Genomic DNA, 54,550 nt, shown 5'->3' on the forward strand with positions numbered 1-54,550 from the left:
AGCCCCCCATATACGTGTTTATAATTTAAAATTTATTTTAAAAAAGGAAAATGGGACATATAGAAAAAAGTGGTTTTGATGACTTAAAGCCTGAATTTAGTTGTTTTTTCCACTGTATGGCACATAAAATCAGCATAAGTAGTTCAAGGAGCTTCAGAAAGTTGAAAATCCAGAGATTCATTCTGTTTCCATCTTTTCTGGGTCTGATAAATGGTGGAATTTTGATGGTTCTTTTTATAGGAATATCAATTTTTATTTATGCAATTTTTTTTTATAAACAAGAGGTTTATAATTAAGTTATTAAAAGAGATATTTTTGTTGTTTAGGTTATTCCTCCTCCAAGGAGGCAGAGCCTCAACGGAGTAAAAACTTAAACCAGAAAAATATTTCATTTCTATTTATCTGCATTTTTCATCTGTCTGCTACATTCACAGATTACTGCAAATCTAAGTGCAATTATAGCGATTTTAGTCAACATTTTAAGACTTTCTGTAAACTCAAGCACTGTCTAGAAAAGTGGTCTATTATGGGATGGCTACACCGTTAGCCGTTAGCATGACTCGTAACTAACGTTAGCTCTGGTGCTAACAGCAACATGTTTTACATTGAGGTGATACCGTCGGCTTGAAGTGACGCAGAGATCAGAAAACTCTTTGTTGCACAATTTGCACACAACCAGGCTTTTATCCAAGCTGCCATCAGGAAGATTTTTAAAAGAAAACATTCTGCCCAACAAGCTCAATCTCATCTTCCTTCACTGTTCACCAGTGCCTGACTTCACTCAGTACTTCCTGTGCTTCTTCTTCATGGCTAAAAACAGACTTTGGGTTCATTACCGCCACCTACTGGGCTGGAGTGTTCATCAGAGTTACCGGTGTGCCAGAAATGAGGGAACTGAGGAGGGTTATTATTTTTAACGCGTTATTTTTCTGCTGTATTTAATTGATCGCAATTAACGCGTTAAGATCCGGGCCCTACTTTAGATATGCAAATGAGGCATTATCATATTGTAAATGTGCAAATTTGCATAAAGAAATCTAAACATTGGACAAAGCCAAATTCTAATTTATTGCTTCATTTTGCTGAAATATTAGTCAAAAGGTTTCACAGGACAAATTTTTGGAAACCTCTTTTTTCATTCCATAAATCAGAAAATACTGTCAACAGCCAGAAAAAATTTAGTCCATTTTCACCTTGTTTTTAAGAAAGTTTTAAAATATTCTACAAATTAGGGTATGACTGAACTTCACAAGACAGATAGGAATAAAACTGGAAAGTCTAGTATAAATAAGTGCTACTAAAGTGCTCTGTCTAGGAGAATGAGAAATTTTTTAAAAAATTATTGTAAGAAATCTTTTTTTTTGGGAAATCACCATTTACATATACTATTTTTAACCAAAGATATTAGATATCAGCATCAGACTTTCTCAGTTGATTGTGTATATTTGTGTACTTTGCAGTGCACACAATAGACAAAACGTAGTAAAATAAACAGCTAAATGTGTAAGGATTTCTTTCCACTAGTCTAAAAGCAGACATGGTATGGAAGCGAAACAGCCCAAAATCTTAAAATTGACCAGAGCATGAAAAAATAGTATTTTTTGTCGGCAGTGTCTCACCTAAATGGTAAATATTATTTTCACATATAAGCATACACACTCTCACTCACACATAAACCAGTACATATACAGGTGCTGGTCATATAATTAGAATAGCATGAAAAAGTTTATTTCAGTAATTCCATTCAAAAAGTGAAACTTGTACATTATATTCATTCATTACACAGAGACTGATATATTTCAAATGTTTATTTCTCTTAATTTTGATGATTATACCTGAATACTAATGAAAATCCCAAATTCAGTATCTCAGAAAATTAGAATATTGTGGAAAGGTTCAATATTGAAGACATCTGGTGCCACACTCTAATCAGCTAATTAACTCAAAACACCTGCAAAGGCCTTTAAATGGTCTCTCAGTCTAGTTCTGTAGGCTACACAATCATGGGGAAGACTGCTGACCTGACAGTCGTCCAGAAGACCACCACTGACATCTTGTACAAGGCGGGCAAGACAGAAAAGGCCATTGCTAAAGAGGCTGGCTGTTCACAGAGCTCTGTGTCCAAGTACATCAGTAGAGAGGCGAAGGGAAGGAAAAGATGAGGCAGAAAAAAGTGTACAAACAATAGGGATAACCGCACCCTGGAGAGGATTGTGAAACGAAACCCATTCAAAAATGTGGGGGAGATTCACAAAGAGTGGACTGCAGCTGGAGTCAGTGCTTCAAGAACCACCAACACAGACGTATGCAAGACATGGCTTTCAGCTGTCGCATTCCTTGTGTCAAGCCACTCTTGAACAAGAGACAGTGTCAGAAGCATCTCGCCTGGACTAAAGACAAAAAGGACTGGACTGCTGCTGAGTGGTCCACAGTTATGTTCTCTGATGAAAGTAAATTTTGCATGTCCTTTGGAAATCAAGGTCCCACAGTCTGGAGAAGAGAGGAGAGGCACAGAATCCACGTTGCTTGAGGTGGAGTGTAAAGTTTCCACAGTCAGTGATGGTTTGGGGTGTCATGTCATCTGCTGGTGTTGGTCCACTGTGTTTTCTTAGGTTCAAAGTCAACGCAGCCATCTACCAGGAAGTTTTAGAGTACTTCATGCTTCTTGCTGCTGACCAACTTCACGGAGATGCAGATTTCATTTTCCAACAGGACTTGGTACCTGCACACAGTGCCAAAGCTACCAGTACCTGGTTTAAGGATCATGGTATCCCTGTTCTTAATTAGCCAGCAAACTCGCCTGACCTTAACCCTATAGAAAATCTATGGGGTATTGTGAAGAGGAAGATGTGATACACCAGACCCAACAATGCAGAAGAGCTGAAGGCCACTATCAGAGCAACCTGGGCTCTCATAACACCTGAGCAGTGCCACAAACTGATGCCACGCCGCAATACTGCAGTAATTCAGGCAAAAGGAGCCCCAACTAAGTATTGAGTGCTGTACATGCTCATACTTTTCATGTTCATACTTTTCAGTTGGCCAACATTTCTAGAAATCCTTTTTTGTATCGGTCTTAAGTAATATTCTAATTTTCTGGGACTTTGAATTTGGGATTTTCATTAGTATTCAAGTACAATCATCAAAATTAAGACAAATAAACATTTGAAATATATCAGTCTGTGTGTAATGAATGAATATAATATAGAAGTTTCACTTTTTGAATGGAATTACTGAATAAACTTTTTCATGATATTCTATGACCAGCACCTGTATATCCACACACATCAGGCACGGATAGCCAGATATCTAATCACTGATGCATGACATCCACTACAGTAGAGTTATTTTGAAAAGCTATATGGATTATTCTTTGATACAAGTATTCCCTCCTCAACAGGTTAATCAGAGAATGTTTTTGTCTACATATGTTTTGTTTAGCATAAGTAGTTTGAGCAGTTATTCCAGAGGTAATGAGCACATTTCCACCAGCATCTGTTTTGGATTTATTACGCAATATTTCAGGAGAACAAATAACAATTAAGACAATATATAGAAGGCTTAGGAGATTGTTGGTTTAGAGAAATTACTGCAAATTATGTGCTTTCTTTGAAGTTGAAATAATGTCCATTCTAGTGGATGTATTATTTATTATTATGCATGAAAGGCTTAATTTCAACATAACAAAATTTTGCATCCTTTTCTAGTCACTGAGTTTACGGTATCATACAGATCAGAACTGCATAACTTCCAGAAATCAGAATGTGTCTTTGTTAAAAACAGTTGCTACAAGTTTGAGACACAAAAAAAACCCCATCACAGCTGAAAGTTGTAAGATATATTTTAATAAGTTACAAAAGGGTGTTTGTTTTCATGTACCTGTTTTCTTACACTGAACTTTTCAACATTCTGTCAACCTTGTACATTACCATGAGAAACAGATACCATTTAAATAAATGATGTACTTCCTAATACTTACATAGAACCTGTAAGATTTCAGTTACTGATAGGACTAATTAGGTTGCAAAACACAGCTTTGGCTATGAAGAATGTAAATGTTATATTAAAATCAAGAATAACAATGCCAAGACAGAATCCAGTGGCATTTCTAAAAGCTTTTCAGAGAAGTTGACACCATCCAAGTTCAACAGTATAAAAACAAGTGGATGTTTACCCTTTGCAACTGGTGCTTCATAACATTACCAAATGCCAGTACAGATACCCAGTACTGCATGTAACAAATGTCATTATATTGCTTTATACAGAGGTTATTAGCAAAATGATTAATTATAACCTACGCGTAACAGTTTAAAACACTCTTACTCACAGTAGGTAAAACACACGACTCCGACAACGATTTGTGGAAGAGTACTGATGTCATTTAAGTGCACCAAAATTTTTTCAGTGTTGTGGCTATATGCACTTTTGTAACTTCTCAAACATAGCTTCTTTTTTTTGGTATATAAACATACATAGATACTGAGCCTGTAAGAACTTTATACAAAATATTCAAACAAAAAAAATGTAATTGCACAGATTCAAAAAAAAAAATTATAAATATTCTGACCAGGTGCCAGAGTGTACTGAGCGAGTGATTGGTAAAATGAAGGATCTGTGGATCATGTTAAAAATACACAGCATTTTAAGTGCATCCTGTTTGTCTTTTGAGGACTGAAGGTACAATAGCAGGTATGATAACTCTACACACAGTGCCCACAATCATACGTTTTCTTTGCAGATGTTTTCTTCGTGTTTCTCTAAAATCATATGGCACACATTGTCTTTATTTGACCACTGAGCTCTGATAGACCATGACTTATGGTGGATTAAACAAAATGAGCCTCTCTGTGTTCCACCTCTTGGAGGCGTCTGGGTCTGAGTCTCTGGTACACCGGTTTGGCCTGGTTTGGGCCCAGTTCCTCAGGGCTTGAACTGGGAGACTGAGAGATGGCAGCCTGCTCCTCCTCAATGTCCCCCTCAAGAGGCTCATCCACAGACACCTCTATCTCAATCCCCAGTTCCTCCTCCTCATCCTCATCGTCATCATCCTCCTCATCCTCTTCCTCAGCGCTGTTAGCTAACACACAGTTCTGCAGCGCCTTAGCTTTGCTCCCCGACGGAGGTTTGTAGAAGGTTCCCGGGGGAGGCTGGAGAGTCCTGGGAGCCCTGAAAGCTGTTGCAATGGGGCTGTACTTGGTGACATTGTCCTCCCTTCTCAAAGTCCTGCTGGGTCGCACTGCGACTGTGTAAGGTCTGTTGGGGTAGAGGGTGCTAACAGGGTTCCCTGTAGTTCCCAGGGAGAAGGCTGACGGCACAGAGGCTGATAAGTTGCTGGCGTCCACAGCTGGACTCTCTGTGGACGAACTGGCCACGATTCTGACAGTTCTAGAGGAAACATCGTGCTTGTACTGTTTGTCCCACGTTCTGCGTAACGTCTGGGTGTCGATAAATGTACTCCGGAAATGCGTGCCAGCTCGCAATTTTGTATTTTCAGTCTCGTCCACCTCTTCGATGGACTGGTCACAGCTGCCCGCTCTCCTGTCATCTTGCTCGCCGCTGTTCCGGGTGTTGTTATCGTCTATTTGGCCTCGGCTGAGGATCCGATCGGCCGGCAAGCTGACTGGCCGAGAGGAGAGTTTGCTGCGTGGGTGTCGAAGCTGGACCCTGGTGACTGTGATGTGATGAGAACGACTGAGGCCTCGCTCACCAGGTTTGGGGATGTCAGGGACACTTGATGACAAAACTCCATTGAGGGTCTCTGAATCCACTTCATCAGCTTCAAACAGAGACATTAAAGAGGTTTAACATTAACAGATCAGGTGAAAGGGATGTGGACTTCAAACTAGGGCAATCATATACTTAATAATAATGCTTTCTAGCTTTGCAACAATACTAACCAGGTTCAAAGTCACTTCCATCGAGGCTCGGCATCGCCTCCTCAACCTCAGCCAATAAGTGCGAAGAAGGAATAATGGAAGAATGTCTCTTGAACACCTTAGAGCTCTGCTGTAAGGGTAAAAAAACAGAAATCAAATCATCAATCTACCATTTAATATCAAATCACTGATTAACAGTTATTTTTCATGAAAACCAAAGACTATTTACCTCTTTAATGTCTCCCAGCGACTTGGAGTGCCTGCTCAGCCGCTGCTCCTTCTCCTGGTGGGTGAAGCGGGTATTGGGGCGCGAATGTACATCAACCTCTGTGGGCGAGGTACCGCTTAGAGGACTGAGGGGGGTGTCAAAGATCATCTGGTAGTGTCGGATCAGGAGCTCTACAATGAGTGCCTGATAGGGGTAATCCACCAGAGAGGACAGGGAGACTTCAGCATCTGCCTGCCTCGGCTTGATGAGCGTCGGGCCGAAGATGATGCCCAGATTGCTGGCTGTCATCTTGTTCTCCTCTGATCGCTCCGTCACCCTGGAGAGAGGAAGGACATCATTAAAATGCATCATATTCTTTTTTTCTCTCTACCGAATGTCTAAGATTTTGTCTGGTTTGTTTTATGAGTTATTCGATGGATACCTGTGAAGATGCTCGATGAGGAACTGCAGTGTCTTGTGATGAGCTGGAGGCAGATGCCTCAGCAGATCCTTGATCTTGAACAAGACTCGGTTGAGCTCCACGCTGACCTGGGCCGGGTTCACAAGGGTGGGACTAAGCCGCAACGCTTCTAGTTCCTCCACTATGATACTCTGGCTCTCCTTAGCCAAACCGATGAAGTCGTTATAGTAGCGGAACAGGATGAGCGGCTCTGGAAGCTGGAAAGTGGGGAGGAAAAACGAATTAGATAAACAAATGAATCAAGGAAGCCGACAATAAACAGAGACAACTGAAATATGTACGTAAATACACAAGTGGTACAGAATTAGAAACGAGATAAGCACTGAGGGGATGACAGGCGGGAATTATTTTCCAAAAATAAACAAAGAGAAAACAAACACCAAAGCAGCGAGCCTGCTTTGGACCACTTCCTTTTTGGGTAGCTGTCTTACAAAACTTATTACATGAAGAATATGGTGTGAAAAGCAGCCAACCTGTCGCAGGTAGAGTTTGAGGACGTTGCTAATGTCGTGAGGATACAGTTCAGAGAGCTCCACCAGGTCCTTGCCATTCTCAAATGCCTGGCACAACTTCTCCACCCGAGACTTGGCACCGTTCACCCGGTAGATACCCTTCAGAGCACAAAAACAAAATGCATTCAACACAGGAAAATCAGATGCAATTTTCTCCATCACCATGGAGAAAGTGGGAACACACAGCTGCAGAATATTAACGGGACCCACCATGAAATGAATGGAAATTTACATGGTTGAACTACGGATAGATCATACAAATAACATTTCATCTCAGTTTTTAAAAAAGAAGCTACATATTAATTTGTTCCAAACTACAATTCAGTGACAGGTTTGTGCTTGCAAATGTAACTAGTGCATCATTATCTCTTAGGGTTTATCATTCATTTTGACACACTGGGTAAATTCTGTCAACACACTCTGATTATCCCTGACAACACTGACAGCCTCTATCAATCATGTGTTATTTTACACGTTACAGTCACTGTATTGGATCTCCTTCAATGAGGTAAAGATAAAACTTTTGATACAGGCAACAGGGGTTAAACTATTTACAATTTGACATGAAGAATACCAATAGTCGGTGTCAAACGTTTTGTTTTAATTTAGTTAAACTAGTCTTCAGTGTTTTCATGTCTACTGTTTTACCATTTTGGGACCACAATGGAAAGAAGTCTCCCTTTAACATGTTATTTATTGGATTTTGTCTGTAAAGCATCAAATCAGGCAATCAATAAAAATCATCTTAACTTTGATTATATTTTTTTTTTTTTTTTTTTTTTTTGTCTGCATTTGTTCTCATTGTTTAACTCCACAAAAGGGGAGTCAACATTTTATGAGATTGATGCATATTTTAGTCTTGCAGCCAAATATTTTAATATTTAGTGCATGTGTGTGACCATCACCGGCCCTCCCTGAAAGCTAAGCAGATATTCTTTATTAGAATTCCCTATTATGAGCCAGGGAGGGCAGTGCTACACCTCAGTGATGTGTGGGGGAAACAAAGACTGGACAGGACGAACAGGACGAACAGGATGAACAGGGATAGAAAATAACAGGCGTTGCTATTGCAATTAAAGATTGTAAGGTGGTGTGTTATGCCCAACTACTAATTGCCCATCAATAAAAAAAAATAAATAAATAAATAAAAATTTGAAAAAAGAAAAGAAAACCAAACCAACACAAAAGAAAAAGAGATTCAATAATAAATGAACAAATGGTACTGAGCACCATAATTGTGGGTGTCTTGATAGTATAGAATAGAATAGAATAGGCCAGAAAAGGATACTAGTGCGAGAGAGAATGAGTTTAGGGTAGAGACTGGAGAAATTCTCAGCACATTCTGGCGGGACCCATCAATCGCTGAAATGGGACTCGGCAGTAGCTGGCAAGACCTGATCAAACATGCAAGTGTGAAGAACCCCGAAGCCCAGAACAGCAATCACGGCAAGGCAGGGCCAAGCCAACAGGGCACCCCTCCCCCCGGGCCGTAGGAGCCACAGGGCGGCACCCCCAGAGAGCCACCGGGGCCACCGTGAACGATGCGAACCCGGAGAACAAGAGGGAGCAGCTACTGATACCCCCTGCGCGCCCAGACCGACCCAGGTGGCCCGGGGCACGAGGACCCACCCGCCACCCAAACCCCAACCCCGCCCACCCCAGTCCCCACCAAACCCCCCACCCCACCACCCGACCCGCCCACCCCCACCCCCTCTCCCTCCCCCGAGGGGGCCAACGGCCCCACACAGCCAGGAAGCCAGACACAGGGGCCGAGCGGCCCACCGAAGGGATGGCAACCAGCCCATCACAAGGCAGGCCACCACCGGGAGCCGGCCAGAGGAAATCGGAGCCGGGACCCGATGTGAGTCCAGAGGGTAAAAATGGACAGTGTGGTGGGGCCCGGCGACGCCGACAGGGAGGCACCCCGCATACCCCCCGCACCAGGCCCCAGGTGAGCGCAGTACACCCAGGGCCCCCACTCCCCGCAATGCGCCCTGACAACCCACCAGGACAGAGCCACCACATGCCACCAGCCCGCAGTACAGCCACAGCGCCCACCAGGACGGCCAATCCAGCCCCCGCAGCCCACCAAGAGCCATCGCACCTGCCCGGACCCGTCGGGCACGCAGGAGAACCCCCCCCGACCACAGCCCCCAGGCCCCGGGGACCCCCCAGCCACAGCAACACGGATGATGGTCCACCCCCGCCACACCATAGCCATAAGGGGGCCGGGTCCCACCAGTGAGGCCATATTAGTGAGATCCCCCCATTACTCCCTGTTAATATGTCTCCCGATCCCAGACTGGAGACATTATCCCTGCACCGTGATAGTGTAACCCTGAGTGTCATGTGGTGCATTAAAAGTGGGGAGGCTGGGCGAGGCGTCCAGGGGGCGGGCCAGAGGACCACAGAGGATGGCTACTCTGCAGCCTACCCTGGCCCAAGTTCCCCGAGCCGTCCCAGACCTACCCCCAAGGTGTGAGTGTATGTGGTGCATTAAAAAGAAATTAGAGAGCAGGGGAGGCAAGCAAGAGGGTGATGGGGAAGAGACAAGGCCGTAGAGCCCTGCCATCCGCCCCACCACAGAGCCCATCGTTCCTGCCCCCACCTGCTCTCGGGGCCCTAGCTGTTGTGTCCCTATATGTGCCTAAGACTAACTATATACAGTGACGTGTGGAGTGTGTGAAGTGCACAGTAAGAGGCAGTCTGGTGTGGATCCGGCCCATGAGGAGAGAGCAGCGGGGGAGACAGGTAGTAAGACCACCGGTACTGATGCAGAGGGCCCCCAGAGCCCAGAGGCAAGAGGCCAAGGTGAGCCCACACGAACCCGACCGGCACGGCCAGCACCGAAACCCCCAGAAGTCGCAGCGCTAGAGCAGCGCCCCGGTAGGCGCCACAGCCCCACCACGGGCCAGCCGCATGCAGCACCCCGCCCCGGAGGGAGGACCAGGCCGCACCACTAGGAAGCAAGGGCCATGAGCCCCCACGCCCACCCCGGAGCCGGCACGTCCAGGATGCAGGGCGCCCACTCCGCAGCACCACCGAGACCCCACCCACCCCACCACTCCCCAGGACAGCACCGGGCCCGGACAGAAGCCCCCAGCCAGCAGAAATTTATCTCCAGTGGCGGCACACAGGCAAGTACCAAGGCCTGTGCCCGGATGAGCCAGAGCCACCCCCCCAGAGAGACCACCCGGCCCCCATGCCAGACCCCCAGGCAGCGGAGGGCCCCCAGCCCCCCCAGGGGAGGGAGAGGGACGAGGACGAGCGGCCAGGCAGGAGAGGAGGGAGGAGGAGGGAAGCAGAGCAGGAAGGGACAGGGGAGCGACCGGAGGGCCGACCCACCCCAAACCCCAGGGCCAGCCAGGGCGCCCCAGAAGAGACCAGCCGCCGCCACCCCCAAGGCCCCAGGAGAGCGCACAAACCCAGCAGACCCAGGACTCAAAGGGAGAGACACCGGGGACACCCACCCCCAGGCAGAGGGGCCCGAGCCACGCAGGCCCCGCAGAGCCAGAGAGCAACCCCAAGAGCAATAGGGAAGGGACACCACCAGTGTATGCACACAGCCTTGAAGTCCATGGTGCCATCCTACTTAAAAAGGTAGAGGGTTAATAAACTGAAATAAAGCAGAGAGAAGTCAGACCATACACACAGACAGAATAATAATTACAATTTTATGAGGGAAATGGCATACGCCCACATACAAGCGGAGGCTATAGATTAATATTTATTGATTTAATAAATGGAGACCATTTTTCTTTGAAGGAGTCCAAATGGTTTTTTCTGATAGCAGATATTCTCTCTAGTGAAATGTGTTCTGTGAGGAGGTTCAGCCAATGGATGATGTTGAGGGCTTTCTTATCTTTCCAGTTAACTAAAATTGTCTTTTTGGCAATGGCGATAGCTGCAAGTGTGGGTTGGATATGAATGTCTGGAAGGGCTGTTTGCGTTAGATCACCAATTAGGCAAACGTTCGGGGAATGTGGAATCCCGCAGTCCAAAATATTGGAGAGTTTCTGCGTGATTGTTACCCAGAATTGATAGACGGGTGTACAAAGCCACAGAGCGTGAAAGTAAGTGTCAGTCATGTTTTGGGTGCATTGCGTACATGTGTCTGAGCGTGAGAAGCCCATTTTATACAGTTTATATTGCGTTATATGCGTTCTGTGAAGCACCTTAAATTGGATCAATTGTAAGTTGGTGTTTTTAGTCATTTTAAATGTGTTTTCACAGATTTGGGTCCAAAAATCAGAGTCAAAAGATTTGGATACGTCTTTTTCCCATTTTTGAGTTGGTAGGTGTATAGAGTGTGTCTTTGAGAGTAAACCATAAATTTTTGAGAGATTCTTCTTATTTCTTGGAGAGAGTTTCACAATGTAGTCGACAAATTCAGGTGGCTGTAAATCCGTTGGCTGTAAAGTAGTCTGAAGCGATGGAATTCTACTTGTAATAGTCTTCTTTACCTGTAGGTACTGAAGAAAATTTCCATTTCTTATTTCAAATGTTTGGAATAAGTTTATATATGTCCTAAATGTGTTATCATCCAGAAGGTGATGGAGGTGAGTGACTCCTCTCTCTGCCCATGTGCTGAAATAAAGAGCTATTTTGTTGTTTGCAAAATCAGGGTTGTGCCAGATTGGGGAGAGTATACTGGGTTTTAATTGGGAGCCTGTGGTTTCCAGTGCTTTCCACCAAGCAGACAAGGTGGAAGCGATCATAGGGTTCTTGAAGCAGGAGTGATGTTTAAGGGCAGAAGTGATAAAGGGAAGGTCAGAGATTTTGATCTGGTTACAATCTAACTGTTCTAGTTCCAGCCAGGAGTTATATTCTTCATGAGGATGTATCCATTTGGTGAGATATTGTATTTGGTTGGATAAATAATAATACATGAAGTTGATTATATTTTTAACATTAATTCAACCAGTGGAAGCCTCTATAGAGCTGTCAGAAATAATTATATGATTGACTGAAAAATACCTTGATGTTGAGCGCTCTGTTCTCAATTTCTGATGTACACTTCCGGATGATGAAGGGGATGCCATCCGGACTGTTCTTAGCTGCCTGTATGAAGTCAATGCCGAACAGGTGAAGCCTCCCTTGGAGCTTTTTATGGCCGCATTGGATGGCCAGGGTTTCCAGACACTTCTTATGACAGGCCAGCGAACACTGCAAACATAGTGACACATATCCCAGTTATGAAAACAGAGTAAGAAACTAAGTGTTTCCTGTTTCATCTTTCTAGCTACAGATACAAAATGACAAACCAATCAAAACCAAACGATTGTCTGTATTGTCAGTGCAAATCTGTAAAAGAAACTGCATGTACAGACGCTGTGTCTTGCCCTAAAGCTATTCACAACATCAAATCCAGCTGGTTCAGACTTTATATTCGGGCACAAAAATCTGTGCCGATAAAGTAGCTATTTTGTAGCTATTATTTTTATTGTGAGCTACCTCTTGAATTAAGTCCAAAAAGCCAACAAGGAAACTTCACTTCCAGTCACCCCTTGAACTAGGACCACTGAATGACTCCCATACGCTGCAGTGAGTCGCATTCTCACATCAGTTTCTTGTCAATACGTCGAGCAGCATTACATAACATATTTTATAAAGTTTTTTCCAGTAACCGCTCTGTTATTGTCTGGGTCAGTGTATCTAATAAATACGGACAGAAACTTGATCTAAAGTCAACAGCGGAGGAGGGGGGTGCACAGGGATGATGGAAAGGACTCCTCAGAAGATGAACAAAAGGTCTTCAGTTTCCACTGGCCGTTTCCCCGGCTGAGAGCAGTTGGCGGATTTGGTCTCTGAGGAGAGCTCGCGGCCATTTTCAACTTTTCCCTTCATTCCCTTATTCAAACATTTTGATGAGGGGAGAGGTGGCGTTTCTCTTTTGTCTCTGTTTGATTTTTGCCTGCCACGAGTGATAAAGAAGCCGTTGTGAGACTTTGGCAATCTCCATCTTGGACTTTTAATACTCTGAATGCTGTGGACGACATTCACTAAAGGTCCAAACAGACGGTCGTGGTTGGATGGTGTTTTAGTCTATTAGTTGTAAGAAGAAAAAGATCAGAAAGAGAAAGGAATCCAAGGTTACCTCCTCGCACTCTGCTCCGTGAAACACCACCAGGCTGTCGCACTCGCGGCACTTGGAGGGCGCTCGAAGCTTCCTCAGCTTGTGGGTTTGGGCTGCTTTGGACATCTGGGTGTTTCTAAAGGGTCCTGGGGAGCTGGCGGTCTCTATTATCATCTCACTTAAACCTGCAGAATGAGAAGAGAAAAATGGCATTTCAAGAGACCAATTCCCATATGTCTGATCAAGAAAACACTTCAATGAATACAGAAAAGATAAGAGAGCATGCATAATGGGAGATGTGGCCAAGGTACTATTTTTCAATTACTAAACCTTTTGGGATAATAACAATAATAACAACACAACTAATTCAATACATGTAGCACATAGAGGACACTGTAAAAACCATACAGTATATACAGAACAATAGAATAAAGGTATGACAGAGTGTGGCGTTAAATCAGTCTGACTCACCGTTATCAGAGGGGGAGGGAGGCTCTCTCTCATCCAGGTCATCAGCAGACGACATGGTGCCGGTGGAGGGGGTTCTGGGTAATCTCCTCTTGAAGTCCCCTGAACAGGAGTAAGGCAGGACACACCAATAAGTCCATTTCTTTACAGTCATATCGAGTCACCTTGTTTGTCACTTGCACATTGCAGTTGCAAGAATGAAAAGGCGCTGAGACAATTTTTGAAATTTAAAAGCTGAAAAGGCGTGGTGAACTTCCTGTAGTTGACGAGTATGAGCTTAAAGAAGGTGATTGTTGGTGATTCACACCCACATTCATGCATCAATCATTGCCCATAGGCTCATTATAATAGTGATTATTTTTTGATAAGCCCAATAAGGAGGCTAATCAGGGATAAACGCCTACATCATTCACACTGTGGAGGTTGGTGGATGGAGGCTGCAGACACTTCAGCACAACTGGAAACAACATGACCCCATTTAATGTAATGGAAATAGTGTACTAACAATCTAACATCCTCCCCCAGGCAGAGACAGTCCTGATCTTACTGTTCCACTGAAACATGTAAACAACTAATTCTTGCACAGAGGCTTATGTAGGGAAAAAAATTTATTCATCACTGTGTGAATAACTACTGTCCTATGCTGTTAAATCAACATCACCAAAAAATATTCATTAGTAAATGTATAATAGAGCAATTTAAAGCATCAGCAATAAAAGCCGAGTCAATAAGAGAAACACTCCTCAAGGTCTCAAATAAGTTAAAAAGAATTTCATTTAAATTCTTTGCATTCTGATTTAGAGAAAGAAAATAATCTGCTTGTTTCATGAACTGGCAAATTTTGAGGTTCTGGGCTACTTTTTAAAGACAAATAGAAAGAAAGTGGCCAAAACACAAATTTCAATGATTCTTTAGCTACATTTTGTCAATCTGAGGTCAATGCAAATTAGTGCATATTTAATGAGATGATATATCACTTGCTAATTTAAACACAGAATTTCAGGAAACTTGAAAAGCAAATAATAATAGTTTTAATGCAAGTAATCAGTTGGGGAATTTTTATGGTGATATCCATTAGTTAACGTTTAGAAAAAAAATGTTTAGCTGCAAAAAATCTTCACTTCAGTATCATATATCAAACTTACATGCACCAAATTTACACACGCAAGACTTCTATATTCTTACGGTTTTTATAGAGGGACTTGTTCATGCATCATTCATAGCCTGATTTATAGAACATTTTATTCCTAAAAACTTGCAGAACTTTTCCATAAATTTGTAGATTTCTGTTCTACAAATTTATGCAAAATGCAAGCAAAACCTGTTAGAACTAATTCAGAAAAGTGGGACACAAACAGAAGACACTCCCAAAAATAGAAAGTGCTGCAAATACAGGATGTACAGCCAAAGGCAGCACCAATACAAACAACCCAATAACATGACAGAAACATGCTTCAGAGCAGAAAACTGTAGTACAACAATATTCCACTGTGACTGTAGTGTAGCACAGCGACAGGGGAAACACAAGGAGACAACCAGCCTCAATCAGAGCAACTATTTTATGTGTATGAGTACGTTGTAGAGTGATAGAGTTGCATAATGTTCAACAAAGAGACACCACTGTCAGTGGCTGCTAAGGCCCAAGATACTGAGATTAACATGCCAACAAAGTTGGGTGAACATCAAGTTCACGAGAAAAAAAAAGGGCGCTGCCCACAGTCAGTGTTGAGGAATGTCTCTGCTGTCATTCATTGCTGTCTGGTGGTTTTATCAATAATTTAAGACTGATACATGTGAACTAGATGATGTGGAACTTGGCAGTGAACATAAAAAGTGAAATACGTTATAATAAATGACAGTTCAAGCATTCCAGTATCTTCCCAGAACATTAAAATAGTTTGTTGTGTTGGTAATTAAGTATCCTGTGCTTATTAAATGTTCAGTTGGGGAGTGTCTTCATGGTCCTACCTGGGCTTGCAGTGGGTGAGTCCATGGATCGGGACTCACTGCTCCCTCCACCACTTTCCGAGTCGCTGCACATCCCTCCACCCTGATTGGCCGAGGTCCAGGGACGAAACGGAGCCTGAATCCGAAGAGCTGCATAAAAACAAATGACAGCATTGAAAGATAAGAAGTCACATATCAGTGCTGTGTTGAAAAAGTGGAACATATGAGTTCATTACAGACTATACAGAACGCACCGTTGTTACTGGGCAACCTGTTTCCATTTCAGGTCACGGAAACTTAAAAAACATTTTAATTTCTGGTAAAAAGAATTTATTTCAGTGGGTATATATAAGAATACTATTTGGATGTAACACTTTCTACCCCAGGCAGTTTCTGGGTATTTTTTTTTTCCTGTCACATTTTTACTCACTGTTGGCTCATTCTTTCACTGCAATGTGAAAACAACACAACCATGGCTAGAAATAGAGACAACTCAAACACATCTTCTGTGTAATATGACAGAGTATAATGACATAAATCATAAAAAAGAAAACAAAAGTTGAATTTCTTTGATAATTAATGCATTTTACAAAACTTAAAAATATATGTGGTATCAACATGTACTAACATAAGTGTACTGGAAAAATGTTTGTTACTGCAGAATCAGGAACAAGTTTTCTGTTGTGCTGAGGAGCTCACTTTTTTTTATGATTTAACAGAATCCTAGCTACTGTTAACTGTTCATTTTTGGCAAATTGTTAAATGAGACGTGGAATAAAATGATTTTAATGAAATATCATGATTTTAAGACTAGATTTGGTTAATATTTCTGGCAAAACCAGAATTCACATATGAGTAGTTTAAGTACTGTTGGAAAGCGGAAAATTCCAAGGTTTTTTATGTTTTTGCATTTTCTGGCTGATAAGTGGTGTCATTTTGGTGACACACAGATTCAGCCATATTGAATCTGGCAACACTAAAATTTGGTTTACTGGGGAAACCATGAATGTAGAGGGTGCTGTGTCTGTTCTATAAAAACATCCATCCAGCTAGAATTCAAACCTCTAGCAAGTGTTTCTGTCTGATTCAAAATGGCATCATGTTGTCTGTGTTCAGGCACTTGTTTCTGTATGTGAAATAAACTGCTGAATGCAAACTGGTGTACCTTGACTGTCGGTGCTGCCATTGGAGCGTCTTTCTGCAATCTTGGCGTGTTGAGCGTTGATGGGACTGTCCACTTCGTCTCCACCCAGGAGGTCAGAGGTCACAGAGGCCTGCGACAGGTTACTGTGGGAGGAGTGGCTGCCAGTCAGTGAGCGCTTGTTGAAAGGCATCCTAGGAGGAAAAACAAGGAAGGAAAATGATGACATGTGTCGAGACGGAACTCACAAGACAGTAGAAGATACTGAGCAACACTGAGCACTAAATCTTTCACTGAAACCCCACAGGAATTAAGTTTCATATGACTGAATGAAGCTGGTTGTATTGAGGGATTTTCAGGCTGACATCATTGATACTGCTGAGTAAAATCATAGTGTGTCATATCCAATTTTAGACTTTTATTAGATGAAAAACCTCAGGAGACTACTCTAGATACCGTGAAGATTAAGATATTCTCTGTGCTTGAAGGAAATATTACTGATCATCATCATTTATTTAAGTAAAGTCCTCTTAAAATTTAGAACACGGTGAGATTTTAGCTATAATATTATTACTGATAGATTATTCTCCAAAATTAATAACACTATAGGGTCTCAGTCATAATATGTATTATAGTCAGATAAATTAGTATTCAACAGTGTTTTAACTTTAATATTTAAATTACTTAAGTAAATTCACATCATAAATGACCCCAACATTTACACTAATTAGTTAAATTTTCTAACCCTGATCATGATCTTTCTTTTTTTTTAAGAGGAAGGTATTTTGTCTTAATTGTTTAGTGTAAAAAACACTAACTTGACCAAGCTATTTTAGATTCTTTTCATTTTTTTATGTTTGAAGTTGTTGTCATTATTTGTATAATATGACTTTTGTTCATTTTGTAAAGCACTTTGTAACTTTGGGGGAATAAGGTTTTTTAATACAGATAAAAGTCTCATTATTTTTTTTTAATCGGTGGGCTTTACAGTCTTTTCCAATACACTGAACCCTTGATTCTTCGAACCTAAATTCAGAGAAGGAAAAACTCCATGGTGAAAAAAAAAAGCTGAAATCAGAGAAAAAAGAGCGCCGCAACACTGTTTTCTGGATATGCTAACTACTGCACACATTATAATCATTTAAGTCCAGCAATGTTACAGTCCAGGATTCTTGTCTAACACTAACATCACTCTCTTCAGACAACTTTTAACTTGATCAGTATTTATAATTCCTCATCTGCTGCTGCACCAAATTGCCAAATGTATCTGCAAATTCTATCAGTAATCACAAGATCCCTGAATAATCCTGATATCATGAGATCCGTCCATCAAGGCAGCAGTTAATCAACGATGATTAACGGACTCAGATAGCCTACATTTGCAAATGATGTCAACGATTGTTTACCCAATTATCCTGCAGCATCTGACAATATACAATAAGTAGGTCAATGGTCTATATTTAACCTTTTTAAGGACAATGCTGTGGCTGCATGTGAGAGTGGGTGGGTGGGTGTGTGCGCCTAAGTTTCATTTCCTCTCTCCCAAGCTGAATTCTTTTGATCAGAGGGATCAGAGTTAGGGGGGGCGGGTGGCAGAGGGAGAAAACTAAGTGAGAACAAAGCACTCTCTTATTTCCATCTGTCTCGTATGTGTGTGTGTGTGTGATCACAAACCTGTGTCAACAAAACTCTCTCATAAAGGAAACTACCTATTTTTAACCAAAGCCTTCACAGGAGCTGGGTTCTAAAAGTGCCACAACTGCAGAGTGACCACTGTGTTCTTCACCGTAGTCAGTCACAGCGTGCACGGAGCTGAAAAGCTACTGAAAATGTTCAAAGAGGTTAAGTGCACTGATGGTAAGCCCACTGGCCCAGCTCCTCTCTCCCGTGACCACAGTCATTTCCGCAGGAAGCCCTCTCCAACCCAATTGTTTTACGTTTTCCAAAACAAGCTCTTTCACTCTGTCTCTCCACCTCTCAGCAGCCAGGTCCACATTCCCAGAGAGGATTACAGCTACTCAGTGGGATTGCCTTCACAACACATGGAAATACTGAAATGTATTTCCTGAAAATTTTAAATTTATCTAATTAAATTGAAATTTAGCCCCACGGAGCGCCGCAAGTCTGACAAATGAATCGCCTCCCTTGATAACATCTGTTCAAGTAAACACAAACACCATTAATCTAACAGGACTGACGTAGTTCAATTTAAAGGAAGCATCAGATTTCACTTTAATTCAATGATGTTCCAGTAAAGCTCACCAAGTGTAGAGCCATAATGTTCAAAAGGAAAAGCTGTGATCAGATTAGAATAGCAACCACAACCATCAGACTATGGTGGGAGTCTTTACTGATTGTATCTTGACGTCTCACCCTGTGTTTTGCGTGGCAGCGGTATCAAACGAATGAGACTCCAGGCGAGGCACGTCGGTGGGCAAACTCCTGACATAGTCGATGTAGCGCTGCCCAGGCTCGTACTGCTTGGCGTTTTCACACAGACTCTGGTGGTTGACGGGTAGAGATACAACCTGGGCCTGCTGGAGCTGAAACCAGTTGACAGTCACCTGAAATAAGAAACAATCAGCATTATCACGTGCACCACACACTCCCCTGTCTACACGTATGTCTGACTCTCCGGTGTCAAGATTTAGTACATTATCTGAATTATTCAAGCTGGTTTAAGTTCAGATTAACATGTTTGATGAAGATATACAGCTCAGATATCTGAACTCACAGCCTTGAGAGTGAGGTCGCACTGGGAGACCATCTCTCGGATCTGAGTGATGATCTCGCTCTTGGTGTTGGCCAGATCGATTCTCTTCACCCCAACGTCAACCTGACAAGCTTTGCAGTGCTCCCTGGCCTCCTCAGCCTGAGAACAGAAAGCGAATCATTAGAAATCTCAATTCTGTGGCTGATTGAATTAATGTGACGGATTCAGGAAGTTTAGTTCCAGCTGTCGGTGAAACTGTCAGCAGTTGATGAACCAAAGATGCTCAGTAGGACAGAAAACAGGAGGAAAAGCAATGAGGTGTAAATGAAAGATGTTCTCTGGAATAAACTGCAAAACGCATAGCTAAACACTGTCAGCAGCATTTTTCAGTTCTTTCAATGTAGACAAAAAGATCAAGCCACTTCTCATCCCTGTAATCCCTTTGCAGAACTTAGAACTGATCACAAGACCTGAAGGAATTTAACAACTTTAAGATTATATTGTGTTTCAGAATGTTTTTCTTGATCATGCTATTGTGAGGAAAATCTATTGGGAAAAAAAAGATGAAGAATTCAGATAATACAAAGCAAACTGCATGTGTTCAGGGTCCACAGAATGTAAAAACCTGCATCAGGCCCTACAGAGGAGGAGCTGTACCTTCTGCAGGGCCTCCTCCTCCAGCCTCCGCCTCTTCTCCAGCTGCTTGGCTGCTGCCGCTCCTCCTCCGGCCTGCTCCTCCTCCAGTCGGCTGGTGGACACTTTGGCCTTCTCGTATTCCTCCTGCCGCTGGGTCTGCAGCAGCCGAGCCTTCCTCAGAGCGCTGTCTGCTTCGTGCTGCAGGTGTGCAACACAGTGAGTTCATTAACAGGCCAAGGCAGGCATGACAATAACGCACGTCACACATAAAGTAAGCGGACAAAAAAAATCCTCTTTGGAGATCAGAATAAATGCTTGAGAACTTTAAACATATATTTCCCTCATGTCATACAGACCAGCATTATTTCCACATGATTAATGTTAAGTGACTTTTTATTATTATTTTTAATAGCAAGTATGGAAGCTTAACCAATAAAAGCATTTTTTTAGAAATAACTAATACCTATATTAGGGTTATTAGTTTGATAAATGATTCTGTCATAGATGGAGGAGAGTAATTATCCTGACAAGCTGCATGTCTACACGACAAAACAAAGCATTTGTTTGTAGGTTAGGCACTCAAAGAGCTTTCTTGGACTGAGTCTCCAGCTCAGTGAAGCTTGTTATTCAGATATGTGTGTGTGGCCCTCTTCAAAGATCAACCATCCTGACTGTCCACTCACCATTTTCTTTTGCTCTCTCTGCCACTGCTCCTTGACCTCTTTTCGTAGTTTGTCCAGCTCGTTCTTTCTGGCCAGGAGAGGCTGCAAAGAAACGCATAACAGCGTCACCACACCCACCACGCAGTCAGTGAGACTTTTCGTTTTCATTATACAACCCAAGACAATTTTTGTCTTGGGTTGTATCTTTTTTTTTTAGTGCAGCAGATGCTTTGATGAGTTACCTGTATGAATTTGTTGCTTTGGAGTACTGCTGCAGTGTGAAGTACCAGCTGGCTGTATTCAATGTCATTTTTGAAAGCTGTCGTGTAGATCTCACAGAAAGGCATGAATTCCTTGAAAGAGGAGGAGAAAGCCTTAATGAGAGATAGCAGCTAAATTATAACAGCAGTGTGCAAAGCTGCTAAATCCACCTACCTGCTGACTTGCAAGCGACTTGGCAGTTTCAGCCATTTTGGCGTAACTCTTTGCACACTCGATATCTGCAAACGGACGACAGCGAAGTTGAAATGCAAATGTGGGAACATACACAGTGTGTGCAGCTCGTGAGTTTTCCACTGGCATGTGAAAGTGAATTGTGCTTCCATTTTGCATCAACTATTATATCTTAATTTTTTTTAAAACAAAGCTTTTCTCAATAAATCAAACCATGTCCTTGAATCATGTTACTAATCTATAAAAATAAATTAGTGAAGAAAGCGTTAACTCAGTGGATGTTGAGCAAACAAGCTGATAATGAATGTAGTGTGCAGCCTGACTGAGAGCTCTGTGTAACGAGTATTAGACTGAAAGCATTCATTAACCAATCTACCAAACAAAAGCTCTCACACTACAAACTCAACCTTGAGCCTGTGTAAGACTTCATTGTTTTAAAGTACAGCTTAAATGATCAACAAGCCTCAAATAAAACCCCATATTTGGCTAAACCTCTGCATTTGGAGATCCATAACTGTCAAAAATGACATTCAGATTGAAAGTAATTTAACACATTTCTGGCCAACTAGTGATGCCTGGAGCTGCTATGTTTACGACCGACTGACCACATGATCAATAAAAAAGCAGAGAAAATATCCTACATCCAAGCTCTAGAACTAAAGACAGAGATTAGTAGAATAGAAATAGTATTATAAACGTGGCTGTTTACGCAGGTGAAACTGTAGTAAATTAAGTGATGCAGTATATAAAACAGTAAAACTACCTGTTTCCATTCACAATTATACCTTTTGAATCTTTGAAAATTCTTTATTTGTTTTGTTTTCAAACTCAAATAAGTTCCTGTCCATTTTAAAAGCTCTCTCCAGTCAATTCAATTTCAATTTATTGTCAGTGCACTGTGCAGAATGGTGTATGTGCAGAGTTTGATACAGGAAAACTGTCTTTAAAGTTCACCTGAAAAAACAGTTTCTCTGTTCACATTAAATCTGAGTTTCATCTATCTACAACCAGGATTTAGTGACAGTGAAAGCAGTTTTGAAGTCAATTTGGTTCAAAATGCAACTTACACATTAGCATGAAACCGTATATGTACAAATTCATACAATATGGGTTATTCAATGACAAATAAGAAGTACATGTGATTTTAAGAATAGAAAACAACATACAGTCTCAGAAATACTATGTTATTATACAATATATATTATCAACAGCAGAATATTTTTCAATATCTTGAATGTGTCTGAACCATAAGTCAAGACTACAAGAGGTTATTGCTTTTCAAAACTTGTCTTTGAAATGTCTTTGAAAACACCTTGTAACACACATGCTTCATGACATTATCACATGACAGCTTTAGGACTGACTGGTGCCATTTAGCTGCTCGCTCTTTACACCGTCAGAAATACTTTAATCAGTCCACCAGTGCCCAAACTCACCCATACTGATGCGCTTCTCCACCCATGCCAGCAGCTCTTTGGTGTACTTGGACCATGCTTTGGCGTAGAGCAGCGCTGACTCCACTCCGCTGTCCTGTCGCTGCAGCGTCCGGTCTACCTCTTCGGCCCGAACTGGTGGAGACGGCCCTGTGATGACCACAGGAATCCCACAAGGGAGGTTGTAAAATACAGGTTTCAACATGACCCCCAGCATCCAACCCCCATCCAACAGGCCTCTAAGCACTGCTGGATGTGCTGCATGTGTGTTTAGCTAGACAACATCCTGCGACTGTGAGTCAGCAGGAAAAGCCCACACTGACCTTGGTTGATGGAGATATGGGCTAATGCCATTTGAAGGTAAGTAATGCTGACAGCAGACTGACTACATGTATTACTACATGTTTAGTGGTGACTGGTTGTCACCTCAGATAACCCCACAGACATGTCAGAGACACAGCACAAAACACCAGCAGTAATAGCAGCTTAATTCTAAAACTGGTCTATATTCATAAGCTTTTTCTCACAACAAATTTCCACGGATTAGTTTCCTCCTCCCCGACACTTTCACACAGCAGAGTACAGCAGCTGTGTGTTAGAGATCTGTCTTACCTGGCGGATCATCTTTCTCAGGACCGGATCCTCCGGATTCCACAGAGAGGTTCTCAAAAGACTGAAAAACAGACAATTGTGGTTTGGGTTTTTTTTTAAATCTACAAGGCAGGGTAGAGCAGGGTGTATTTCCACATCATAGCACAGTATAGTCTGCTAATATGCTTAAAACAATTCTTATCACAACCTCCACTTCCTCCTCAGAGCTGTTATTAAATCTGCAGCAGGAAAACAACAATGCAGAGCATCAATTCATCATCTGCCGAGGTAATTTTGGGAACATACGTCAACCCGCAAGTACTTGTTTCACCTCTGACCTCTGCACTCTGCTGGGTAACGTTTCATTTCTTATGCTTTTGACACTTCGGGGGCAGTAGGCTACATCCTGCTGTTAACGAGATGTTGAATGAACCAATGTATTTAGAATAACAAGGGCATATATGACTCATTTTTGATGCCAACTGCAGTTTTGGAAGGTACTAAACCAGGCATGTAATATTTCACTTGTGCTAAATCAATTAGACCACCTGCTTCATTGTAACAGAGATATTGTACTTTTCTTACCCGGCTTCTCTTAGTCAGGGGGAGCCCCAACACTGATCCATTCTCTACATCTCCCATAAGGAAGTCAGACACTCTGAGGAAAAATGGAAACACAGAATAAACAACTGGGTTGAGGACAGGATGCAAATTATCAGGGGTTGTCATCCAATATTCAGCTTTTTTTTTTCAATTTCTTGCTATTTTTAAAAAAAGACATTTCTGATAAAAATAAACTAATTTAAAAGTGGACTACTTTGACTCTGACGCAGCTTCATCTCTCTTTGTGAGTCATCACTACTCTGTGGTCTCGAGCAATGTTCCGCCCATGACACTATCTGGTTGGGTACACGTCACAAGTAACAGCCTATCAACACCGGAAGATGAATTTTGAAAAGTTCTCTTTTAAATAAACATATGTAAACCATACATAAACAAGGCGATTTAAAGAAGTTTTGTGTTGGAGGTTTTACAGCAAGTGTATAGTGGCTCCAAATATAATTTATTGAGCTCCTTGATTACTAATGATCAGTCAATAACAGAATACCCAAGTAGACCTAGGTTAAAAACATACCTCAAAATATCTCTGTGTTTTGGTAAAAATAGGTGCTCCAGCATTTTAGGACTGTATGTCCATGAAGCTGGGCCACTCAGACTAAACAAGTTAAAAAAGATTTTAACCTGAACTATAGAAGTAATGAACTAAAACTCAGAAATTATCCTGACTTTTATCTGAGGTCTGAGAAATCTGAGAAATCTGAGATAACCCTAATTACACTATGAAAAGTTTAATGTGTAAAAGCTGGTAAAGAACCCCCTTAATGTTGAAACAAAAAGGTGTTTAATATATCTGTTATCTCATATTTTCACAGAAATGTGTCATGTTCAGTTTATTATCTAGTTCATATTTAGCAATAGTTTTTGCTTTGAATAGTTTTAAATGTGCTGTATAAATATAAACTGGCCTACGTTAATGTGCTAAAGAAACTGACAGGAAGCAAATGCTAAAAACTGATTAAGTAGCACAGTCAACTACTGTGCAATTTAATGCAGTGAAGTAAATCATGAGAATATCAATCACAGTAATGACATCATACTTACACATTGCCAAAAGTGAACGCCAATGTGTCGATAGCGGTGTAGATCTCTCCAAAAAGCTTCTGTTTGTTCTCTTCGTTCACCTCCTTAAAGTTCACTCCTGCCAGAATGTGATGAAATAGGACTAAGTCAAGTCTTGGTAGCGAAACTAAACCCCCCAAATACTGAAGACATCCTGTGATTAATGCATCAGTGCCATGATATGATTCATCATCCTGTGTGGATGTCTACTATGGAGTAAATGAAAATCTCGTCTGAGTCATGCTTTAGTCTTCCAAATCCCCTAGAGGCAGGGAACTGTTCATTTTGTATGTGAAATGTGCAGACTTTTTCAAAATTGAAAGGGCCCTCTGAGGCAACCAAAAACAACTGCATGTTAAATCAGCAAAGATAAGCAAAGACTGCAAGTGCGTATATTTGGCTGTAATCTGTTGAGGCAGTAGTTTCCTGCAGCAAGTCTAAACACAGTGATGACTGAGGACAGAATGGGGGAAAAAAACACCAGTGTAAATATGTCTGTAATCAGTCCGCACAATAAACTTCCTGCCCTGACTGAGCAGAGAGAAAATAAACCGGGAGAGAGATGCTCAAAAACGGGACCAAACACGCAGCAATAAATCAGTGATGCCACTGACTCTGCTGCCTCCATCATTTCCTCAGTCTTTCCTTTCCTTTAGAACAATGGAGATTTCTAGAGTTCAAAGACTCAGAGCAGACAGTTTAAACAGAAAACTAACTTTCTTCCTTTCTTCTCTTGTCTTTTGTTCTTCTCTTTATGTTTCAATCTTGTCTTTATCACAGAAGCAGATATTAAGAAGTTGGGAAAAGTCAACTTATCTTGACTAGGTTATCAAATACTTAAGGTTCAAACCGTAACAGTCCTAGCCTTAAGCCAGGGCCACATAATGACAATATGTAAGAGACACCTACTAATGATTCCCAAAACATACACGGATACCTCCCTCCTAGGTATTAGGTATTGACTTCAGGTGCTTAGGAGAGAGTTGTCAAAGAAGTGGCAAAACTACAGATTACGTACCTCAAAACAAGCTTTTCCTCTCTTCCTCTTAAACAAAAAATATGCCTCGTTGATCATGGCAAGTAACCTTGTGAAATGTTCTGTCCTACCACCTTAAATGTAACCCAGCTCAAGTCCCATGTCATTAGAAAGTCCAATAGGATGTTCCTCGAGCCAGGAAAAGGAAATTTTTACACAAAAATCGATCCAATGCGAAAAATCTTCTCTCAGACTCGCGCACAGGAAGTGTCAAAGTCCTGTCAAAAGTATTTTTACAGGGTCCCAGATCCATGGGGCCCTGGGAGTCCCTCGTCAACCCTAGAACAGCTACTGTAACCACCACCATTCAACGCACACAACTCTTGTGCAGTTCCATCTCCTCCTCTTCTGTCCAACCCCTACCCCCCAACAGGACATCCTGAGGCTTGCTGGAATACAATGCCAGTACTCGCTCAGGCCCCAACCAGTGGTCCAAATGTGGAAGTTACATCATCAGGGAAAAATGGTATTGTTTCAATGGAAAAGCACAACACTCTCGAAACCTTCATCAGCAGCACAGTCTTAAAGCATTCGGGAATTGGAGGGGCTGAAGTTCCAGTGGAGAGTGACGTGAAGGTGTAGCGACTGAATATGGAGTATCACCAGATGGAGGTTCAGTTCTGTATGAACAAGCATTCGATGTAGCGTTGGGGTGAACTTAAGAGTGTCATGAAGCACTCACTGTATGCTTCCATATGTACAGTAAAAGTTTTTCTCTAAAATTAGGTTTAGGACACAACGCTACTACTTCTAGGTTACTTGACACACCTGCATAAATAGTAGAATGCCAAATATGACATTTTATTTGTGTGTAACATCAATAGCTTTGAGATTCAGTAGCAAAAAGTAATGACACAAGTGCACATCCGACATAGTGTCACTGGGTGGATGGTCAAGATGTGAGCTATTCTGGCCACCTAGTGGTAGAAAAGAGGTTACAGTTACTGTCAATGCTAAACCTGTTTACTATTCATCACTGGAGTGTGTTCAGAGATTTACCACTGGTGACCTTTCAGTTGGCATTCTTAACAATCCTTCCACTTATTAATGCAAAATCATTAGGAGCCTAAGCTCCTATGGAACAACTACAAAGCTGCAATATAAAAGCCTTAATGAAAAAGTTCTTAGTCAACACGTTTGAGTGCCAAATGAATAGTGGAGCTACTGCACGAAAGCAGTGACTTCCAAGAATCTAATAATTGTCTTTGGCACACCTATATGCACACGCCCAAATATACGTGGACTTCTTCCAAACATTTCAGCAAAGGTAAGTCACATTCATATGCAGAGCCTCTTCAGGCTTTGTTCACTGCATCATGTCACTATTCCTGATTAAGTGAAAGCTTTTGAAGAAGCTATGCAGCCCCTCTATGCCCCTCTTTGCAATGCAAATTGAGACGAGGTATACTCAGGGGATTCTTGTGTGGCGGCCAAGTTAAGAATTGACCTGCATGCCAGATCATAATCTCAAAGAATGAGGGATTGAATAGGAATTCTCAGTGTTGTTCCCTCTGGACTGGCAGACAAAGCACAAAGGACACCCGCTTCTCCCAGCATCTTCAAGTATCAAGTATCTGACTCCCAAATATTATTTTCTTACGCTCTGTATGGGGTTTGAAACACAGGCTACTGCATTCTAAGCACTTGAATGACTTCTAAAGAGCTGCGACGCTTTGAAGCTAAAGAAATCTCCTCAGAAACATTCCCCTGGAAGTTCTTCAAACTGTTTCTAAGGCTTGGGAAGACAGTGCAAGAGACAGGGCACAGTAAGAGTGAATGTCCAGGGGGGAGATGACTGTCAGGGGAGAAGGGAGGATTAGATAAGCCGAGACAGAAAACAGACCAAAGGAAGAGTGGAGGAGTAGCTGGCATGTTTTACAGGAAAGTTCAGAGTTACGATGTGTTTAAGGCAGCCCACCTTTGACCGAGGCGATGACGGTTCCAGCCGTACTGAGGATGTCCACCGAGTTGAGGCTCTGGTGTTTGTTGATAATGGCCTTCAGGACTCGGAGCAGCTCACCGAGTCGCTCATGGACTGCCTGATGGAGGCAATCCTGGTGCTCTGGAAATTCAGAAAGACAGTTTGATTATACCAACTAATGTGTACTCAACTTCACTCAGTCATAAAATCACCATGATCATTTACAGCAACCATCATTTACATTAAGATAGAGGAATCTCTGTTCATGTCAATAAACTACATTCATTACACTGCTGATAGTGAAGCAATTTAAAAATCACAAAGCATGCAATTTAGAATATACATTATGCTGCATGTCTGATCCAGGATCTTTTTTTTTCTTCTCTTTATTACGCTATTTAATTTGATTGCAGAAAGTGAAATACTTAGATGCTGCACTTGTGCCATGAATTAACTGTTTCAGTGTCAGAGCTTGTTTATAGAACTGTTCTGTTATTTTCTTATTTGATCTTGTTTATTATTATTATAACTTTATTTAACCCTCATGTTGTCATTCTGACCCCAAATAAAATCTTTTTTTTCTCTTTCCATCATATACTTTTATGTAAACAAGGTCTATTTGGCCCTAAATTCCAAAGTGAAGGGAAAAAATGTGTGGTAATGGGTTGGACTGAAGTAAGACTAAAGGTGTAACACAGATTTGATTGACAATCTACTTTAATTTTGACCACAGAGGACAAAAGATGTATGGCAACTGGGAGGACATTACGAAAACACTCAAAGTTTTTGTGATAATTGTTCTATCTCTTTTCAGAATTTCAGAATCATCACAAATACACTTTTGAAGCAATTTATATCTCCTCTTTGCATTAGAATATTGAGCGGTTAATATTTTGACAGTGTAAATCTATTAAAAAATAAACATCGATCTGAAGCTTGATAAAAATTGAATCACAAAATCTCTTTAGATAGATTAGATATTTTCCTTAAATAGTTGAACCCTTGCTGGTAGTCACAATTTTATATTAGGCAATTCTGTGAAGTAAAGTCTTGTGATTTTATTTCCTTTTCAGATCAAACCCTTACAGTAGATATCATTATAAATGCTAAAATCAGAGGAATCCTACTGGCAACCTCCCTTCATAAAAACAAAAAAGTACTGTTTCTGGAACATGATTTTGATGATCTACACATTACAACTGTTAGGAAGGTCGATTGTTTGAATGTTTTGACAATATACATCATGTAATACTGGGATTTTGGAAATATTTTTCTGAATCAACCTTTAATCAACCATTTGACGGGATGGCACAGGGAAAGACATATTATATAGAGCTTCTGCATTATCTTTTAGCCTTGTTAACCTTTGACCAGTAAGATAAGAGATCAGATGTTGTTTCATTCCTCCACCACAATGACGACAAGTCAAACGCTGCATGCAATTAAAGAGGCTAGAAAATTACAGGTTTTCAAGGTGCTACATTATGCTTTGAACTGTCAGCAGTCTGGCGTTTACTGTAATTTAATACTGAGGGTTAACAAATACAATGATATCATGTCTTTTAAACCCTGAACAGACTGGACCAAGAACCCAGCTATTTACAAAACACTTCCTTCTTCACATAAGTGCAACAGGATCGCTACCTGACATTCCAGCTACATTGGTTTAAAGTATAACCGGTGGCCGTGTCACACTACAGACATACATTCATAGCAGTTGTAGTCAACCCTGTAGCGTTCAACAGCCCATCAAGACAAGTGGACCATAAAACAGGGATGGTGGAGGTACTGCACACTAACCTGACTGCTAAGTGCATAAATAAACACGACCCACTGTGGTCTTTCCGCAATTAGCTGCTATCTAGTCAATTAACCAGAGAAGGAAGGCATCTCAGGTATGTAACCAATCTCTCTTCACTAACAGTGAGTCACCAGCAATTACAAAAGGGGCAGAATATACTGTATTATCACATAACCTTGAAAATGTACTTTTGGCATTCTCAAGGAATGAGGTCATGGATGACGAAATGCAAATGAGTTTATGAACAAAGGTATTCTTTACTACTTATTGTAAACCTACAGGGCAGTGTGACTAAGTTGTGATGCAGCGAGCATGGCCACAAGGGGAAAGGGGAGACACAGCTCCTCTCTCACACAACACACATAATTGCCACTGTGACTAAGACATGTTCCGGTGGCAGGCTGTAATCACACTAAACACACACTAGGCTGCTCGGCAGGTTGTTTCCAGATCATGTTTTAAACAGTCACACGTTTAAATGTCTTTAATTTAATAGCTCTTTCTCGGTCAGACCTTCTTGCAACTTTTGCAACCAAATACAGCTTCAAAAAAAAAACAACAACAACACACAAACAGAGTGGATACAGGCAGTCAAAGGCACATTTTGTGCTGACGATCACTCCCGGATTACCCTTCATGGAAAGGGGGATCAGAAAGACTTTAGCTGTCGCCCATTTTTTCTTTTATTCGTTAGCCCTCTTTTTTGGAGTGGGACAAATAGTGCTGCCGGTGGGGCTAATAATGGTCTTTGTGGCCGCTATGACAATGCTAGCTGAGGCCTGACCCGGAAATCCAGCCAACTGACCGGGCTGTGACAAGTTCACACTGACCAACAGATCAGGTTAAAAAAAAAAAAAAGCTGTACCAAACTCACCCACTTACTATCAAAAAAGCTATAGAGAACTATAAAATGTGTAATAAGAAGAAAGATATATATCCCTTAGAGGACTCTACGAGCAAAAGTTTCTCCAAAACTGACCAAATATGCTGCTAATTTACAACTTCAATGTACCAAATCTTGCAGATCAACAATGGACCACATAACTAAAACCCAAAGACCTGGTTGAATGTTATGAATGAAGGTTATAGCACAGTAATTCACACAGAGGTCAAGAGGTGACTCCAGGTGAACAAAAAGCACATGCAAACCAATCAGCTCAGCAATAAATACCTTAAAAATCCCTACACACAGCAAAATGAGCAACTTATTACCAATATAATTACACAAGACAAGCACAAATCCCAGACTGTCCCACTACCATGTGAACTACTCTCTGCCAATATGCCCCGTTGCTCCTAGCCTGCCAAAAGCTTCTCCACAGGACATGGACAGTCCTATCTTTCTCTATAGCAACCATCTTCATCCATCTTCATCAGATGCCATGCACAACTCCTTCCAGTGCCAAAGACCTGGTGGTTTTTGATGACGCAAGATTCTTGCTTTTTTGTTTCAGCTGCCCAACTCCCCACGAGGCAGGAAAAGGGCCAGCGGTGCACCTCTGGCACAACCACACATCAAACTGAGGCTCAGTACTTCTGGACAATCCGTGCACATGGGTGTACAGAAAGGGCTATTCTTAGCGTTGGCAGGCTGGATTGTTTTGTCATTCAAAAAATGACAAAACAAGAGAGAAGTTATTTTGTAGTGGTGGGACATGTACACTTGTTTTCAGGCCCCAACTCAGACCACTGAATGGTGTTTTCCACATTTGCACTGGCACTGTGAGAACTGATGGATATGAGTTGTCAAAAAGACTCAAAATGTTTAAAAGAAAGTACTTTATGTACTTTGATCCATTTTGATCCTCTTTTGTAAACGGACCCCAGCTTTCCCATAGAATTCATCTCCCATAACATTATATGGGGACTCCATCCCACAATGATTTGATAAGGGTCAAAGTTTACAACGAGCCGCTTCAACCCTTAAGCCCTTAATTGGTCCTGGTCAGTTTAGGTCCCATTTATGGACATTATCCTTTGAATGACAACATACACACAATGGCCTAAATCATCCCCACACAGGCTATACACCCCCCATTCATCTGACGAGTAACTGAATCCCGAGTCCCGGAGGCGTCGAGTCCAGGCAGGCCAGAGGTTTATTAAGGACAAGCCTAAACCATGAATGCCCATGAGACAGAGGGTCTTCCTTTGCAAAGCTCCATGAGCTTCAATCGTCAATGGCAGTTGTGTGGCCTATTGGAAGATCCTAAATGGAGGCTAATTAGCAAGACATTATGGTTGTGTCCACCAGCCCAGCAGGACACAGGATAATGTACAGAGACTGATTATTTAACCCCTCAACTGCCATTCTGGGTGAGACACAAAGAGAAGACGACCCGTTCCCACCGGGGAGGGCCTGTAAAGAGAGCATCTGACGGGTGTGTTTTGTTTCAGAAGAGGCATTGTCATTTTTAAGATGGGAAAATTTGAAGAGTAAACTTCTGAGGATATATATATAGTTGCAGTGACAGAAGACATTTCAATTTGCAAATATTAGTTGAAGGCCATCTCAAAGCTGGCAAAAAACAAACAAGCCGCTGGGAAGATCGCTCAGTTTTTCCCCAGGGAAGTGTGCAGACTTTGGAGTGAGGACTTGTTTGAGTGCCGAAAACTCACTATTGTCCCTGGGGCCAATAGCAAACAGTGGGACTGGTCGCCTCATGGGCCTGCCACATGAAGCATTTATGGAACAATAAATCACAACGACAGCTTTTCACTTTTCACGGGAAAGAGGGACTGGAGTTTGTGTGTGTGTGTCTTTGTCCAAGTGTGATAGTTAGCAGTGGGAGGATTGTAAGGAGTAATAGGGGAGGAGTTTTGGTGAGTATGGGAGTCAGGAAAAAAAAAAAAGAGGAAGGGGGTTGTGTGTTATTTGGGGTAGTTCTCTCCCTCGGGATTTGTCCCAAATTTACCCCTGCACCCCACATCCCTGCTCCAGCGGGGGTTATGAGAGAAGCAGAGAGTGAGAGACATTCCTGGGCATAATAAGCCCTGGTGAATGAAGGCTACAGGGGGATCAGAGTCTGATCCTGATGAGAAGGAGGCCGTGGATCAGGAGCTGCTCAGAGGCTGCCAGCAACACATTGCCAGGTTTTTACTTCATTAGCGTCATGGAAACCCAACATTCCAGCCTCTTGTTTGGGAGCAGGGACGGGAGTTGCAGGAGTGAGGGGTGGAGGGGGATCCATAATGAAAACACTGTCAGATCATTCACCATCGAGATGACACCTTAATAACAAAAAGAAAAATCTGATGGAGCACATACGCTTATGACATTTGCCTGACAAAAATAAAGCCATAGCCTCCCATTTGACAATATTTTGACCTGACAATCTGGTATAGAAAGAATTCCCATTTAGTCTACACAGTATGTGAGGGGGTACTATTGGGGAGTATAAAATCTGTAGCCACAGCAATATTGCTGGGCCAATTGAAGGGTTTGGAAGCAGAGTGTCTAACCCATTTTCTGTAGTTTTTCAGAAAAAATGGGTTTAAAGTTTTGTGTTTTGAAGAATGGTCTAACATTCGAAGCGCCGCTTTAACACTACATTTGGGTTGTGGGTTAGACCACTTTGCCACTAAAATTTAGACCATAAAATATTACATAAATCATATAAAACTCTCTCCAAATTTTATTTTTTTTGTGGGCTAGACCATTCTGTTTCTAACCCCCTCACTTATGAACAAAAAAATATTTTGAGGCTTTTCCAACACTCCCAAACTCCTGCTGCCACAGGTCACTAAGGCGTTTTATTAAAATGGTGTATTGCATTAAAGTGCAGGCCACTATCTAGGTCTAATGTAGCCTTGCAGGATTGATGCAATACTCAATTATTCTTTTTAAACCAAGTTAAATAAACTGTTGTCAACCAACGTACAGTCTAACACGCTTCAGAAGAGCATCTCCAGTTCTGACTTGTAATACATGCAAAACCAACATGGTATGCAAGGCCACAGACTCTACCAAGGCGAAGCTATGCTCAGCTGTATAATAAGTTCTTCCCCACAACATATGGACTACTATATAATAAGAAGGCATGTTTTTGTTGTGCAAGAACATCAATGCTAAAATAAAAAATGCTGATTATTTTCCTTGATGTGGACCATATGGTAACTCACTTTTAGGGACTTAGCATCAATGGCCTGACCCTCCGAAGCACAAAACTTCCACTTGGGCCTGACACAATATGACTTGGCAACATTCCTCTCGCTGCGAACCTAGCTATGCTCAGCCATGCATTGCAAATCACGGGAGCAATGTATTATTTATGCTCCAAAACATTCGAGAGAGCGGAGGGTGCTTATTGCCACAAAGCAAGTGTGAAATCACTAAACATGTCACAACCGGGTCTGCAGAGGTCCGATCAAATGGGAGCAGCTCATGGCCGAGGGGGCTAAATAGTGTGTTGGACAGGCAAGCCATGACTAATATCAATCAAAACCTCTCCATGTGTCCTATTGAGTCAGACCCCAGCTGGACATTCCTTCTACTCACCCCCCAAATAACCAACCAGTACTCTAAGGCAGCAGTTGTTTCAAAGAAGTTGTGAATTCATCAAAAGCTATGGAATCGTTGGATTTCAAGAGGCTCCAATGAGATTTGGCCCTTCTTCAAAAGATGAGCAACCAAATGTGGGTTCAACAATCAATCACTGTGTGACTCAATAACCTTTGTTTTGTTCAAATGAATTCTTCTTTAATTGGCTGGGGTGAAATGCCACATTCTTCTCCTCACCAGTACGACATCTTGCACCTAAAAATGACCCAATCCAAATTTGAACTATTTGCACAACTATAAGGCAGCCTTGAGGAATAGGTCCACTTAACCTTTAGCACTCTGCAGGGTCACTGCAATGGGTGGCCCATGCATCGCCTGATATCCCCCCCTTCCACTACATACTTCCTGTGGTCAGCGGCCCTGTTCCACCTCTGTCGTCAGACCACCGGCGGTCCACTCGGCGGATTAGCAGATTACATGCAGCTGGTAAAAGGCAGGGGAACTTTGCCTTCCCGGACTTCTATACTCATACCGAGGCATTCCCTGTTACTTCACCTTTGAAGCCATTTCTCCCATGACTGCATGCACAAAGAGCTGGCATTTAAAAGAAGGACCCCTAGGCTAGACACACAGCACCTTCCACCTGGGTGAGGGGTGTTTTTGTTCGCACTCTACAAGCTGCAGCCTTTGTCAGGCTTGTTAGGTGTTAGCTGAGAAAACCAGAAGCAAATGAAGAATTATAAACAGTAAAGGCTCAAATGCTTGCTATTAATCTAAAAGAAAGGGGCACAGCATTATAGCACATTTTGCAAACTCCAATAATAAAGATCAAACGACTGTCTGATAGCGTAAAAATGTTCCAAGATCTCTTTCTAATCAAGAGACATATTTACCCTTGGATATTTCTCTGTTTAGTCCTTCGCATATAAATGAGATACCCAGTGTGGAGTGAGGAATTTGTTTTTCCCCCTCTTTCATTTCTCTTTGGAGCTGTCTGTCACAGTGAGGAAAGACAGGCAACCTTTCTCTCTAGATTTCCCCCCACATCACCACCGCCGCCGCCCACTGTTGATGCAAAGCTCTGAAGGCTGGCATTCCAACTATGCTTTCTTTAAGAGAAACTGCAAATCCCCCCACCGTGCAACCTCTAGCTGGCAGCCAAACTGGTCAGGCATTAGGCTGAAGAGGCTACAGAAGCTGTGTAATGTAGGCAGGCCAGGGAGTTGGGAGATCTTTCTAACAAGTGCAGAGATGGGCCCCTTTAGTACACCTGTCAAGGGATAGAATTGGGAGGTGAGGGGGCTGAGGTTGGGGGGCAAACATGGCATTGAGAACAAGAGGACACTGTTTAGCTTTACCAGCATCCTAATCCTGAGAGAATGGGGTTTGTGCAACAGAAAGCTTAAAGAGAACAGTTACTTTCATAACTGTCAAGGCGCTTAATTGACTGCAATAGTACATTTCAGTCAATTAAAGAAACATTTGCTGATTCCAAGTTTGTGTGAACAAAGAACGGACTTCAGGGAGATGCATGCAGATGGAGCTGCACTGCTTATAGAAAGAAGGGAGCTGGGACAAACACACCAACCATTTCAAGAACAAAAAGTGGAACATCTGAAGAGTTTAAGAAAAGCACGGGCCCACTGAGAGCACAAGGCAGCGTTTTGTTTCTTACCATGGCTACAATTAGGAGCTTGTGCAAAAACAGACTTTGTATGGGAGTGAAGGCATTCAGGGCTGTCACATCAATGCTGACCTCCACTTGCCTGTCTTGTCGAAAATGGTACACAAAATAATACTAAGTGGCTTCCTGTTGCATTAGTCATGAAATATGCAGATTTCAGTGCTCACAGGCTAGAAGAAAACACGGTTTGGAGAAACTCTAGCAAGTTAAATCGCACTTCAATAGTTCCACTTTCGTCCTTTCTGCACCACAATGAGGGCTAATATGAGTCTTACAAGACAGGAACTGGTCCTAGTTATGCTTCATGCTTTGTCTGTTTACCCCAACATCTCTGCAAAGCCACAGAGTTCCCAAAATGACTAAATGTGGAGAACAAAGACAATGGCTGGTTATCCCTCTCTCTTCCATCAGCTTCACTGGCCTTTAATAAGTTATGAGTTGTAGCCAGCATGGGGCTGACCCAGTCACATGCGAGCACGCCCTGAGTTTGGCTCTGACAGAAAAACAAAGCCAATTATGCTTAATATAGCTCCCGCTACCCATTGAATTGAAACAAATGATGCAGACAAGAATCTGATAAGAATCACTCACCACTGCTTATCTTGATAAGAGGCTCAAACTGCACCAGCACCATCTCATCTGCTCACTGTAGCTAAGTCTTCTTTATAGAATCTCTCTTGACACACCTAACGTTAACAAAAAGGAGGTACAGTGCATAGAAGGTAAAAATATCCCACATTGATAGAAAATAGGGCAGAATAATTAAAGATTTTCAAATAAAAATCCAATGAAATAGTGCAGTTGGGATATAGTTAGACTGCAGGTTAGGATCTATGTTATGCAGCACATCCGAACAAGGGTTTAAACTGTTGTGCTGATAGTTTTACAGCCGTCCTCCTTGTTGATATTGAACGAAAGCAGAACTTTTAAAGAAAATACATTGCAAATCAAATCACAATGTCTGTCAGAACAATTGAAATGAGATATTTTCCAGAAGTCACTCTGCTCTAATGGATATGCTCTTGAATCACACAACACAAAGACTTCAGTGTAGCCCTTCTGAATGGCTTTGCTGTAAGTGTCAGATGGGTTTAGTATCGTCTAATTTATATGGAGAAAAACCTGCGTCTTCCACAAAAAGAACAGGCAGGATGAGAGAAACTGCTTTTGCTGAGTTAATTTACTTTCAACCAGAAAAAAAACATGCATTATGTGAATTTTACAAGCTACAAATTAGTGCACAGAATCAATCAAGAGAGTTAGATCTTTCATCGCTATTAGTTCAGATATCCGTGTCAAATGGATAAATAAGTTGCACCACATATGTAGTTTAGGAATGGCTTTTAGGCATTTAATCCAATACAGGGACAAACACGGGGGATACTTAAGCTCATTCTGAGCACAAATTTGCCATCTTCGTTTTAAGTTTTAATCCAAAGGAACGAGGGGAGGTCTGGGCTAAATCTGCTGTCCCCGTTCTGAGTAATATCTTTTTTTTTCATGCACATTTAAGAAAACAAATGTTTGTACCAGTACTTTAGAGTTAGATAAAAAGAAACTTCCACTATATCTATACATGGAGCCTCATGCACTCCGTTTCTCAAGAACAGAGTCCACAACCAGCAGTGTGGGAATCCTGGAGCTTCATCTTAGTGTGTGGCAGACATCGACAGCCTCCTGGAACAGAGCTGCCTCTGCAAAAACAGTGCCCATAACCATAAATCTCCTGAGAGGAAAGGAGGGAGAGACACACAGAGAGGGAGCTCCTTGGGGTTCCAACTTGAAAACAACTTGCAAATCTTTAACTTCAGCTGGGCTATTAAATTTGACAGGTCAGCATGGTTTTGCCACCTGCATACAGCGTGCCATCTCTGCACACATTAGCCAACGTCAAAGGATAGATTTTCAGCTCATGGTGCCGTGTACAGTATATCATTTTGTGCTTTGTTTCCTGAGGCAGACGGGATAAAAGGAGCTGCCATATGTCACAATAGTCTGCACTTTAATCCTGGGGGGGGTTTTCAATCCAGAGACCTCACCCCAGCACACCAACTAATGCTGAGACAAACAGCTGTGCTTTTCAACAAGGATCACCCAGAACAATTAGGCTAATGTAATAAATCCTGATAGGCAGCTTAATTAGCAAGATAAGTGTACAGTATGATTAAATCTTAAAAGATCTGTGGAAAATGCACAATTCCGAGCCATAAATGTAACTAGATATTCAGGAGACAACAAAGGCTTGTCGTCTTGTGCTCAGGATAATTTACAGTGACTTAAAGTATGGGCACAGTAAAAGAACCATAAAAGGAACTTTTTGGAGGCAAGAAGAAGCTCGCAGTGCTTTACAGTGGATCCCAGACCCAGAGGGATAGACTGTCTAAACAGAGCATTGCTGCAGCCATTAAGAAAGTCTGGAATGGTTAGCGAAAAGCCCAAGTAGGGCTAATTTTAGGCTGCTATTTCACAAGGGGTGATTTGGAATACAAATTACTAAAATAGCATTAAGGCTTTCTCTGAGGACCTGGAGCAGAACTACTTTCCCACATAGCTTTTTGCATCACGTAGAACACTCAGCTGGTTTCCAAAAAAGAGAAGAAGCACGTATTTTCCCACATCTTCACATCATATTTCAACTAAAGGTACCAGAACAAACCCAAAACGCAACTCGGTAAGATTTACCATCAGAGCCCTGACTGTAGCTTTTAGTTTTATGGCAATGATTTAAAGAGAAATAGAAAAACAGTAACTCTTAGAACATTTTTCTTCAGTTGACAGGGGCATTACAGTATCATAGTACATTATATAACATCTGCAGAATATTTTTAGTAGCTACCTGTTAATCATTAAAACCCAGAACCACACATTCCCTGATTAACTGAGGAGACCAGTGACTCAAAGCAAAACATGCAGTTGACTTTCAGAGTGCAGGTGTACAAGTCATCCATTAACACGGAGGAAATTAACACTATGACAGTTGATGACGCAGCTGGTTTCACGCTTGTGTAACTCACCGCAGTCTTTATTTTAAAAAAGATATATTGGGACTGTGCAGTTATTGAGAGTTAGCAAGACTTGGGTCCACGCTTGGACAGTCAAAGTGCTGCACTGGAATGCGAGCTGATTTCCCTCAAATAAAGGATGGTAAAATATCTGGTTTAAAAGGAAGTTAATATCACAGTCTGTCAACGTGTTTAAGAATAGTGAAGCAGCAAGTGGGACGTTTGTTCTGGTGGAGGAAGTAGCATTCTCATGAAAATATACTTTAAATATTAAAAAGTCCAGTGTTACTGTTATACCTACACTACCAGTCAAATGTTTGGACACACCTTCTCATTCAGTGGTTTTTATTTAATTATTTTATGCATTGTAAATTAATACTGAAGACATCAAAACTGTAAAATAATACATATGGAATTATGTTTCAAACAAAAAAGCATTAATCTTCAGTATTAATCTACAGTGTAGAAAATAATACAAATAAATAAAAAGCACTGAATGAGAAGGTGTGTCCAAACTTTTGACTGGTAGCGTATGTATGCAACATTACTATTTTTCATGCAATAATGTATAAGCAGGATTTTACTGTTGCATTTGATTGAGGTGGAGCCCATTTTGCAATATTTTCATCCAATTGCAACTAATGATTATTTTTTATTATGGATGAATCTGCTGACGGATTGATTGTTTGGTTGGTAAAAAAAAAAAAAAAAAATAAAATAATCCCAAAATAGTGGCACATGTTGTCACAAATGTTCAAGACAATATGAATCAATCAATATCAAGACAGCTGCCTGTTTTCTGTCAGTCAACTAACTGATAAAGTGATTAGCAGTTTCCATTATACTTGTTTCAACTGCTTTGTAGCTTAATTAATGAAACATCATGTTTTAATAAGGTATCTATATATTATTGTACAAGAATCTTAATTAGTGACTCAACGTTTAATACACGCTGCGAGTCAAAAGTTTGGACACACCTTCTCATTCAATGCTTTTTATTTATTTGTATTATTTTCTAGATTGTAGATTAATACTTAAGATTAACACTCTTTTGTTTACAACATAAATCCATATGTATTATTTTATAGTTTTGATGCCTTCAGTGTTAATCTACAATGTGTAAAATAATTAAATAAAAACCACTGAATAAGAAGGTGTGTCCAAACTTTTGACTGGTAGTGTAAATGTAGTGAAATTAAAAAGTGCAATTTGGGCCTCTGAGATGAAATTCTACCACTGTGTAAAAGTAAGACGAGGGAATCTGGAGATGTAGTGGAGCAAAGAAGTGAGTGATTTGTGACTTAATTTTAACATTTTCCAAGTGACAGTGACAGTATATTACTTCAAAAGCAATCAGCACATAAGAGAAAAATGCAAAACTTCCATATTAGGGTGCAAATTTGGAGAAGATACAAGAGCAGAGAAGCTTGAGATGATTGTTCTCTGTATCATCAAGTGCAGCATTCAGTTTAAAAAGCTTACCTGCAACACCCTGTTCTCCTCTCCTTCACTGAGGGACCTGCTCACTGTTGCAGTTTTCATTGTTCAGCAGCTGACACATTAAATTGCCCATCATTCTGCTTGGCAGAGTCAGAGCATAAAAACACAGATGACACACCTGTCCTATTAAACCAGGCGGCCACAACAACACCCTCTCTCCTAAAATAGATGATGATAAAGGCACGGCAATCTTCTGCAGAGCTCCAGAAAAACACCGACACTCCAAAACAGCGCGGGCTCTTCTGTTTGTCCAATGAAGACGTGCTCGGCTCGAATGTTTGCTAATCTTATGATGGAGAGCCTCAGAGGCCCCACTCACTGTCAAACACAAAGGCCACAGAGACCACCTCCACAGCTCATCTGCTCTCCAAACATCCTCTGTGACCCCTGTTAAGAGCAACCTTCAAAATAATAATCCCCTCCAATTACTGACATGTCCTTCACAAGGACAAGGTCACAACCTCAAAAAAAAATGAATGAAAGTCTGTCACACTGTGAAGATGACGTGTCCTGCACACTGACCTGACAGCGCACAAACAATTTATTCTCAGGCAAAAAACAAGATTCAGTCATGCGTCACTGACTGCAACCACAAGTGAAGAGCCTCGTTGTAATAATTACCATTTAAGGCTGATGTGCATTGCTAGAAAAACAAAACACTGGCTCGGAGTAAAGCCCCCAAGGGATCAATCGTGCAGCCTGCAGCTATTCTTGACTTGGGAAAGAATCATTTCTGCGAGTTAGCAGGAGCATGCTAGTCTGGAGATGCCTCCTGGGACAATGGGTGTCAGACGCACATCATTGACTGTGAATGCAGGCACTGTTGCGAAGAGTTCAGGACTCTAAGTTGACTATTGCTCGTGACTATTGCCTCTGTGTTTTTGTTTTTTTTTTTTAAAGAGGGTTCTCTTTGGTTTTGGTGAGTGGCCGGGGCAATGAGAGGTTTGAACTATTGTGAAACGCTGCAGAGACAATATGGCCATAAATTAGAGGGGGATTTAAATCACATCCAATCACAGCACAAGTCGGCGACTCCCAACAATCTGTTAGCACGCTCTCCTAAAGCCCTCGAGCGCTAAACCTTAACAATGACACAACAGGCACGAAGCGGCCGGATAGAAAATAAAGCACAAATTTCAGATCAAACTTCGGCTCAAGTTTGGGAGAAATTAGACTTGTCCTGTTACACTGAGAAGTGGAATAATACTGGCAAATTCTATTTGCTTTTACCAAAATCTTTTTCTTACAGTACACTGTTTTATTTACTACACTGTAATCTGCCTTGTTTTCACCAAATCTGCTCCTTCCTGTACTTTGCCAAAATGAGCCCTCTAAGGGGAATTCTCTGCTTTACAATCACATGTTGGTATCTGAGTCACCACATTTGCACAAAGAGTAGCCTGTGTTTACTAGACTAACAGTTACCGAAATGAAGTTTCAAACTATGTTCTACTTAGAGTCAGTTATAATTGTAATTACACAAACACTGATTATAAACCAGTTTTTTGATGGCAAGCGGCAAAGCCAAAGCATCCAGCATCTTAGCTATGTAGCCCCGTTGCATAGCTCCAACCTGTGCTTGCATGTGGATGTTGATCACGTTTAATCTGCTATTAACCCTTTGATGCACAACATGGGTCAAAAGTGACCCAAATCCAATGGAAAATTGGTATCTCCTGACCTACACTGCGCATCAAAGGGTTAAAACAGGCCCAAATCACAACTGTACCTGATTAAACTTGACTGAGTCGGACACGGAAACGGTCAAGCTTAAGCTATGTTTCTCGAACAAAGGCTTCTTCTGCCCCATAAAGCTCCAGACATCATTCAAGCACACGGTGATTTACTGCTTTGATCTGCAGCATACTGACAGGACACTGAAAAGTCTCTCAAGCTGCTCTCTGTAATGTTGTCCTACCAGGTCAAGCACCTCTACTGACCTCTCTAGACCAAAAAAAAAATAAAAAATGGAATTCCTTTTTCCAAAGCTTAGGTGTCATGGCAGTGTTCATGGAGGAGGATATATAAATGTAAATATATATGTACCACGACCTCATCTTGTTTACATCTTCCTCCCTGTGTATGGAGATTAATAAATCTGGGTCTGATCCAAAAACCAACACTGAACATACCAAAGCAGGAATGTCATAACCACCCACACAAATATACACAATTACAGACAGCGGCCAAGCCTCTGCTTCCATGTAAGCTTAACTCTGTCAAACTGAAACCTATCAATCTTTGATTAAGTTTTTATTACACGATGTATTTCTCAAGACTTTAAAAGAAAGAGCAGGAAAAAAACACTCACTGCATCATTATTTAAACAGATCAAAACAGCACTAACAGTTTCATTCTAAACTCTCACGGTGTACTTGTACTAGTTAAAGAAACTAATGGCAACACATTATTTTCAACTTTACATGTGAGATAAGAAGCAAAGAAAAAGCAAGATAAGGCCGGTTGACTGACCGAGCAGCCAAGGCCACAGAGCCACACAACAGGTAGATAGGCCTGGGACTGTGTACATTGTGGTGAAAGCAACAGTGTGTACACAAAAGTGGCCTGGCAGCTACATTCCGTTATAAATCCCTTTTACTATGCTTACACTATTCAGCATTTTTGTTTCCTCGTCTACACCGCCACAAACTCCGACTTTACGCGTATTCCGTAGTCGTGTTTTCAAGCCAAACAATAAAACAACAAAGCAGGAAAGGCTCAGAAACAGAAATTGCTTATACCTGGAGGCACTCACATGTGTAACTTAATGAAAAGCCCACATCTACGACAGGTTTCCTCCAAAGACGCTTTGAAAAATAGCAGCAGGTTAATGAAGGTGAATTAAAGGGTCAGGCTTGATATGCAGTTTTAACAACTACATTGTACCTTGGCAAACTGTTCAGTGTGTTGCATCAGCAGCAGAAAAATCAACCAAAGCAGCAAAAAAAAAAAAAAAAAAAAAAGACTGAACCTGCTGTGTTTTCTCTTCTCGTACCTTTGGAGTTGAACACTTCTTTGAGCTGCAGAAGCACGTCAGCAAACTTGCGCACATCGCTGACCAGCTGCATGATGTAGTGTGGGTCTGAGGTGGGGACGTCTGGGTTGTCCGAGCTCACCAAACCGCTTTTGGAGATCCTGGAGGAGCCCGACGATCCCAAGCTGGAGCTGGAGAGTCGGGAGATGCCGAGAGACAGTTTGGTTCCACTACCTCCACCACCACCGCCACCTCCTCCTGATCCTCCACCGGTACTCTGCCGCAGCATGGCAGCAAGCATGCCTTCTCAGTCCAGCGGCCCTCAGGCCCGGCACCTGGGATCCTTTGGTTCAGCTTCGTTCTCACACCAAACACGGCACCACAGCAGGGATGAAGAGCACTGCAGAGGAGAGAGAAGACTTGTAATTCTGATCTGGACTGACCACAACAACAGTGACCCTTCCACAGCTATGACACATGTGCAGGTGGGATCCAGGAGGACACGAACTCTGACAGCAAAACTGGATTATTCTTTGCCTTCCTTCAGGTTTTTTCCTATAAAAACTATAATTGCCATTTGATTTTCCTCATTTCCCTTAAAACTGACAATAACAACAATCTGGAGGGAAACGCTCAGCCAGAAGAACTGAGGTGTAGCTGAACAGTTCCTATTGTATTTCCCAAACAGCTCAGTGTTTTGAGCAATGTGTGAGGTAATTCAATGAAGCAGTTATTCAGTGTTGAGTAAGTCTCAGTAGTTTTGATCTTAATACAATAATTACAGCATTTACAGTCCACAGCTCAGTCTGACAGAGCAGACCAGACTTCAGCTGAGTGGGTTACAGTGTGTGTTTGGGAGTGCAGTGAACACACAGACACAACACAGCACTTCACACAAGACATGGAGCTTTCATTTTAAAACCAGTAGTTACACATTTCACACTTCCAAATGTGCCTGTTTGACTTACAGCCTCTGTGTCTGATGTTACAACTGGTGAATAGCCTACAGGTTCTGTACTTTGGAATATGAGCCAAAGTGTCTGTTTAGATCAGAGGGTGGGAAACAGAAAAATAATCACAGGTCTTCTCCCTGTCTGTGCGTAATTGGAGAACAAGGCGACACTTCTCTTTAAATATCCCTTTGACTGATGTTCTGTCGCTATTGGTGAAATAAAACAAAACGAGTTCGATCCACATTGAGACAGTTTGGTCACTAAGGTCGACTAGTTAATTCGGCTCCGATATTACACAACCAGGCAAAACTTTTGTCATTAAATCTTGATTTATGCAGCCACTTCTCCAGATCGCGCAACTATTTGTCTCTAATGGAAGAATAACTCTAAATCTGGAGTTGTGTGAAATTATACATCCTCCGTGTATTTGATGTTTGCCGAATTGTTGGGTTAAGATAATAGAAAAGGGTTAAAGTAATTTTGCCTCAAGAACAGGGAGACTATCCAGCCAGCAAACGACGCAACATTAACTTACGCAGTGTGAACGGAGTTCGCGTGAATTTCCATGTGTGCAGTATGCAGTCTTTCTCCACACATCTCTCCTCTTTCTTTACAAAAAATATTAGTCTTAACGATTTATCAGCATCAATCTGCTTTTGTATCAACCCCAACAGACGCTACAAATAACCAGACAAAGTGACACACCTGCTGTTGGATCCTGAAACATCGCAGCCGAACAAGTCCTGAAGCGTAAAAAGTGTCCGATGGTCAAAACGAAGAGAGATAAATTAATCCAAGGGCTCTCCTTCTGTTTCACTGTTTCATCCCAAACTCCACCAGTGTCCAGCTCAGCTCTGATCTGTAGAAAAGTCTCCTCTCCATGTGATGCGGGTTGGAACTTGTGATTGGTGTGTGTCTGTCTGAGCGCAGAGGATTTTTGTGTGGAGTCCTGCCTTAACAACAGGTGCCCCGAGCTTTAAAGTGACAAAACTAACTCAATAACACCTCAGAGTTCCTGCTAGACCTGTCAAAATAAAATACAGAGCTAGAAGTTCACAATAATGTGCTGCATGTCAGTACTGGCTGTTCAAATTATTAGAATTAGTTATATTTTGTTAATGAAATGAAAATAATATGGAGGACACAGGAAATTATCAAGAGCAATGATTTTTATTGCTGATTAATCTGTTAGTTACTTCCTCAACTAATCAATTATTTGTTTGAGATTGAAAATGCTAGAAAATTGCTTTTAAAAGACAAGCTGCTTTAATTATCACACAGATAAGTTATTCAAGGTAATTTAAAGGCAAACATTAAGAAAAAATAAAACATGCAAAATGAAGCAGTTTGCAATACATTTATTAAAATAAATAAATCAAAACAGTACAGACAAATAGAATAAAATGCACACCCATTTTCTGAAATAATTAAAACCGATTCATAAAAAGAAAAAACACAGAAGATTAGAAAAAATAAACACATTTACTTTGTTAAATAAAAATTATAATTTTTTAACAAAATGTCAAAGTTTCCTAAAGTTCAAGATGATGTCCTAAATTACCATTTTTTTTTAATTTGTGAAGCTGGAATCAGAGGATAAAGATTTTTCTGAAATAATTATTCAAACCAATAGTTGATTATCAAACCAGTTGTTCATTAATTCATTTGTTGATAACCAATTGGTAAATTAATTAATCATTGGCGCTCTAGTTAAAAACTATCAAAATCAATTTTATAGTAGCAATGTCAAATTTTAACCATTAATACAAAGTCAGCTAGCCGTGTTTTAAAATCACTGATATATTCATGCAAGCAGATTTAAAATATTTTATTCTGAAGGTATAATATCTTACTTGCAGTATTATTCTGATTAACTTGACTTCATCAGACCAACCTGAGTGGTATAAAATGTGCTGTAGATACGTCACTGTACAAGATGAGGGACCCAATAAAAGTCTAATAACCGACATTAAGTATCCTGATTAACATTCACTCCATTGTTCACATTGTACAAACATTTTATTGTCTTTGCCAGGAGTTTATATGAGAGCTTGTTCTTGAAAGGCAAATTTGTATTGCAGACACATTCAGTTTGCACTAGTCGCCCGTCTACATTTAGGTTTTCTTAGATTTTTTGAGAAAGACACTCTCTGACATTTAAAGAATGGGGATGAGTGGGAACTGTGCTTGCAAAAAATAGACACAAATATCACAATGTTCACTGACTTTTATCCTCAGTGGCCAGAAAACTAATATTTTTCAAATTCTTAGTAATGACGTAAAGTCAACATCGGGGTATAATAGTTTGATTTTATATCCATAAGGTTTCTTGTCAGCATAAACTAATTATCTGTTTTGATCTATGACGGGAAAAGTTTCTTCTATCTATCTATTATATGTGTCTTTAACACCTGTTTTGCCCTCAAAGATCAGGGATTTACATCCAAATGGGGAAAAACTGCTTCACCACTAATGAACTGAAGGGTTTTATTCTCAGACTGAAGTCTTCATACATCAGTACCAACATTTTTTCTAAAAAATTGCAATTTCCCCACAGTGTTTGTCCAAGTACACCCTACTGTTATTTTAATTCACAAGAAATTACTTGTTGTCAATAAATTATTTTTTGTAATTTGTGTAAGTGATTACATTTACAATTTAGAGAGAAAAAAAATGATCAAAAAAGAGTCTTCAGCTCTGGAGGCGATTTAACAAGTTGCATTGAAACTGGACTCTACTGAAGGTTTCAAGTAACACAGAGCACATGATGGACATCTCCTGGTGAAACCAATGAAGTGCACTCAAATAGCATGTACACATCAATAAGCTAAAACATCCCCAGTTCGTATCCTAGCCTGGACCCGGCATCTTTCTGCATGGAGTTTGCATGTTCTCCCTGTGCTTGTGTGGGTTTTCTCCCTGTTCTCTGGCTTCCTCCCACAGTCCAAAAACATGCTGAGGTTAAAAGGTGATTCTAAGTTGTCCACAGATGTGAATGCAACTTTGTTTGCCTCTAGCCCTGTGATAGACTAGTGACCTAACCAGGGTGTTTAGATAATGGATGGATGTTCTTTGACCAAGATAAGATCACAGAATGGACTCTGCCAGTTAGTTTGTCAAAAACACATAATTTGCATTGAACTTGTGTCCAGTTTGATCAGCTTGTTGTACTGTACACTGATCATTGCTGAAATGGACCGTTTGCAGAACCATGAAACAAAATATTGTAGGAATTATTCTAATGTAATAATGTTACAGAATGAAAATACATAAATTCATTGCAGGACATAATACACATGTTTTGTATGTGCTGGGCTATATTCAGTAAACCTTAGCTTAATGAAAAGGATGAAATTCTGCAATGTGGATTAAAGCTCTTTATCACAGCAAGAAAATATTAAACAACTTTATGTCAGAAAGCCACAAAAACACTCAAGATCTTGTCTGAAGTTCTGAAACTATGCCAAAATGTTCATCCATCCATTATCTATACACCACTTAATCCTCATTAGGGTCATGGGGGGCTGGAGTCTATCCCAGCTGACTTAAGGTGAAGGCAGGAGACACCAGGACAGGTCACCAGTTTATCACAGGGCTGCATATAGAGACAAACAATCACACTCACAACTACGGACAATTTAGGATCACCAATTAACCTCAGCATGTTTTTGGACTGTGGGAGAAAACCCATGCATGCACAGTCAGAACATGCAAACTCCACACAGAAAGATCCCAGGCCAGGATGCAAACTGAGGATTTTCTACCTGCAAGGTGACGGTGATAACCACCGACCCACTGTGCAGCCCCTAATCATATTAGACTTGCAAGAATTCAAGTTAGTACATTTCACTACATGAATATCATCTTAGTCATGTTTCAGGTCACTTATAACTAAAGGAAAACAGCAACAATCAAGGCATGAGTATGAATAATAAATGTATTAGTGAAAGCACCAATAAAAAATAGTGGACAAGTTGACTGATGATGTTTGTTCTTCATGGCAGGTCATCATCAACACCGAAGCAGCAGCAGAAAGCTTTGGCAGCTGTCTCAAAGAAGAGGTGGAAGCATCCGACCACCAGGCTCTCATTTGTATCAATGAATTCTAAAAACCAGAGAGAAAATGTGTAGTTAGTTTTGAAAAAGATCTTGTGAAACTGTTGCAACGTGAGAGCTTCAGACATGTGACTGACCAGGTTGGATGTCTTTCTGCTCTGCTGCCTTCAGGCTCACACACACACTTGGTAACTGGGTAACAACAGTTGTATCACTGAGGCTCACAGGTGTGGATTCAACACCTTCTCCTGCTGGCTCTGGTGAGGAACACTGCTGGATCGTCAGTGGCTCATTCTTATCAGTGCTCTTTATTACCGAGCAGGTGTCAGCGCTGGAGGACAAACTGTGTGAACTTCACCCAAGCATTCGCTGATCAAAGCACAGCGCACTGTCTCAAGACACAACTTACTGGATGTCACTGAGCTCAGCACAGAAAAAACAGATGCTGCAGCACCTCAGCAGGTCTGATGAGCATCAAGCTCCAGCATCGTCTTCACCACCTCTGTCAGGCTGGGCAGCTGTTTTCACTCTTCTGTGTCTCTTGACAGCAGCTCAGAAGCTTCCTGCTGGATGTCGTCCAAAGGGCTGAGTGTGAAGAATCTGTTGTCTTTGCCGTGATAGCCAGTATCAGTGGTATATTCCTGAGGAGACTGCAAGGACAGTGATGAAGTTAGCTGAAAAAGACAGGTAGAAAGTATACATGTGGAGTAGTGACGGTACATGAAGTCTTCAGAGATGCTCACTGAGTTCCTTACTGATTTTGCAAAAGAAGTTGGTGCTTTTAGAGGCACAGTTAAGCAGATGATCTGCTGGTTGGCCATGGGTTTGAACAATTAATTTCAGCTAGAAAACACAAAACATCAAGTCATACTTAATAACAAAATGTCTGTCTGAGGACGGAGTGTGCAGGAACAGATTCAGGATTTCACTTGTTTTGAGTCAGTGGAAGAGAGAACACTTACCACCAGGTCATATTCATGCTCAGCTGGATATAAAGCACTGCCGAGAGCCAGTTCAGCAGCTAAAAGACCCACAGACCAGACTTCCACGGCCCCTGAGACAGGCCCAGGGTGACTTCTGGGGCCTTAAAAGAAGAGCAACATGATAATATTACCCACCATCCAGCACAAATTAAAATCTAACCTGTACCTCTGAACCATGGATGTGTTTTTCTACTGAAACACCACCTAGTCAGCTGCCTCTTTTTGATTTATTTTTTTAGTTCATGTCCACACTGTCCTGGAGACCGAGTTTGATTTTTAGTGGCTGCTGTCATCTGTCCACAACCATGATGTTTTCAGGTTTTATGTCACCGTGTATAACACCAACTGACTCCAGGTGAGTTAATGCTGTGGTTAACTGAACGCACACAAATACATAAAGTTCTTAGATTTCACTTGCTGATAAAAATTAATGCGTTCATAAAATGTGAAGCAAAATGTTCACTTTCTTCTGGCGCCCAGATAGCTCAGCTGGTTGAGCTGGCGACCCATAACCACGGGCTATAGTCCCCCTACGCAGCAATCATGGGTTCAACTCCAGCTCATGGCTATTTACTGCATGTCCCTCCCCTACTCTCTTCTCCCCACGTTTCCTGTCTCTCTCCACTGTCCTATGCAATAAAAGCAAAAAGACCAAAAAATAATCTTGGGGGGGGTGTCAAACATAGCTTTCGTACGAACATAAACATAGATGAAATATCCAACCTGGTGAACTCCTTAACATAGTTCCTTCATGTGCAGAGGCTGGTTATGTCTCTGCTCCATAAAGTTCTCTTCATGGAAGAAAGAGTCGTATCATGGATAAGATCTAAGGTCTGCAGGCTCCCTAGAACTGCCAACTGGGGAAAATATAAAAGGTTAGATTTCTGCTGTTCACCATGAATGAAACAAGTCAAACATTAACAAATCAGACTCACTGCACCATTTTAACATGTTCTATAGCATCATCCCACTTCAGCTACCTCTTTCTGGGCCTGATGGCTGATTGTAGGATAGTTTTTGCATATTTTAACCGCCACAGATTTCTTCACATTTGGCAACGTAGCCCTAAGAACCTTCACTGAGCAAAGTCTGGGTCAGGTGGTTGGACCAGAGCAGGCTGCCTGGAAACAGCAGGAAGTCATCTGAGAGACATAGAGAGCAGAAAGGACAATCACATTTCTTTCATGAGCTCATGCAAATCCATTCACAAAGACAAACAGGCAATTTTTTGTGTCCTTGTCTCCAGTTTTGTTTTGAATGAGTCCATGCACTTGTTGAGAGACCTTGAGAATACACAGTATTTATGTAAGTTCACAGTTTGACAGTTGTGGTTTCAGTGTTGAGATTTTTAAAAAATGTTTGTAAATGTTAGATCAAATATTATAATGCAGGTTAATATAATAGAGTCATACAAATTCACTATTTAGTTCAATCAACTGCTGTCTTTCATTAAAACTGAATATATTTAGCTTCAGGACAGGATTTAGAGCAGCTCTGCTTTACAAGATTGCAAAAAACTCTGAAGTTGTAGAGAACAAACTGACAAATCAATACATGATCAGCTCATTCTCTCTCAGAATATTCCATGTGATCACTGATGGCAAACAGTGAGTAATAATGATTCTGAAACTATAGCAGCCTGTCAGATATGTCTCTTAATGGGGACATATCTGCAGCCACGTGAAGTTGATATTAAAGAGTTTAGAATGTGTTAAAGATCCCTCTCTGAGATACTTCAGTGTCTTTGAATTTGCTGAATTGATCTACAAAGTCAGCTTTCTCTGTGTCTTTACCTTAATTTAAACTATGCTGTCACAGGTGGTTCTATTTCAGAGACTGTAGTGGAATATTCAGAATTCTATATTGGTTGCCAGGAAATCTTAGAATGAAAGTAAATATTCGTTTTTAATTCCTCAGCTTCAAAAAAAACTTAATTCTAAATAAAGTATTTTGTTTCCATGGTTCCCCATAGTACTGAAATCTATTAATTCTATTATTTAGAGAAAAAAAACAACAAATGTTAATTTATATGGCAGTAAAAACTTAATTAGATGTTTTTGATTTTGTGTTATTTTGAATCTTACAATCCAATTATTTTAGTCGAGTTGTGTTTTTAATCATGAGTATATTACATTCCAATAATAATAAAATAATAATGACCTCCTTTAACCTCCTGTGCAAATCTTTTGGATTATCTTTGGATTGTAAATGAACAAAGTAAAAAAACAATCACAAACACACAAAAAACACTGCATCTGTGTTCATATCAGAAAAATTCATTGTGTTCTGTTGCTGCAGTTCAGGAGCTGAGCACATTCAATGAGTTGTAATATTCCTGACGAATTTTACAATACAATTAGATTAAAATTGAAAGAAAGAAAGAAAGAAAGAAAGAAAGAAAGAAAGAGCAAGATTTTATCTTTACGTGTTTTTCAGCAAATTGGGTTTTCAGAAATATTTATAATTTTAACACATATATTGATACTGACTACACTACAATAATGTTTATCAAATTTCATATATTTGTGAGGTGTGGTGTTCGTACAGCCATTCACTAAAACTATATAACAACTAATAAGTCTGATAAATTGTTCTCCTCAGCGAAGATAATATAACAGTATTATATTTAATTGTGGTTCTATGCAAACGATCATATTTAAAACTAGTTACAGTTTTTAAAAATTCTAAAACTCCCACAGAGGGAGAACACAGGCAGGGTGCACACTGTGACCACTGGGGGGCAGTATATACTTATATTTACACTGTCTATGAGCTCAACCAACTACTCAGACTAAGTCAGAAACAACAACGTTTTCTTGTGATCATTTCAAAGTAAAACATACAATCAAAACACAAGAAACAGGATGTGCACTTTTTTTATTATACAGTTATGACAACCATCAGCTCTGAGAGCATTGTGAACTGATTTGTGTCAAACAGGAGAAATCTGCACTGGCTTCTAGTGGAGATTTCAAAATAAAATGTTAAAAACTTGATATGTAATAAAAAAGACTGTGGGGACACTTCTCAGAAAGGCTACAGTCTGTTTTGTAATTTTATTTCTGCCACACTGCAGCAGAGATTGACTCAGACCCCTTTCAGACCTCCACTACCTTCCATTATTCTGACTGCATTTGACCACATTATTGTAGTTAGATTATCAGCTCACATGAATACAATTGTCAGTGTTTAAGAAATCATAAACAAACTAGCCAGCTTGTTTTTTGGACAGCCTGATAAGCTTGCTGTTAGTTTTGATTGATTTTTTTTGTCTGTATTTGCATTATTGTGTATTTAGTGTGACTCACCTGATGTAGGATGCAGGTATTTAGTCTGCCATTGGCCGCTCATCTCAGTCAGCTTAGTCCTTTACTTCCACTCTCTTCGTACCGTTTCCTTCACTAAGGGAAAGAAAAACAACACTCTCCTGACAGCAACCTTCCACACTGAAAATTTAGAGTTTTTCCAGGGACTTAGATCTTGCAGTATAAGACAGCTCTGCTAGTTTTAAGGTGGATTATCCATTTCAAACTCAGTGCTCCTCTTCCTGGATGCAAATGTTCCACTAAAACAATTCAGTATTTTGAGTAAACACATGATCAAGATTTTCAAGATTTTCATTTGTGCACAAACAGATAGTCTAAGCACATTGAAATTCTTGTGAGAGGCTCTCTTGGAATCGAGTAAAAACACTTCATCAAAATAGGAAGCACAAAATTCCAAAACACTCTACAAAAAAGATAAAGATAAAAAGATAAAAGATAAAATAAAAAATTTTGATCAATAAATCTGAATGCTGAAGCTGAGGTGTGAAAACCAAACAAGGAACTAGTAATGTACTATTTCCCAAAATATGATCCCCACTATGATTAGTTTGAATAAATACAAACAAACCAGAGTGTTGAATTTTCCCTCTGTAGCAGAATAAAATGCAGCCAGATCACTATCTTCCACTGAATTAGCTGGAAAAGTGACACTATTGTGTATTAGACCTGATTTGATTTACTGTCTAATCTCGCGTGATTGGCAAATCTCGCGTAGTGAATCTGAATAAACGCTGGAACAAAACTAATGCAAAAGTGACCTGAAAGACAGAATACCGTCATTTTAACAGACTTATGAAGCCAGTAATGTTTACATATTTTATTTTTTATTTTATTTTTACATGTATTCTGTTTTAATTGCCCCCTGGAAACAAATAAAGTAGTCTGAATCTAAATATCTCGTGTCTGAAAAGGGTTGTCCTCGGGGGGCGGGTCACCACACAGGCTTTTATTTTGAAATGCCCGCTGTTTCTTATCCTGATTCCTCCTCGTCTCAGGGATTTCAGGCTGAATGATTGCACGCTGGCAGGTGGACAGGCAGTTGTTTAGCTACATCGTAGAGCACAGTCATTCTGGATTTGTGTACTTTACCCGCTGTAGTGAAGTTTTATTCCTGATGCTAATGCTAGCTTAGCTTAGTCATGTCTTCCCAGAGCAGCGCTGCTGGAAGGATCCACGGGCTGCTGCTCAAACTTCATGAATTACTTTCAGACGAGGACAGCCGAGGTGCAGCTTTGAAATGTCACGATATTATCGGTGATCTGGGACAGGAGTGCATGCTAACACCGACCGAGAATGAACTTGGTAAGACCAGGAAGTCCCATCAAAGGCTAGTCCCAGTATCTCATCGCGAAGCAGACAATCCGCGCCAAACTCCATTAACAATCTGGACATTTAATGACAATAGTGCTCCTTTGTTGATGAGCGTCAAACACCTTGTAAAATAACACATTTTCGTATTTTTTGCATGCTACTTTTGAGTTCGTCATACAGAAAATACTTCTATATCACTGATAACTTTTAAGTTGAGTCGTTTAGCATCAGGCTCCTCCGCCAAAACTCTCTGTGGTGGTTCATACAGAGCACAAGAAAACGTGGTTCCCTGGCAGTAAAAAAAAAAAAAGCTTGAAGAACCTACTATATATCACTCGGGTGGTTAAGTGCATTAATAAACATGCGAAAGAGTGCCAAAAGTAAGGATACATGTTGCAGTATGTAAGTCATCTTCAGGAGTCAGCAGGATGCTGTTCTAACCACAGGTTTCCTCCATGGCACTGTGTTCTCATTCCTTCTTTCATGCCCGGGCAACACATAGTTTATGCTCACATTATCATTGTGCAAACAACACCTGTGACCCAGTTGCTCTCAGGGTTAAGCTGTCGAGCTAAAGAGTGGCGGAAACATCATCTGTCTTCAGTCAGAACTACAGAATCTTTGC

General features: G+C 41.0%; 2 protein-coding genes across 4 annotated transcripts in view; one reads left to right on the top strand and one right to left on the bottom strand.

The window, feature by feature from the left end:
- Positions 1 to 3,823: 3,823 nt before the first annotated feature.
- On the bottom strand, positions 3,824 to 45,198 carry arhgap29a (Rho GTPase activating protein 29a). Of its 3 annotated transcripts, none has more exons than XM_023279232.3 (23): positions 44,955 to 45,198; positions 43,318 to 43,696; positions 27,832 to 27,975; positions 24,860 to 24,956; positions 23,783 to 23,855; positions 23,219 to 23,279; positions 22,610 to 22,756; positions 21,156 to 21,220; positions 20,963 to 21,073; positions 20,742 to 20,822; positions 20,080 to 20,256; positions 19,444 to 19,581; positions 19,083 to 19,273; positions 16,734 to 16,903; positions 15,590 to 15,718; positions 13,625 to 13,723; positions 13,175 to 13,338; positions 12,055 to 12,243; positions 7,039 to 7,176; positions 6,527 to 6,762; positions 6,106 to 6,421; positions 5,898 to 6,003; positions 3,824 to 5,776 (listed from the first exon to the last, which is right to left on the bottom strand). In XM_023279232.3, the coding sequence occupies exons 2-23, from the start codon at positions 43,595 to 43,597 to the stop codon at positions 4,827 to 4,829; spliced, it is 4,062 nt and encodes a 1,353-aa protein (XP_023135000.2). In that variant the 5' UTR covers positions 43,598 to 43,696; positions 44,955 to 45,198; the 3' UTR covers positions 3,824 to 4,826. The 3 variants fall into 3 exon arrangements, with proteins under 3 accessions (XP_023135000.2, XP_023134999.2, XP_023135001.2); XM_023279231.3 differs by having other exon boundaries at positions 5,898 to 6,006; XM_023279233.3 differs by lacking the exons at positions 27,832 to 27,975; positions 43,318 to 43,696; positions 44,955 to 45,198 and adding an exon at positions 25,896 to 26,224 and having other exon boundaries at positions 5,898 to 6,006.
- Positions 45,199 to 53,753: 8,555 nt separating this feature from the next.
- LOC129348046 (GPI mannosyltransferase 1-like) overlaps positions 53,754 to 54,550 on the top strand; it is a 7,316-nt gene continuing 6,519 nt past the window's right edge. Inside the window, exon 1 of the mRNA XM_055007330.1 lies at positions 53,754 to 53,916. Within this exon, the coding sequence (XP_054863305.1) occupies positions 53,754 to 53,916 (163 nt within the window). The remainder of the gene's footprint in view (positions 53,917 to 54,550) is intronic.

This window comes from Amphiprion ocellaris, chromosome 22 (genome assembly GCF_022539595.1).
Source record: "Amphiprion ocellaris isolate individual 3 ecotype Okinawa chromosome 22, ASM2253959v1, whole genome shotgun sequence".
NCBI classification, from domain to species: domain Eukaryota; kingdom Metazoa; phylum Chordata; class Actinopteri; family Pomacentridae; genus Amphiprion; species Amphiprion ocellaris.

What these genes read in the sequence shown, in the direction of transcription:
- arhgap29a (XM_023279231.3), bottom strand. Translation starts at nt 43,597, where the DNA reads ATGCTTGCTGCCATGCTGCGGCAGAGTACCGGTGGAGGATCAGGAGGA. An exon ending in GCTGCCACGCAAAACACAGG is followed by an intron (nt 16,904 to 19,082) that starts GTGAGACGTCAA and finishes TTTTCCTCCTAG; the next exon opens with GATGCCTTTCAACAAGCGCT. An exon ending in TGGCAGCACCGACAGTCAAG is followed by an intron (nt 15,719 to 16,733) that starts GTACACCAGTTT and finishes GTTTTTATGCAG; the next exon opens with CTCTTCGGATTCAGGCTCCG.